We start from the raw sequence: 72,089 nt of genomic DNA on the forward strand, positions 1-72,089 counted from the left end.
AATTTATTTAGTGCTTACCAACATTTTAATTTTGCAAGCAGAAAAAAGTGGTTTTATGCTCAAATCACCCAAATAAAAATAACAGTGGAGAGAATGAAATGCAATTTAAGATGAAAAATGCCACAACTCATGTTTAAACTTAAACTACAAATTGCTATGCTGTGAAACATAATATGGATAGAATATATTTCACCATGGGCAGAAATATAGCCTATGAAATCACGAATCCATAACTGCGTTAAATTTGCAACCAATGTTATAAGACAACTCACAAGCAATTTTGCAAAATTACATTGCATTTCAGACAAGGAAAAGGCTAGTTTACTAAATAGGTACTATAGTGTGCATCTTCAAATGGACATTAATGCACAACAACAACAGTGTACTCTCCTCCAGAGTGCAATACTCATCAGAGTTTTATTGGCTTTGCTACAATGTATATCACAGCTTTGTCTGTGAGAAAAACTTTGCTAAAAAACAGCCATTTTGAGGATTTTAGTCAGTGCACAATCAGTATTACTTTTCAAACTTATAAAGAAATCAGTGAAATTTATTGCAGTATTGTTGAAATAAGAATGATGAACATCATACAGACATTTTCTTTTTTCATAGCAGTGGGGAAAGAAGCAGAGTACAACTGTTAGTTCAATAACAAAATATTGAGATGGGACAGAACCATACAATTCAGATCCAGATTTCAAACATCCCAAACCTTGCAGGTGTACAGCTCTGGGAATTTAGATCAGTCCCATCTCTGTAGCAAATATTTGGACTTTCTTTCTATTACTGAATGAACACGAATTTAAATAGATTATTTTCTCCACTGATCCCTGTGTGAATCCTTTTACCCCAACTTTGAGCATGGTGTCTTGGAGTGGAGGGAGGGGTTCCAAGGTATTCTCTTTTTTCCTACTATCTAACCCTTCACCTTTTTAGATTCATCAGTTGCTACTGATGGATACTGTAATGTGTAAATACGTAGTTTATATTGCAGACTCCATGTTATGAAGAGACATTGATTATCAAATTACAAAAGATTTTCATTGCAAATAAAATATGTTCAAAAACGTCCATGCCTTTGTCCTCATGGAGAACTACATCCATGACAAGTGAAATCATTTAAATGTTTTTCTATTTATACAAGAGCAAAAACATAGATTAGAGAAGCCATCCACTTTAACAACCTCATTACCAAAAGTGGCTTGCTTAAAACCTCTTCCCCACTATTTTTTCTCATTCTTTTTCTAGGAGATACTTTTCAAAGGGGAAGGATAGAGCATAGCTCCACTTTCCCACTGAAAAGCCATCTTTTTTAGCATATGCACTGTGATGTGGCTTACTGATATACTAAGCCCTTTATACCATCTAATGGCTGCAGTTACAAAGCCAGCATTTGCCAACATTTACCACAGTTATATCTTTAACACCACAGATTTCTCCTATATTTATAATGGGAAACAACTGCTTATAATCTGTTGATGTTTTAACTGTGATCACTATAGGCAATTCCTGCATAGTGCTTTGGTTTTCCACATTTCCACATTTCTTTCAATGATTGGCTGAGGTGAAGATATTTACGTTGCTTAGGGTTCTCCGTTCATGCATTATGAATCTTTAAGCAGAGTCTTGGCAGGGATGGGGAAGAACTTAGATGATAATAGTCAATACCAAAGGGAAAATCCTTCCCTCTCTCCCTATGTGGAAATGGAGGACTTGCTTGTGCTGTATGTAGGGGGAGAGAGTCAGAGACTGGGGACTAAGAGAGCATCACTTGGATGTTGTTCCCTGTGCCCCACATCGTGGTGGATCCTGGTATGCTTTGTGAGAAGCACCATGCCAATTGGCTTTTTGGGACACTGTCAAATGAACCAGAGGGTTTCCTCTTGCAGGGTTATATCAATGGCTACAAGAGGTCGAATTGTATCTCTCTCACACAAACACCAGTGGGTTGAAATTCAGTGAGGCCTGAAACCATCCAGACTCCAACCCTACCTGCCACTATTGCATTCATATATTTTCCATTAAGCACAAAAGAAGTATGTGTTTACACTTGCAATACTGTGAAAATGTATTTATTTTGTGCGTTTAGCAGCCAAATGACTGACTATTCATGGTGATTAAAGTCCCCTTGTTCTTTACTGAAGAGTAGGGATATTATCCCAAGTAGGTTGACCAAATGTCAGCTGGGTAACTATAGTTTGATTACTGATAATTCCCCCCAATTCAGCTGAATAAAATATTCCTCATTGTTTAGAACAATTGTGTAATACTACTATGTGCTACATAAAGATTATCAGTTTCTAACACATAGGTGGTTGCAATTCAAATATGATAATACTAATACTTTGCACATATATACACAGTGCCTTCTTGAGATTAGCAAATTTCTTTTCAAATACTAACGAGTTAAGCCCCATCCCTACCTCATATGGGTGTGAAGTGCTGTCAAAAGACCAGGTCTCTATTCTCAGTTCTGGCTCTGGCCTGCTGGGTGAACATGGGCAACACACTTCTCTCTGTGACTCAGCTTCTGTAAAATGGAGATAATGATACTTATCCACCTTTGTAAAGTCCTTTGAGATCTACTGATGAGGAGTGCTACATAAGAGTTAGATATTATATTTATTATTATTATTATTGCAGAAGAGAAAACTGAGGCACATCAAGCATAAGTGACTTGCCCAAGGTTACAGAAGAAGCTCACGGTACAGTCTGGAAGGAAACCCAGATCTTGCATCTTCTAATCCTGCGCTTGAAGTGAAGTGATCTTGGCATCGATCAAGCCTGATTCTGGTCCCCATGCAGAGCCCAAGTACATGACCTCTAGCAAGAGAACTATATGAGGTATAAAGGTTTGGTGCCCCCGCCCCAAAATTTAAGCCAGAGTTCAACTTACTCAACTAAGAGGCAAGGCCATCAGAAGATTTATAATTTGGAGGCACAGTATATAATGACCAAATTAACCTCTGGAACCTCAAGAATGGCAAAGCTGTCAGCCTAGAAAACATTTGTACTGAACAAATCAAACACTTTGGACCAGCAGTAAAGAATGAGTTACTCAACTTGTTTAACACATGCTCAGCCACATACAAAGTACCCATGATTTGGCAGCAAGCACATGTTATGGCACTCCTAAAGCCAGAGAAGGATACAAAGGAGCCGAAGAATGTCAGACCTTTATTACAAATATGTCATCTCTGTAAACTGCATGAGTAATAGAAACCCCGTTGCCAACTCTGTCTACATATCTGTTCAGGGGACACCATCATAGGGCCTAATCACATCAGCCACACTATCAGAAGTTCGTTCACCTGCGCATCTACCAATGTGATATATGCCATCATGGGCCAGCAATGCCCCTCTGCCATGTACATTGGTCAAACTGGACAGTCTCTACGTAAAAGAATAAATGGACACAAATCAGATGTCAAGAATTATAACATTCAAAAACCAGTTGGAGAACACTTCAATCTCTCCGGTCACTCGATTACAGACCTGAGGGTGGCTATCCTTCAACAAAAAAACTTCAAAAACAGACTCCAACGAGAGACTGCTGAATTGGAATTAATTTGCAAACTGGATACAATTAATTTAGGCTTGAATAGAGATTCGGAATGGATGAGTCATTACACAAAGTAAAACTATTTCCCCATGTTATTTCTCCCCCCCCCCCATCTCACCCCCCACTGTTCCTCAGATGTTCTTGTTAACTGCTGGAAATGGCCTACCTTGTTTGTCACCAGGAAAGGTTTTCCTCCTTTCCCCCCCCCCCGCTGCTGGTGATGGCTCATCTTAAGTGATCACTCTCCTTACAGTGTGTATGATAAAACCCATTGTTTCATGTTCTCTGTGTGTGTATATAAATCTCCCCACTATATTTTCCACCAAATGCATCCAATGAAGTGAGCTGTAGCTCACGAAAGCTTATGCTCAAATAAATTTGTTAGTCTCTATGGTGCCACAAGTACTCCTTTTCTTTTAACTTGAAAATGGCTTTGAATAGAGTATGGTAACAGGCACCACATTTGTCAACCTATCAGCAGCATACAAAACAATAAATCACCAAAGGCTCCTCACTGAAATATACAACATGATGAAAAAAATCACCATCTAGTACAACTGATACAATCTCTAGTAGAAAATTGATGATTTTACATCAAATTATTCAGGAAGTGGAGCTAATGGCAGCAATAGAAGAACTGCCTAACACAAGGGAATGTATTCTCACCAATACTCTTCAACATCTATACGAACATTCAACCGATCCATCTTAACTTAAGAAGTTTTATCCATGGCAACAATATGCATCACTGCCCAAGCCAAGAATCTTGCCCAGATCAATGCTACGCTAACATCAGAGCTGTTGGCACAAGAATCAATTGTGCACCAACCCATGCAAAATGCAAGTGAGTCTCTTGCATCTTCAGAATCCTGAGGCCAATTGACAGCTTAACATCTTTTGGAATGGGGTATCACTTCCCATTGCTGGAATCCTGCCTAACTTGACTGACACTAGACCGCACTCTCTTCTTCAAAGCACACCAGAAGAAGAAAAGAGGCAATGTTAGCCAGAAGAACATACTCAGGAAGTTTGCAAATTCAAAATGGTGAACTAACCCAGCAACACTAAGAGCCACCACACATGCACTTCACTATTCGATGACTGAATACGTATGTCAGATATAGGAAAGATGAGCTCCAAATCATTTAAGATATTGAATAGAACTGGACCCAGGACAGATTCCTACAGAACCCCACTCTATATGCCCTTGTCGCTTGACTGTGAACATTGATAACTACCCTCTGAGTACAGTTTTCCAACCAGTTGTGAACTCATCTTATAGCAGGTTTTTCTAGGATTATATGTCCTTAGTTTGTTTATAAGGTCATGTGAGACAGTATCAAAAGTCTTACTGAAGTTGAGCTCTATCACATCTACTGCTTCTCCCCTATCCACAAGGCTTGTTACCCTGTCAAAGAAGGATATTAGATCGGTTTGACATGATTTGTTCTTGATAAATCCATGCTGACTGTTTTTATCACCTTATTATCTTAAAGATGCTTACAAATTGGCTGATTGTGCTCTATTATCTTCTCAGGTATCAAAGTTAAACTACTGGTCTATAATTCCCTGGATTGTTCTTATTCCCTTTTTTATAGATAGGTATCATATTTGCCCTTTTCCAGTCCTCTTGGTTGTCTCCCATCGTCCATGAGTTCTCAAAGATAATTGCTAATGGTTCAGAGATCTCTTCAGTCAGTTCCTTAAGTATTCTAGGATGTATTTCATCAGGCCCTGCTGACCTGAAGTCTCTAACTTGTCTAAGTAATTCTTAATCTGTTCTTTCCCTATTTTAGCCTCAGATCCTATCCCATATATTGATGTTCACTATGTCAGTCATCCAATCACTATCATCCTTTTTGGTGCAAACTGAAACAAAAAAGGCTTTTAACACTTCAGCCATTGTTGAGTTTTCTGTTACTGTTTTGCCCTCCTCATTGCATAATGAACCTATCTTGTCCTTGGTCCGCCTCTTGGTTTAATGTATTTGTAAAATATTTTCTGTTACCTTTTATGTCCCTAGCTAGTTTAATCTCATTTTGTACCTTAGCCTTTCTCATTTTATATTCATCCTTTGTAATTTGACCTAGTTTCCACTTTTTGTATGACTCTTTCTTGAATTTCAGGTCATTGAAGATCTCCTAGTTAATCCAGTGTGGACATAGGATAAATTAATATAAGTAGGTTAATAATAAACCTGCTGAGCTTGTGTCTTTGTGATAGCAGCTATTTTCAAAATATCAGCATGAGTTTGGATAATATCTATGTGAGATCAAAAAACACCACAAAAGATGACCATTGGTAGCTGGAGTGAAATGATGGAGACTTCCTTAAGGTAAACCACCTGTCACTATGGTGATAAAGAGATGTAAATGTTAATGAGTACAAGGGGAACTAATGAGTTAGTCTATGAAAAATGGGGCACCCCAAAAGTAATGGGGAGTGGATATTTAAATAAGGAAAAGGGGTTAAAGCCTTCATAAATATGTAAGAACCTCAGTGGGCATTACCCTAACACATTATAAAAGCTGTATCCCAGCCGCATGCCTTGGTGCAGGGGTTAACAATGAGGTTAATACCAATCCTCTATTTGGAGTCAAAATGACTTGTTACAAGGATGCATTTCAAATCACTGTTTTTGTAATCAGATTTTAATTCTGTCTGATATCACCTGTACAAATGTTCTTGCTTCATAATAACCATCTTCTAATAATTTATTTTATGTTTATTTATTTAAACAAACACATCATATTGCTACAGTAAAGTCATTCAGGTCAGCCTTGTGTTGCTTCAACTAAGTTATTACTTTTCTGTAGTCTAGCAGTACAGATTTGTATGCTGAAATAATTCCTAATCATAGTCAAAACAATTTTGGCCAATTGAACTAAAAATAGATTTGTACTGACAGTTTGAAAATGCACAGAGATTGCAAATTACTGTTATAGCTCAAACAGAAGCCTATGAATGTGATTCTCCACCAAAGAATTCTAATGACTGGATGCTTCATTTGAAATAGTGATTTTGTTATAATCACCACAGACGCAGCAGTGCATAGATAACAACAAACATTTTGAACCTGCATTGTGCTGGGCACTCAATTCCATTGAGTAACCTCAGAGTTGAGGATTCTCAGCACTTTTCAGAAGGCACTCAGCACCTCACAGGTTTGGACCCTTTTTTAACTGTGTAGCTAAGTAAAGAGTAGAAAGGAAGTTTTGTACTGTAAATCTTGGGAAGTATTTCCCCTAAAACAGTTATGTACATGCCAAAATTGCTTCTTTCATGTGTTCTCCTTCAACAGTCTTTGATATTAAAATACTTTTCCAGAAAATTTTAAATACAAAGCATGTTAGACAGGGAGACTGGTTTACATCTGACTGACTAACAGAATAAGTCAGCTCCATAGAATGAACTTCTCTCTCTCTCTCTCTCTCTCACACACACACACACACAAAGCAGCATAATTTAATAATTAGATGGATCAGCAATCTACTTATTATCTTATCTAAGAGAATAACTATTCTATGATAAAATTGCATATATTAGGGGACCTTATGTTAGTCACTGGTATGAAGCTGTTTTAGGGAACTTTTAAAGTAATTAATTGCCTTTTTTAATATTAGAATATTTGCTGCAATGTTTTAGTGGTAAAATACCTAAAATATAATCTCCTAGGTGCTTTCATAGCCTCTATTACCATTATATGTGGTACCATGTGTATCACATCTATGCCTCACAATCTATATCCTCACAACACCCTTAGAAGGTAGGGAAGTGCTGTTATATGCATTTTACATAGGGGGAACTGAAGCACAGATTCCCAATTGCAGTTAGGCACCTCAGTGCTTTTGAAAATCCCTCTTTGTACCTAATCTGCATTGCAGGGCATCTAAATACTTCTAAAAATCTGGCCCTAAGTAACTTGCCCAAGATTACTTAGGAAGTCTGTAGCAGACCAGGGAATCAAACCCAATTCTTCCAAATCTCAGGCTAGCGTGCAAATCACTGGATCTTCTTCCTTTCTAACCTATAATTTCCATATTAATAAGTATTATTATTTCTAAGGGACTGATTTTCACTAGGTGAGGCCCAAGGTCCATACCTTCTTTATTAGCACTTACTTTGGGAAACACACTTATACATGTATGTAAATCCGCCAATTTCAGAATGCATGTGGCTCAATAGAAGCCCTGCTAGCCTAGCAAATTCCCTAGTCCTTTGCATACATAAGTAATAAGCAATAAGTAAATTCAGCCCTATGAGCCTTCATAATTTGGGATAAGGGTGCTGACACATCAAATTTACGTGATAAAAAATTCATAAGGAAGTCTCTGCAAAATATTGATTTGGAGCTTTAAAATTACTTTGACAGTAAGAGTCTCTGAATAACTCTTCGATCCCTTATGTGGCATTTATAAATTTAGGGATTCCTCCATATTGGGAAATTTGCAGCTGACAAAGCCAGAATTGAGGGTTCCTATTCTATCCTCCTCTGTCCTTGCAGCCCCCAGCACAAGGGTCAGGACCGGAAAGGGAGCTGTGGCCAAAGCATGACATATTTTGGCTAACCCTAGCTGATATAGTCCATTAGGGACATTGCCAATGGCATAAGTTATAGCAGGCCCCACACTGCTCTAACCTGTGCCTAGAACCTGGTAAAGAAGCTGAAGTCAGAACCAGCTTTCTCCTCTCTGCTGCACCCAGCCAAAACTGGACACAGCAGAGAATCTTGCCCTCAGAATCTGTCATTGTAATAACACTATACCAGGTGAAAGAGCACTACATTGCATCTACAGAATGAAAGGATAAATTAACTCTAGCTCCGAAAAATGAGTCTTTGTGCAGAAGTGTCACTACAAATCTATAATGCATTACTTGTGACAATAAGAGCTGGTGCTTCTGTAACGCCGACAGACCCTGGTCATCGGCGGATGGGATCGAACTAGGGACCTCTGGAGATTAGTGCATGAGTCTCTACCACATGAGCTAAAAGCCAACTGTTTGTTAGCTAAGACTGTAGTGCAGACTCATTTTATCTCTCTCTTTAAGTGGTCTCAGTGCCACTAGATGGGACAGGACACCACACCCAGGAAGTGTGAGAGTTACACTTCATTTCACTAATGGACGAAATGATCCAAATACATAGTTTATATTTCTAGTTTAAATTAGAAACGTTCTGCCATTATCTTTTGGAATTAAATGTGTGATGTAATAAGATTAATATTATATGCAAGTTTTAAAACATACATGTGCTGGGGGAAAAAAAAACTACAAAGCCCATAAATCCTTGCTTTAAGAATACCAACAATGATTTTCAGTGTTAATATGCCTCTCACCCTCATTCCTCAGGTCCTCTGTCACTCAAAGCCCTGAGGGGGCCATTCAATTTTTTCAACTGGAACCACTGACCAACCAAGTCTCAAGGCAATCACACAGAGGGTCAAAGATGACTGGACCATTCTTTTTTGGTGGGGTAAATAGAATGCTTTAATCGTCCAGAGGTTATAGAGCAATGCAAAGCACTGCTTCTCCCACAAAGCAGGAGTGGGCCATTATCATAGGTGCATTAGCCTTTGATCTGGAGGGCAAAGGAGAGAACAGAGCTTGGGTCTCTCATGTGGCAGTGCGCTGAGCAGCAGCAGAGTGAAAGCTTCTAGTATCTTTTGAGAGTCAAGTCCAGTTTACAGACAAAAATATGAGATGACAAATGTAGCGTTGGACAAATCCTCTGGAAGTGATGACCTTCTATATTTTATACAGTAATTATTAAAGGAACTAGTATACTTGTTAAATGTAGAAATTCTCTCATCATTATTTCAATGTGAATCTTTCAAATTTAGATTTTTATACCAAAACCTTACAAAGGAATTAGTTGAAAAGGTTACTCAAAAGAGCCGTTTTCCTTACTACAATGATGTATGTGTAGTAAAGTATCTCTGGAGAGCTCAAGAGAAATTGTATCCGCCACTTAATATAAAATAGGTGATTGTTTGGATTATTGTACTGAAGGGATTATACTCTGTGCTGGAGTAATTGAGTACATTTAGTGGCAAATGTAATGATAAATACTCTCCTGGAGTGAGTTTAGCAAAAAAATGTGTTCAGCTTCTCACAAAAAAAATCCTTGCAGTCCGTGCTATATTAATATAGCTCATCATAAATGAGAAAGTCAAGGTTCCCTTACCACTTGTAGTATTGATCTATTCCATTGCACTGTTTGTAAGAGCATGGATGTTAACCATTGGGTCCCAGTCAAATTCCTACTTGGGTAATCCAATTCTGCCTCTTAAAATTACACCTGCAATTTCCACTGGGTGTATACTTCATCATTTGGGGCCTGATCCAAATCTCACTGAAGTCAATGGAAAAACCTCAATGGATTCTGGATAAATCTCTATCTTAAATGGTGTTACTTATAACACTCACCAGAAGCGGCTGTTCACTGCTGGATAAAGTGATATCTGCTTATCCTTTACCTTTCTCACAGGGGTGGTTTTAGGTTTAATCAATATTGGTAACATACTTTGGAATTCTTAGATAAAAGGCAACTAGAAATGTAAGGTTTTATTACTGTGCGTATGAAATCCAAAAAGACTAAAAAAACCATGAAGATTACAAGTGTTCTGTCCATCTTCTCTTTGATTAGAAATTTCTTTAATTCATTTTATTTATGCACCCTTGTAATGTAAGTACAGTATTTACAAGAGATGAACCCAGAGAAAGAGAGAAACAGTTTTGTATTGTTTTAGTACAGGTATATGGTATGAAGAACTTAGCTCTTCTGAAGGATTTTTGTCTACAGTTTGCTTAACCATCAAATAAGAATATTTCAACTGGAGAGGTTTCTTATAAGAAAATTGGAACTATTTATACGAAATAACTACATTAAAGGTAAACTCCTTATGGTGGGGGGGAGGGGTTTGTTTGTTTGTCACTACCATTCTGGCCATGATACATTATTTCCTCATCATCATGCTTCTTATTAGCTCATTCCCTACATCTGCAAAGAGCACAACATAACAATCAAAAAACTCAATAAACCCATATCTATTTCAGTAATTAGATCACTTGTCAGTGTCTAAAAATGCCTACTATGAGAAAAATGATGCAACAGAAATGTGACTGGCACTAGATGAAGTTTGAATGTTTTTCTGTGCTTCTTTTGATCTTTACCCCTTACAGAAAATTCAATAATACTTTTAAATAAGCCACAGCATTGCATTTTCTTTCAACTCAAGTACCATAGTTATATGTATTAAATTTATGAAGCACATGCAAGCAAGAAACAGTTACACAATTTGTTCCACAAGCATTCCTTTTAACCACAACACCTCTGAATCAACCATTTATATTGTCACACCTAATTCATAATTACAGCAATAAGAAGCAACTCCAAAATATGTGAGGCAAAGGAATCTACAAATAAATTACGGGAGGGACAGAAAATTGCTACCAATCTTATGTCCTCCTGGAATGATGACTGATCAATAGGAAATAAAAATGAAGAGAAATGAAACCTGTGATTCAGACTCTGTAATGTGGATAAGTCCTATTGGTAACATCTAAGACTGAAGAGATGGTGTTGGTCAACCTGCTGAATGCTCTTGACCATCTAGTAGTTTCTGTTCTTGAGATGTTTATGGTTCACCACTTTGGGATCACCAGTTTAGACATTTCTAGCTAATTAGCCTGAGTTCAGAAAAACACTACTTAAGTCTTCTAATTTTCTTGTAACTCTGTCCCATATTATCATTCTTCTGCTCCGTTCCCTCATTCTTGGCACTTCTTTGTATAACTAAGACATGGTTTAACATAGACATTAAAAAACCGTAAAATGCATAGCTGCTTTTAATCTTTCTTAAAATAACTTTCATATAATGATATATGAACCATTTGTTTTTTATTTACAATCACCAGGAAGAAAAGAATGTTGGAATCCTTTCAATTACTTCAATGCAATGTTCTGCCTTATTGATCAAAAAACAGAAGTTTAATCAATATACAGTAGTGTGGATTGATTTAATGTACCTTATCCCACATGCAATAGCCCCATGAATTATAGGGGATGCTATTTAATAAGACATGCATCACAATTTCTCTTCTCTGTCTTAATCAGGAAATACACTGCAGCAGTAAAGTGCACAGTACATGTCATTTTCTATTTCAGTGGCTTTAAAATGTTTTTTCCAAGAATAATTTTTATTTAACCCTATACTTTTTAAAAAAAAGAAAAGGAGTACCCGTGGGCCACGGGTACTCCTTTTCTTTTTGCGAATACAGACTAACACGGCTGCTACTCTGAAACCTATACTTTTTAACAAATTGATTCAAAGTTTGTAGCTATGAAATAAAGATCTCAGTGTTGCTGGTCAGAATAAAAATTATTTCCATTTTAGCAAACCGACAGAATCACTAAAACTTAGTTTGTGCCTTGGAATGTGCATTTTAACAAGGACATAACAGAATAAGAATCACATTATGCTCCTGCAGGGGCTACCCAGATTTTGGGTCTTGGTGTGCCAAGATAAGGAGGTGCTGCATGCCTGCTGCACACACATCCCCACAAGTAGGTGGGTTTGGAGTAGGCAGGATATGACAGGGACTTTAGCTTTACTCTGTGCTGGTCTGTATGGAGAGGGCAGGAAAAGGGAGTAGTAACTTGCTGCTGATATAGACCAACAGAAAATTATTACCTCCCCTGCAACAAGGGAAGGTAGGAAGAAGGAAGTCACAATTCCTTCCCTAGGCTGGCCCTGCTACTTGCCATCTTAATGTGGGCTATTTCCTTGGAGCACAGTCTAGTCCTAACTCAGAGCTTTACACACACAATACCTGCCTATGCTACAAATAGTCCTATGAACCAAAAGAGGAGTATACTTTTTTGTGTTTATTCTGAAACTAACTCAATCATCTGTAATCAAAAAATAGAAGAGTAGCAATGCCTTGGAGAAATATCTATGAATATTACAAATTCTGATGTGGCTCAGAAATAGAGAGAGATAAAAAAAAAGAATCACCCAGAACATTTCATTTGTTCAAAGCTGTTTTTCTCACAAGCATTCCAATTGCCTCATGGTTTGTATTCTGCATTACCATACAAGGGACCTCATTTGGTCCCCATGTCTGGTCTTCACAATATGTGGGACAGGACAATTTTGGAAGGGTTGTGAAGGGAACACACTCGAACCATTGTGGGCTTTTGTTCTGCAGTGTAGTTTTACTGATGGATAGATGTATTGATTACTGATTACCAAATCCTTAACCAATGCAGTCTATGAGATTAAATCAATAACCAATACAGCCATCCATCAATAAGGCTGCAGCAATGACCTTTCTGGCCAATCTAGGAGCCAAGGACAATGGTAGTCATTTGTTTTTGGCAGTGGAAAAGCATTTTGCCACCAAGCTACCACCCTTCCCTCTCCAAAAAATTACTAACTGCTGCCCTATCTTCCACACACACACACACACACACCTAAAAATACTGATGACTTTTCTCAAGCCATGCTTGTTGCACCCTACTCTGCATTAATATGAATGAACACACAGATTCTGTTTTATAAATAAATAGGGTAATCACTGTCCTTGAAATTAGAACTGTTCCCATTTTCAGGGTTTGGTTCTATCAGTTTCACAGAAAGCAGCGTTTGTCCTGGTAAACCGCAGCACAGCAATACGGAACTCAACCAGAGAAGACAGAATTTGCTCTTCAAAATCTTGCCCTGACAAAACACATGCAGACAGATGGCTCTGAAACTGACGAAGCTTATCTGTGAAACAAGAAATTTTCCTTTCAGCGGGAGGGATTCTGACTAGCTACTATGTGAAGACAGTCAGAGTAACCGTACGATATATATAACCTTAATCTGCTGTGCAAAATTCTGACAGTGCTACAGAACCATTTCTTTGCTTCCTGTGCAGTCACATCTTAAGAATTTTTAAATATATGCTGTAACTGAACAACTTTGCTAATGCCACAGGTGCTCAAGCAGTCTTCTCTTTAGATTAATTTCTAACACATCATCCATTAGCAAGACTGAGCCATGATGATAAAGCTGAGGAAAAGAAAAGCTAGAGGCCACTATCTCAATGGTGGAGGGGAAAGTCCTACCAATCCCTCAACAGAATGGTTTATAGGAAAAACAATATTTTCCTCAGAGCCTTCCGATTCCATTAACCTTTCAGGGCAGACCATCCAGACAAGTCTCTTCTCATAACAGAAGAGACATGCCCCAAACTCAAAGTGCAGAAGACAATGGTCGGAGGATGATGTATGTCTATTTTCCAATTGCCTCTAATTCTAGCCCATACACCAGATACAGAATGTGGCCAGATGTCTGAATTGAGCCTATAGCTACCCGGATGGTCGACAAGAAATCCTTAACTTTCTCAGGAGATTTATCTTCTATGTGGATATTAAAAATCACTGAGCACAATCACCCTCTCTGTAGTTTGAGAACATAAGAACAAAGATCATCTCCATGATCACTCCACACTCAATGATTCCAGTACCACAGTAATAAGAATTTTAAGTAGCAAGAAATTTAAAGAAATTTAAGGTCTTTACAGTATGCTGGGGCAATCAGTATAACAACATTGTCTTATCTTAACCCCTTACCAGAACTGCCTCACAAGATGAAGATACCCTCTCAAGTCTTAGCTTTGGAGCAGGAGAGATCCTGCAATTGGATGCAAACTGTTTGTGTGAGTGAGTGAGATTGCGATTGCATTTTATGTTCATTAAACCTATGCATTGTTTTTGTCAGATACTTGCTGTCCAAGGAAAATCCTGTCGGGTCCAGAACAAACGTGACAGAAAAGAGTTAAAAAAAACCACTATATTTTAATTGACCTCTGTTCACAGCTTTACATTCAGGGAATAAAACCTATAGTACAATAAGTTTAGTCATAGCTTAGTAACTTCTGATGTATACTTGCAAACCAAAACCAGGAACAAAATGAATGATGACTAATTCTCATTTCCTTTCTCTCTCATTCTCCAGGATGTTTGAAAGAACAAAACATCCTTGTGTATGTACCAGGGTAGCATGGTTCTTGAAAAGGCAGCATAGCACCAGCCAATTAGTATTCTACCAAATTGTTCCCCAAACAATTGCTACAAGCATTAGCTTGATGATTCAGGTGGTGCCTATGTTTAATCAGTCTCAAGAAGTTGGGATCAGTGTTGGATATTAAGCAAACGAAATTGTGCACATTTCGTTAGCCTCTATAAATAATACTTGTAAAGTATTGTTTCATTAGTACAAACTGATCACTACTATGGAAAAAGACTATCAAAAATCAAAAGAAAAACATGTACAAGGAAATGTTAAAACTAATCCATTTAAAGAAATTAATTTAATCAGATTACAGTCAGAAATTGCAGGAGGCATCATAAATCTATATTGTAAAATTGATGGCATGTTTCTCAAGGATGCAAACTAAAAGAAAGATGCCAATTACAGGGCAGATAATCTCCCTGAAGACATCATTGCTAGAGCATTCCATCAAGTAAAATTAATGCAACCAGCATGAAATGAAACAGACAATAGAACAAGAGCAGAAAATTCAAACCATTGTGATATTACAATGGTTGAACAATAAAGAATATTCATGAATATTTTTGCAAATAAATGGGGCAATTTTGCCCCACCATTACTCATGAAGGTCATATTATAATACACACTACAGATGATCATTCAGACAACCTCCAGTTTAGTCATGATAATGATTGCAAATCCAATAAATTTCATGAAATTTAGCACAAATAATAATTCATGCAAAAATCTGTACCAGAAGTGTGTTATTGCTCAACTAATTATCATTTGTTAGTCTTCTGTTAAAAAAAAAAAAAAAGTTTCAGAGAACAGAAGGAATACCATGCAACTTGGATGACCAATAACATATTATGAATAACAGCCAGTGAATAGTTTACAAACAACCAACAGGCTGGAATTCATTCACAAATTAAATTGGCAAATATTTAAAACAACATAAATAAAAATAAAGATCACATTTTGAATGAGTATCAAACAGAAAAAAAGCTAAAATTCATTAGTTTTTTCACTAATCCATTAGTTAATGGATAATTAGTCTAACTATATCCCTAAATTTAGAAATAGTCTACATTTGGCAGTATTTTAAGGAACACTAACTTTTCTACTGTGTGAAGGGTTAATGAGAGAAACAAGAGTAGTTGAGGTATTACAGATTAGTGTCTACAGCTCAAACCACCATCAGAAACAACACAGATTGGCATCCTGTTGAATACTTAGGCCAAAAAACCAAGAATCGAATGGAGAAGTGGGAATGAATTTCCTTCTCACCACTTAGAGGTAATGGATGAGACCCATCTTTAATTATTCTCTTTTTAAAAAAAAAAATCTTCCTTTTCTATACCTTGGCTTTATTTGTAAGAACTTTCTATACTATATTTTTATTTATCTGGCGCGCGCTTGATGACAACTTCATTTCCTGAAGAACATTGTGAAAACAGCTTTATATATAGGATCACTCATGCTGTGAAAGAGAGGTATGAATGGTTATCTTATTTCAGTGACTGGCTTGTAAAGACATAAATGCCCAATACATTATTTAGTCATCAAGGCTATGCAATATCATGCAACTGTCCCAGATTTTTTAAAGCAAAATTTCTCCTCTCTCCTTTGATATTTTAATATTTTATTTGACATGTTCTTGAGCTGTAAATAAAGCATGTCAGGCGAAATATAGTAGCTTAGGTTCAGCACTGTATTATTATTTCCTCCAAGGGTCAAAGCCACCTTTTCCAGAGTGCCTAGATTTCTTTTAATCTGCATCACTTTCCTCAGTGTGCCATCTGAAGCACTCTGCATTTAACCGTTCCTCAGTGCTGTGATTTTTAAACCCTATTTTTAGCCCTGTGTATCATGCATGTGGCAAGATGGTCTAGTGTTGTGAAGTAGTCTTTCTAAAATTATAGGCTGCCGAAACAGCAGATTTCAAGCAAAAGTACACTTTTTTGTTGCCATAAACATGCTAATAAAATGCGGTTTTGTTGGAGAAACAGATAAGCTCACTGAAAGGCACAGCATTTGACAGATGTAAATATGTACGTCTCCGTAACAGAATTTGGGCCTAGTCCTACAGTCTAACTCATGTTGAGCACTGCTACTCATGTGAATAATTCCATTGAGTTCAATGTGAATACGGTTTGCAGAATGGGACCCTCTGTAAAACTTATGCTAATTCTAGTCTAGATCATGGCTCAGATTTAAGGGGGATATTTTTCTTCTCTCAGGGTATCCAGTTATTGGGTACTTGCGCATAGGGGTAAGTATAACTGCTTACTCCTACCTTGCAGCAAATAGGTGAGGAGGGGCAGGGAATAACTGGAGATTTGGTTCCACTCCTTCCCTCCGGTCACTGACCAAAGCAGTTGCACCAGAAAGGCATGAGTAGTTGTTTACAGCAGAACCAAGGAGAAAGCAGGAGACGAACTGTGACTTAGAGATGTATCTGAGTCACAGTGCCTCCTGGTGATAATCCTGGGTTTATGCAGTGTACCCTCCAGCCTTTGCTCAAGTTGTGCCTTAAAAAAAAAAAAAAAAAAAAAAAAAAAATCAAATCCAGGCTTCCGTGTTGGGTGACACCTATGGGCAGCCAGGAGAATCTTATTTCAATTCTCACAACTACATGACTTCAGCAATGTATTGAGTCCAAAGCAATTACCTTTACTGATCCCTATTTAGATTTAAAGCCAAAGGTTCCCACAGAAATGTATGCTCCATGGGTGCTAGAACTAGGAGTACTGGGGGTGCTGCCGCACCCCATGGTTTGAAGTGCTTTACATTATATACAGGGTTTACAGTTTGGTTCAATGGCTCTCAACACCTCTACTATACAAAATTGTTCCAACATGCTTGATATGCTCATAAGAACACTTCAGAAGTTAACTGTTCATTCAATCTGGTGGTCATATCGTCACAATTAGTGAAGTGCCTCCATCCTGTAGTCAATTTGTTGTAAACATGACCTGTACACTATTGCTGTCATGGCTTGAGCTAGGAATCTTTCAGCTCTTAAACTAACAGCTGAACAAGAAGAGCTAAAAAGAAGACTTTTTATGATCCGGACATTATGAGTAATAGTAAGTTTTTCCTCAGCTAGAAGCAGATCCTATTTACTATATAACTTTAAAGTTAGTTTGAAAAAACCCATAAAGTGTATTTGATGTTTCTTAAAACATTAGGTGTTAAAAGCCAAATAATTTCTGAGAAACATGCCAGCACCACAGCCAGACATTGCTATAGTACAGTGCTCTATCAAGTTGTACATTTCCTTTTATCTATTTGGGGAATACCTAATGTATCAGCCCTGGGTTTTATGGGATTAAAACTCAAAGGGGTTAGTGTAGCTTCAAAGTTTCATCTTGAAACTGAAAGGTGCATCTGAGAGGTTAGTCATAAAAGTGTTCAGCAATTGAGATACAGGAATTCAGTCCAGTCCTGTAACCATGGTAACATTCCTTTCCTGAAATTGCAACAGCAAATACAGGAATGTTCTGTTATGCTAACAGTGAGAAAAAAAAAGGATTATTTTATTAGCATCAGTTTGTGAATCTTACTTATGTTAGTGAGCTGTTACTCATAGGATTTGCTGAATTGACTTCACTGGGATTATTCCCTTGAGTACGGAATTTATAATCTGTCTTTTAGCTCATTATGTTACACAACATTCACCTTTAAAAAAATAATCACAAAGTTTATAAATTGTTTTAAGATTAAAGTAGTATACATTAAACCTTAATTTCATATTGAACTCAATGGGTCTTAAACTTGTATTCAAAAGCCAAAAATTAAGTATTAATATTTCAGCTTAATTTCTCAATATTAATTTAGGACCAGATTCTGCCACTTTTACTCAGGATGAGTCTCATCCTACTATGCAAGAAATCCCATTGACTTCGGTGCTTATGTGGTTAGGAACTGTCATCAAGTGTGGCAGAATTAGACTCAGGATAGATTAAAACCTCATCTCTGAAAAAAATTATGCGTATGCTTGACAGCTCATTGTGCATAAAATTAAGCATGTGAGTAAACCTTTGCAGAACTGGGGCCTAAATTGACAACATTTAGTAAGAAACTTTTCCTAAAAAGAGAAAAAGCATGGCAAAGTGCTCAATTAGTCTAGACAAATCTTCAGAAAAAAAGCTGGGCCTTTACATTTAAATATCTAAAGTATTCCCTTTAAAAAAAAAAAGACCCACAAAGAAAGCAGTACAGGCTGGCTAAAACATATTGCTTAGTTAATATAAAGCAAAAGAGCACAGGTTACTATACTATTCCAAATCTTCAAGCAGAGAATCTACTGTAGAGTTGTCCTCTAGTCCATTAAGACCTTTTTCACAAAAAAGTTTTTCTAGTTCAATCTGTGGGGAAGTAAGAGAAAATAGTTTTAGTGCATTTATTTCCATCTGCAATCTTCCTGAATTTGGCAGGAAAAAGGACTGGTAATTCCAAAGTAATAGATTCAAAGTCAGGGCTCCATCCAATGCCAATTGATGTCAATGGGATCAGGGACCTTTTTCCCTGCAATTTTGTGCAGCTGTGAAGAGAGAAAAGTTTTTCGTTAATGGGACAGGTTTGGCATTATCTTCCCCTTATCAACAGGAAATCCAAACGTAATTATCAAGGTACAACATAAAATTAAATTAAAAGTTAAAGAAGATCTAGAACATGGAGTTGGTGTAGAATTTTCTGTTCAAATGTTTTTTGGATGGAAAATGCAGTTTCTATAAAACCAAACATTTCCCATGGGAAATGTATATTTTGTCTGAAATAATTGTTTTTCCCCACTAGGGAAAATCAAAACAAAATATTTCATTTCATGTTGGGTTGAATCAAATTGAATTAAAACATTTCATTTCAGAACAGTCTGACATTAATCTGTGCCCACCGCAATTGCAATGGTGTCTCATGCCCCCATTCTTCTCCACGGGCTTGGCTCCCTGGCTGGACTACATCTCCCAGGATGCATAATGGTGGTTCACTAGGGGAAAGACTGCAGTGCATCATGGAAGGCCCATAGAGGAGAATGGGGAGCATGTGGTACTTGAATTACAGTTTCTACAAGGCATCACAGCAGCTCAGGCAGACATATTTCGGTGTCAAATTGAGAAATAAAGTCTTGAGTTGGTTCAAGAAACTGAAATGAAACATTTTGATTCAGGAATGTTGAACTGTTTTCTTCTGATTGAAAAAGTAAGAATGACAAGGTTTTCCTGACTTTTCCATTACACAAAAATATTTGATATTTTGACTCTTTGTTCTGATTCAAGAGGAAAGCATCTATCAAAATTTCCCCCCCAGGATGGAAATTCCTATTGTCTACCAGCTCAACTAGAAAATAAGTTAAAAAAATTAGTAATCTGAATTTTACAAAAATTATTAACATGAAAACAAATAGAAATCTTCTGATATAGACCTATAGTTAAAATATTAGAAGATTTAATATGATATTCAATAATTTCTGATTCCCTGGGGAGTAGAGCATTATCTTTTAATATGCCTACCAGATTCTTAGGACCATCAAATGTAATTTGCAGTTTGTTAGTTTTCTCTCATAGCTGTGTGACATTTTCTTCCAAAAGACGTTTTCAGGACCACCAGATCCAATTTGGAGCCAAAGAGATCAAAGTCTGAACAGATTCTAATGCCTGAACAGCTGATAAGATTAAACCGAATAATATATTAGAATACGACAGGCTAGAAAGAACAGCAAGTAACTTGTCTGCAGTATGAACAGCTTCCAAGTCAGCAGTAGTTAAAAAAGATTGCAGTGGGTCTGGGGAAGGAAGAGAATTTTTTGTTTCTCCCCATCAACTGTAGTTTCCAATCACATAATTTCTTAAAATAGAAATAAAATAAAATAAAATAAAATCTTTACCCTATTCTTTTCCCTTCTCAAACCACCAGCTGGAAAGTATTTCTATACAGTAAAGGGAGAATATGGGTATGTGTGGTAGAGAAAAGATTTCTTAACAATGCTTCCTGGGGTGCAGATTCGGTCTCTCAATATGGTCACTATGGTCTTCACTTCCGCTTGTCAGCTTGATGGCTTTGTTTACCTTATATGTAAATGTATCATCATTTTCCTCTGACTGTAAATCAAGCTGGTCAGACAGGTAAATATACATTTTTTTGTCTAAGGTGGGCTGGGTTTATGCACTGCCTCCCACACACTTTTTACACAACCCATGCATACATCATAATTTACATTACATGGCACCTTTCAGATACATATTATGACAACAGTGTGTTGGGGGGTAATGAGTGTGTCAGGCCTGATCTGAGTTACAGTACCTTGGGCCCTTTGCCAGTTGTCACTGAGGTGCTCTCAGGATCACAGAGGCCTTTCTTTCATAGTATAGATGAGCAAAGAGGTGACAAGTCCAAAGATGTTTGGTGAATGAGAGGCATTTAAGCTTCTACTGTTATAACTTCAACAAGGCAACAGTGAGCCTAAATAACAGCATTAACTGCCACAGCAACAAACAGGGAAATATCTGTATTATTTGTTACGAATGTGATGTGTGCCTCTGTGCATTTGTTTATGATGGGTTATTTGCTAAAGAGTTAGCTCAAAATGGTTGATAAAGAATCCCATAAGGAAAAGTAGAATAATGGCCTAGATAAGGAATATCCCAACAAACATTGAGACATGACAACTAGGTTTATATCTACGAAGAGGTAACTCCACAGCTGTTTTGCCAAGGCTGAGAAGAGAGAAATCCAAAGGGAACACAAAGCTATTACAGGACCCAGAGGCCAAGAAAAGGGAGGGGGCTGAGTGAATGTCTGGTCAAAGTTACAGGCTGGTGAAGAAACATACAGTGAGAGCACGCTGAAAAAAGAGTAAGTCTGTTTCTCCAAGTCAGAGATGGGGGGTAGCTGGTAGGGCTGCCACTTCCCCAGATCTTCCCAGGATTGTCCCTTTTTTGAGGTAGCGGTCTTGGGAAATCTGTAAGGGTGGTCAGTACACACTGCCAGCTGTCCAGTTTTATGGGCTCAGGATTAGGGTGAGCAGATAGCAAATGTGAAAAATCAGGACACTGATAGGTACAGTGTCTACCTTTTGCTCTATGTGCTTTGTATCTTTGGGGGACTGACTGCATAAATAATGCTTTTTGTTTTGAAGATGCTGTTTTTGAGGGACTTTAATCAACTTGCTGGCCACAAGTCCCTGGAGTGAAAGGGCTTACAGGTGCCAGTCGCAGTTGGGTCTATCACAATAACACAATTTAGAAACAGGGTGAGTGACACCCAGAGACCTGGCTGCAGGGTGGTGGAATCAAGCACGGTACCACTCAGCGTAAGGGGTAGAAAGCCAGACCTGCCATATAGGGGGTATGTTTAAGAGAGATTTAACAGTGGTCTAAGGTGCATTTCACTCAGTAACTGTAACACTTGCTATGATGAAGCAGAAATTTTTAAACAAAGGAGTAACAAATCAAAACAATAACAGCAGTCTCTGGACCTGAGCAATAGCTAATGACAACATTAGAGAAGAAAAAGTAGTACCCCCAACCCCCAGTCTTTTAGATGTCACTTCCAATTAATAGAAATAGATAAGAATCCATAGGCCTCTTCCCTGGTCACAGTCACTTCAAATAGTCCAGGCCTCAGTGTGGGCGGAGGCAGCAGCAGCAGCACTTTCAGTAGTAGGAGTGGGTTCTTTATACTCTTCTCCTGCTTTCTACAACTCCTCTTTCCCCTGCCTATTGACTGCCTGCCCACTTGCCTGAGAAAAGTGTAATATAGTACAGTACTGAACAGAATGAAGTCAGGTTCATTCCAAAGCTGAATTTCAGAGACAGCGTTCAAGATGTAATTTCTTACAAATATATTTACTCTATTGCTGACCATTTCTTTCTATTTTGTGAAGAGAAGAGGCATCAAAAACTTATTTGCCTAGAGCCATAGGACACAAAAGCACAGTGCTTTCAGCACATACCAGCAGAAGCCATTTAAAAGTCAGCATATGCTAGCTCTTAGTATAGAAGGTATCTGGTAACTGTGCTAAGTGCAATACATGGAATCTAAGGGATTTGCCAGGTGTTAAAATCTGACATTTAAGCGGTGACCACCATATTTTAAGATTTAATTTCATTTTCTTCGTTTAGTCCTACTAGATTAAGAGACTTCCACTGCTTTCCTTTATTAAATTACTCTAAAGACAAACTCCCCCAGCGAGTTTAAAGTTTCTTTCTACAAGCTACTATTTAAAAACTTTAAAAGGTGCTTCAACTAATCTCATCCCTGTTGCTTTTGCTTCATTGATCAAATCACTCTGCTATTCAGAAACTATTAAAATATTTATCTGTAAAGTTCATTCAGGGACAGCGACATACAAAAGCAGCAAATGTGTATATCATCTACAGGCATCCAAACATTAAAGACCTTACAGGAACACACCACTCTGTACAAAATGTTCTTTCCACAAACGTTTTTATAAAGCAGCTGTGACAGAATATCTCTGTGCCCACACCCTACATGCTGCTGTAATAATCTTTGTACAACCTATGCCTTTTGAGGGACTCTCTGAAAACTTGCTGATCAATATTGCTCAGATAAAATAAGTGTGACAACATTGTATGTGAAGTTATAAAATTTCCCTGTATGATGTTAACAACACATGTTCCAACCCACAGAAGAAGTTGGCAAAGAGGAATGTGAGCGCTACTTAAATTTGCATTTAAGCAGTAAACAGAGTCATCAAGCAGGAAGAGTAGACAAAGAAACCTCAAAAAAGGTGAGGAAAAGCCTCAGGGAACATCCTTCTCCATGGACTTTTGTCTCCAAAATCTCAGCTGAAAATGTTTTCCCAGAGGGGGACTGACACTATAAAAAAAAGAGGGACAAAGATCCCTCCCCTCTCTCTCTCTCTCTGTGTCCATCAATTCACTTTACAAGAAGAGAGACAGGAAGCAGCTATTGAATTGGAAAAGGGGTCCTCAGCTAAGAAGTTTGGTCAGTAAGACTGCTGAGAGCATGTGATGAAAAAACTTTGCTTTGAATTTAACATAGTTTGTTAAGTTAGGCACCAGTTGCATTTTATTATTTTTCTTGTATCCATTTCTGACTTTTGTACCTCATTCACTTAAAATCTCTCTATTTGTATCTGATAAACTTGTTTTATTGTTTTATCTAATCCAGTGTGTTTAAATTGAAGTGTCTGTGAAACGTCATTTGGAGTAACAAGGTGTGCGCATACTATTTCTTTAAAGAAATGTGGACTTTTATGAATTTGTGTTGTCCAAGAGAGGGCTGGGCAATACAAGACGTACATTTCTGGGGGGAAATCTACGACTGGGGGTTTGTTGTGGTCACCCTGCAATATAACCAAGGCTGGTAAGAGCCAAGGTCTGGCTTGCTGTGGGGGTGCGGGGGATGGGGGGGAAGAGAGAGAGAGAAATGACTTGCATGCTGCAGGCTGTGTGTGAGCCGACCAAACTGGAGGCTACTGCAGAAAAGCAAATCATAGGGCATGCCAGGTGAGAGGACAGGGGTAACAGATACTCATTAGTCTTGATTGTACCGTGGATATGTCATAGCAGCTCATTCTACTCTCTCTCTCTCTCTCTCTCACTGGTGAGAAAAAACATTAAAGAAGCTTTATACCAGACAATTTTCAATAATGGCACGAAAATGACTAACCTGATCTTTCAACCTCAGATGCAGTGAAAGTATCTGATGGTTTCCAGTGCCAGAACTCCCTCATTTTGAAGAAGCTGCTGTGACAGACTGACATCATCCTCTAATATACTGAACAAACCTTATGGAATTAAGAGAAGTTTTACTGAGGTATGTTCAACTTGATTGAATTAGGGTTAATAGGGTTAATCTTTGGGTTCATTGTATGAAGTGTATGTGTTATTGTAGAATTGTATGTACCTTCTCTAGGAGGGAGGGGGGATACTAATGAACATCCACAGCTATCAGACTTTGAAGCCTTCCTGGGGAAGATATGCATATATTAGTTCAAACGGGATTCTCCAAAGACCCACAGACAAAGAAAAGACTTTTGGATAAAAAGCCTAAGTTTAGGCTGACTCAAGGTCTTCTTCCTGATCCAGCAAATGGACAGGACCCCTAGTCCACATAAGGCCCCAGTTGTTAGAGAAGTATTGGAATTACTTGGCCTACTGAGGCCTCATAAGACTGCACTTGTTCCAAGCTGCAACTCTGATGCATTTGTGATCACAAAGAAACCTCTAGGGAGGGGTGATGCCAGGTAAACTTATTAGCATGCGTGTAGGTTCTTTTATTGTTTTAAAAAGTTTTCTCTGTTATGCTTTTTACCTTAAGAATAAAGTAGGCTTGCATAGAAAGAATTGTATGGTAACTTATATCTCTAGCAATTACACTGCTATTCTGTCTCTGGCGAGAAAGCAAGCAGGTCTGTTTAGGAAGACTGTCTGTGCTAGGAATTACATAGCGAAGGCAGGAGACTGTCCAGCCAGGAAATATCCCAGTCAGAAGGGAGACATACACATCTCTCCACCCAAGAGGGGCCACACCTGGGGAGCTGGCAGCCTGAGGGTTGGGTGCCCTGAACCAGATGAGAAATACAGGTGCAGTTGTCCTGAACTGTGACATATAGCTGGAACAGGCTTAGTCTTTCCCTAGCTTAAATAAGCTTAGCTTTGATACATGCTCCTTTCTAACATTGCAAGGTTCATTCTATAATTTGTTTTAAAATTCTCTGCTAACCAGAATTATTGTGTTATAGCAGAGGAATAATGCAAACATCATATTTCCAAGAAAGCCTTTAAATTCCATCTAGCAGGGACAATGCACTGCCCAGGAGTATTTAATCCATTAGGGCTCAATCTTGTGACCAAAGACCATCAACTCCCATGAAAGTTGAGAACATCATGCCTCAAAGTCTCAGGACATGAGTACACAATTCATAGATATTCATAGAATATCAGGGTTGGAAGGGACCTCAGGAGGTCATCTAGTCCAACCCCCTGCTCAAAGCAGGACCAATCCCCAATTTTTGCCCTGGATCCCTAAATGGCCCCCTCAAAGATTGAACTCACAACCCTGTGTTTAGCAGGCCAATGCTCAAGCCACTGAGCTATCCCTCCCCCCCAATTAATTAACCTCTATGTCAAAGGAACCTTGAGGACCAAGCAGTGGGTGAACCTCAAAAGATTTTAACAGGTTTCAGAGTAGCAGCCGTGTTAGTCTGTATTCGCAAAAAGAAAAGGAGTACTTGTGGCACCTTAAAGACTAACAAATTTATTAGAGCATAAGCTTTCGTGAGATACAGCTCACTTCCTCGGATGCAGTAATTGCAGTAATTGAATATAAAACCTATCACATTGGGTTGGTTATGTCAAATGCATCAAAGATGTAGACTTATGTTTTGGATCACAAGGTTTGGTACAGCATGTCAGGAAAAAACAATGAGCTACATATGAAAGATATTATTGAGTCAGATTCTTTTTGTGCATTTGTGTACACATTTGATTAACTAGAATCTCAATGGGTTATATTTTAATGTAATTTAGGCACAAAAAAGCTCACTCTTCTCATATTTAAAGAATGTTTCACAGCTCTATTGACATTCTCACAGAGGATAAGCAAGGTGTTTTCAGGACCCAAGACACTTGGAAGTATGGGGATTTTGAGAAATTTATCTTTCCCAGTGCTTTTGCCTTCACCTTCTCCTTTTCTTTCTGCTCTTCTTTATTAGTATTTATATTTCAAAGTTTTGTATATAGTGTATACAAACTTTTGTATATTGTGTATAGTTATTTTCAAATGCTTAGTAGTGGCTTCCTCAACTTCCCTCACATTGAAAGGATTGCAATGTAAACACAGCTGATATTTCTTCTTTATATCTTATTCTTATGTATTTGTCATGTTAATGTCACAAAAAATGGGGTTTTTTATTTCATTTCTTTACTGCACCAAAATGTGTTTTCAGGTCAAAGCTGTTGGTATTCCCTCCGAACCACTTTCTGCAGTTGAACTGACTTCTTTGGAAGCCAAAGTAGCAAGTTCTCAAAGGGAATCCCAACAAAACTTTATTCTAAGGGTAGGCAAATATTCAGGGACATTCTTGTTTAACAGTCTTAGAATCATAGAATCATAGAATATCAGGGTTGGAAGGGACCCCAGAAGGTCATCTAGTCCAACCCCCTGCTCAAAGCAGGACCAAGTCCCAGTTAAATCATCCCAGCCAGGGCTTTGTCAAGCCTGACCTTAAAAACCTCTAAGGAAGGAGATTCTACCACCTCCCTAGGTAACGCATTCCAGTGTTTCACCACCCTCTTAGTGAAAAAGTTTTTCCTAATATCCAATCTAAACCTCCCCCACTGCAACTTGAGACCATTACTCCTCATTCTGTCATCTGCTACCATTGAGAACAGTCTAGAGCCATCCTCTTTGAAACCCCCTTTCAGGTAGTTGAAAGCAGCTATCAAATCCCCCCTCATTCTTCTCTTCTGCAGACTAAACAATCCCAGCTCCCTCAGCCTCTCCTCATAAGTCATGTGCTCTAGACCCCTAATCATTTTTGTTGCCCTTCGTTGTACTCTTTCCAATTTATCCACATCCTTCCTGTAGTGTGGGGCCCAAAACTGGACACAGTACTCCAGATGAGGCCTCACCAGTGTCGAATAGAGGGGAACGATCACGTCCCTCGATCTGCTCGCTATGCCCCTACTTATACATCCCAAAATGCCATTGGCCTTCTTGGCAACAAGGGCACACTGCTGACTCATATCCAGCTTCTCGTCCACTGTCACCCCAGGTCCTTTTCCGCAGAACTGCTGCCGAGCCATTCGGTCCCTAGTCTGTAGCGGTGCATTGGATTCTTCCATCCTAAGTGCAGGACCCTGCACTTATCCTTATTGAACCTCATTAGATTTCTTTTGGCCCAATCCTCCAATTTGTCTAGGTCCTTCTGTATCCTATCCCTCCCCTCCAGCGTATCTACCATCCTCCCAGTTTAGTATCATCCGCAAATTTGCTGAGAGTGCAATCCACACCATCCTCCAGATCATTTATGAAGATATTGAACAAAACGGGCCCCAGGACCGACCCCTGGGGCACTCCACTTGACACCGGCTGCCAACTAGACATGGAGCCATTGATCACTACCCGTTGAGCCCGACAATCTAGCCAGCTTTCTACCCACCTTATAGTGCATTCATCCAGCCCATACTTCCTTAACTTGCTGACAAGAATGCTGTGGGAGACCGTGTCAAAAGCTTTGCTAAAGTCAAGAAACAATACATCCACTGCTTTCCCTTCATCCACAGAACCAGTAATCTCATCATAAAAGGCGATTAGATTAGTCAGGCATGACCTTCCCTTGGTGAATCCATGCTGACTGTTCCTGATCACTTTCCTCTCCTCTAAGTGCTTCAGGATTGATTCTTTGAGGACCTGCTCCATGATTTTTCCAGGGACTGAGGTGAGGCTGACCGGCCTGTAGTTCCCAGGATCCTCCTTCTTCCCTTTTTTAAAGATGGGCACTACATTAGCCTTTTTCCAGTCATCCGGGACTTCCCCCGTTCGCCACGAGTTTTCAAAGATAATGGCCAAGGGCTCTGCAATCACAGCCGCCAATTCCTTCAGCACTCTCGGATGCAATTCGTCCGGCCCCATGGACTTGTGCACGTCCAGCTTTTCTAAATAGTCCCTAACCACCTCTATCTCTACAGAGGGCTGGCCATCTCTTCCCCATTTTGTGTTGCCCAGCACAGCAGTCTGGGAGCTGACCTTGTTAGTGAAAACAGAGGCAAAAAAAGCATTGAGTACATTAGCTTTTTCCACATCCTCTGTCACTAGCTTGCCTCCCTCATTCAGTAAGGGGCCCACACTTTCCTTGGCTTTCTTCTTGTTGCCAACATACCTGAAGAAACCCTTCTTGTTACTCTTGACATCTCTTGCTAGCTGCAGCTCCAGGTGCGATTTGGCCCTCCTGATATCTTTCCTACATGCCCGAGCAATATTTTTATACTCTTCCCTGGTCATATGTCCAACCTTCCACTTCTTGTAAGCTTCTTTTTTCTTTTTTTTTTTTTTTTTAACTTCTTGCCTAAGTTTCCTGGTTTATTTGTAAAAGAAGGAACACAGAATGACACAACTTTGCAAACCTGGTGTATGGATGTTGCTTCACTGTACCATAGAGCTTGACTTTTACTGACCATGAGTAGCACTTATTTATACTAGTCCCATTAATATCAATGAACTTACCTGACTCAGTATGTGCTACTCATGCAAAGGTTGCAATATCTGACCCATGGAAAGTATGCATGGGGAGTCTCTTATCCTGTTCTAAGAAGCCATGTGACAAGAAGGGAACAACTATATGAAGGGATATTCATTTTCTCACCCAGGTTTTTCATCCCTAAGCTTTTCTTGAGCAATGACTGAAGTTGAGAGGTCCACTCTCTCAAGGTTTAGAAATTCCCACTCTACTGTGATAAGTTGTATGCACAACTCACATCACAGCATAATAATATGCCGGCCAAACAAGAAGTTGAGTTCTGACTTGCCATCCAATACAATGATCTGTGGTGCATTGTTAAGAAATAAGTGAGAAAAGAAGCCTGGGCATGATAACTAGGGCTGGCCAGAAAACAGAAAATAATTCTGTTTCCATGAAATATTTCGAGGTTTTGACATGTGTTTTCATTTAGACATGGAAGAAAATGAGACTGTTCAACATTTTTCCATGAAAAAAGGGGAGGAGTAGCAAGTCACTGCAGAACAGTCAGTAGCTGGATGGTTACAGCACTCCGTTTGGATGTGGGACACCTCACATTAACGTCCCTGTTCTGCCGAATTTGGATCTCCCACATACATATGGTTCGATCACTCACCTGGGTTATTGGCTATTCTGGGGGGGTGTCATTTTCTCCCTCAAAATTCCATCTTGGACCTAAGAAACCTTTCCAATTAAAGTCTCAGTTAAACTCATATGCATCCATGAAAAGTTTCATTTTCGACAAACTTACGTTTTCTGACAAAATGTATCAAAAAAATCCTGATCAGCTCTCCGAAGTAACATCAAGACAACATAGATAGAGTTGCCTGATTACATATGAGCCATGAAATGAATGTGTTGTGGCACCATTAATTGGTATGAATACTGGGGTCATTTGTTATGTTTTTGTAAAATACAGTAGATATTTAAAATAGTTATTTCCAAACAACAAGAACACACATTTTCTTGGAACATTTTCCATCTGCATTGCCATTAATGTTATCACTCTTCCATGATTTAGATTCAGTGATCTCCTGTTCCGAACAGCTCTTGGCTTTTTGCTAGCACAACAGTTTGAAATACATGATTCCTCTCTGGCGATTCTGCTGCATGTGCTGAAAAGGCCAATTTATGCTCCATGATTTACTGTACTCCAATCACAGGAAAGCATCAGTATCATTTAACACTAACAACCCACGTGATGCATATTTCAGACTTTAGTACCTAAAAGAATACTGGTAACACAATTTCAGAATTCCGCTAAATATAGTATATTGAAAATATCTTAGCAGAGGATGTATGAAAATTCAAATAAGTTCATTATCTATATTTTCTATCATATTCCTGGATAAACAAATATCATTAGATATATTTATTTTTGATGAACAATTATGTGAATTCACACAAAAATTCAGTTCAGACTTGGGCTCCCAATAAGTTGCAAATGAGACCTTTGGTGTCCCAATTTGGTGGATATCTGGTGTGACGTTATCTGATCACATAGATCATTGTTGCAACCACTGTTATATATTTGCAGCAAATATTGTACAAAGGTTGTCAAGTGAGGTGTCTATGAAAAGGTTATGTTTTGCTGGTTATGATTATGCTATCTGTACACATGTATTATTTTTGTATGTGAAGTTATAAGTATTGGAATATTCACCAGTTTTATGAGGATTGTCTGCCCCATTCTTTGCAGTTCACTCTAATTGAGTGACCATAGCTATCCCCCACTGGGACACCAGTGACAGCCAGATATGCCATGTAAGATATCTGCAAAAATGTTATAATTTGCTAGATATGATAATCTTGTTTATATGTTTGTATCACCTTTGTATTATGAGTTATAGATATGTATGTCTGTCTATATTTCAAACTTGTGCTATGCTTCTGGGTGACACTCCCAGACAATTTGGCATTAGCACTGCCTAGCCAGCGTGATGGACCATTAAGGGCCATCAGCTATACAACTGACCCCTTGAGAGAAAGCAGATACACCTTATGACTCAGCAAGGCATGGTGGGACATGCCCATGGAGAAAACTCTAAGGCTTCCAAGCCATGTGCTGGGCAGCTTGTGTTTGAAACAAAGGACGCACAGGTTGCATGGCAAAAGGCTATAAAAGGCAGCTTCATTTTCTCCATTTTGTCTTCAATCCTGCTTCTTACCTCTGGAGGAACTTTTCTACAAACTGAAGCTCTGAACAAAGGACTAAATGATCCATCCAAGATGTGGCTGTACTCCAGAGATTTGACGTAAGCCAGCAGTTTATTCCATCCCTGCTACAAGCCTAAACCAAGAACTTTGCCATTACTAAAAAGAAAAGGAGTACTTGTGGCACCTTAGAGACTAACAAATTTATTAGAGCATTATTAGATGCTCTAATAAATTTGTTAGTCTCTAAGGTGCCACAAGTACTCCTTTTCTTTTTGCGAATACAGACTAACACGGCTGCTACTCTGAAATTTGCCATTACTGTATGTAATTGATTCCTTTAACCAATTTTAACTCTCACCTTTCTTCCTTTATATGATTAAACCTTTAGATTTTATATACTAAAGGATTGGCATTAGTCTGGTTTTGGGGAAGATCTAAGTTATATATTGACCTGGGTGTGTGACTGGTCCTTTGGGATCAGAAGAACCTATTATTTGGTGAGACTGGTGGTAAAGAACCAATCATCTCTGAATCCAGTGTTTTTGGTGGTGATATAAGAACTGGAATGCCTGAGGAAACTGCCTTTATGTTTTCTTGTTAGCCAGTGTGGTGAAACAGGAGTGTACTTTTGTGGCTGGTTTGGTATATCTTATAAAAGAATAACCACTAGTTTTGGGTTGTGTGCGCCCTATTTCTCAGCAGTTCGTCCTGAATTTGGCATCCTCAATTATCACTCACTGAGGCACTGTTACACCTTGTATTATAATCCCAGGAGCACCCAATTAAAATTGTATTTTAAAAATTTCCCTTAGCACTTATTTCAGATGTTGCAGTTATTAAAGCAAAGAATTTAGGGGATATAAAAATGTATATTTTCTGAGAGCAAAAATAGCAGTTCTCCACTGATGATAAAAGACTCCACTTGATGGCTAGCTGAAGAGACAATTTATCTTAAAGAGCTGGCAGAACTTTTACCTATCTGTATAATAACAATTACTCATCTGATGAAATACTTGATCTCTTTCAGCAGTATGAATCTTTGCGCTTCTAGATGTACTTTACTATGAGAAGTACAAAATGTATGGACAAACTAACCCCCATTTATTTTGCAACTTCTGCCTTTAACTTTTTCATGCAAAGTAGCTGAAGCTTTCCTCAATTCTGTCTTTATTTTTCCACTCCTATTTTTGAACAGGAAAAATGCACTATCTTCATATTTTTAAAGCCAGCAGTTGGAGTTCTATACAAAAGAAGTGCGTAGGCACACATGCACGTGTATACAATTACCATTAAAAGTTATTGCTTCAGATTGCCTGCGAAATCAAACAACATTCCATTAATTTTCAAACTTTTTTCACAACAGTGTGGGCTAGAAACATGGACCAGATCCCCAGATGGTGTAAATCAGTGTAGTGTCTCATTCACTGTACTGATTTCCAATATCTGAGGATCTGGTTAATTTTTATTTTTTCAAGTGAAAGCTTAGATTTATGACATCATCTTGGGAGTCCTAGAGCCAGGACCCTAAACTCATGCCAATGCCCTAATCTGGTCCTGATTATGCTTGCAAATTGGGGAAAGTGTATACAAAGGGTCAGTTAAGTACCAAAATAGCTGTTTGAGTGTGCATTATCCCATCATTTTTGCCTACAGTAAGGCTAAGTACAAGCCCAAATGAAGGTCTTTAAAATGTGAGTAACTTTTTTCTGTGCACACTAGTGTTGCCAACTTTTTTAAATGGAGTGCCATTATTTTAATGTAAATCCCAGAAAGCTGGTCATAGCATATTGTGTTATTTGATAATTATCTTATGAACAAGTCTGAACAGAAGCTAGAAATTCGATTTTTTTCAAAGTTGATGCAACTAGTAATGCAACAAGGAAGTGCACCCGTGTTGCATTAAAACACCAAATAAAACATTAGCTGAATGTACTGTGGCATCTAGCTGTCACCCTATACACTCCTGGCAACCTCAGTGATCAATTCAATAATAATTTTAAACTTGGTTGTAAACGTTGATGGATGCTGCTTTGAATCCGTTTATTCAAATCCCATAGAACTGTAAAAACTGATACTGTTTAAACATATATTTGAGTCTTTCTGATGTACAGTCTATTCAGTCCTAAAAATATGAGAAAGTAAATATATAAAGGTTTGATATAGACTAACAAAAGCCTAGAAATTCAGAATGAATGGATGAAACTTCATGTTGGGGTGTCAATTGCAGTAATAAAATATTTTTTATGTATATGGTGCACCAACTCAGAGGCCTCTGGACACCAAACAAATATAACAAATGTACTATAAACAATAATCTAATATATTAAAATATACAAATTGCTTCATTGGTCTTTTAGGCCCTGATCCTGGATTATGACACATACAGACTGATGCTTCTGTGCAGATCACAATGTAGGATCAGGGCCTTTAACTAGAAGCCCTTTGGGGCTGGGGCTGTCATTTAAGATGTTGTATAATGCCTTCCACTATCAGTCCAGAGCTGGTTAAGGTCTTTAGGGACTAGCACTAAAGAAATAATAATTGTGATAATCAGCCTCTGAACTGGGTTAGAAAAGGCAGACAGTAAAACACCAACATAAGTTTTTGGGGCAGGGACTGTCTTTTTGTTGTGTGTCTGTACAGCTCCTGGCACAATGGAGTCCAGATCTGTGACTTACTCCTAGGCACTACTACAATACAAAATGAATACCAATAGCTATTAAAAACTACCTACAAACCTAGGTCAGATCCTGCACTGGATTCACGCAGGTGACTCTTGTGCCCATGTAGGGGTTAAATGGGGTCTGCCAGCACAGATCGAGTTACAAACTCTGACACTCGCAAGAATCAATCAACCAATCCTCAGGATGCCACATATTAATTTTGTGGTATACCCAGAAGGGGACCATTGTTAACCCTCAGCCTCCTGTCTTCTACATGATCACCCATTCTAGAATCACTGATCTTATCAATGAGATATAGGAAAACAGACATTTTCTCAAGTAGGCTGAGAAATTATATATTTATAATTTCTATATTATAAGGGTTTAAATGGTTATTGGTATTACTTAGAATTATTTTCAATGGACTAGAAGTAGGTAACAAAGCTCATAGCTGAAGGCTCTTGAATCACCGTGCTCCCTTGTTCTACAGAAAATGCAATCTCTGCGTGGTTTCCAAGGGTAATCCTGAATGAACTGCATTATAGTTATCCAGACTAGCAATCTCCATGTTACAGTCTAAATCTTAAAACAATTAACTTCTGAATATTTCAGGTTAAATAAAATATTATTGACCACTATTTGTCAAGTGCAAATAAATTATTAAATACTACTAATGACAATTTCTCCTCTCATATTCTCTCTCTCACTCTCCCCTCCTGCCCCCCAGCTCAAATAGACAATAATTGGATATGGTCTTTGTGGACCTGGAGAAAGCATTCAGTTGTGTACCAACAGAACTAGTTTGGTGGAGTTTGCCACAGTTTGGAGAGATGTGCTGGAAGGATAACACATTTTATCCAGCATAAGTATGATGGAGTGATTACCATAGTCAAAACTAAATGGGGCTACAGTAGAGAATTTCCAGTAAATATTGGTCTGCACCGGGGTAAATATTGAGCCCTTTATGTTTGCAGTTGTCTTGGATGTGATAAGTGAGAATATATGAAAGGAGTCACCTTGGAAGTTTGCTGATGACTTAGTGATGTGTGGAAGATTGTGAGAACCTGCAAATCAACTTTGAAAAGTGGCAAAATAGTTTTAAAAGGCAGGACCTAGAGTGAACATTGGTAAGACCAAGGCTATGGGCAGGTCTACACTACAGCCGGGATCAACGCTCTGAGATCTATCCACCAGCGGTTGAGTTAGTGGGTCTAGTAAAGACCCGCCAAATCGACTGCAAATCGCTCTCCAGTCAACCCCTGTATTCTACCCCCGACGAGAAGAGTAAGGTAAGTCGATGGGAGATTTTCTTATGTAGACCCCATGATAACTCGACCTAAGGTACGTAACTGGAGTTGCGTAGCGTAGGTCAACTTACCGTGGTAGTGTAGACATAGCCTAAGATAACTGAGTGGGGAAGACTCATCATAAAGGATATCACAGGCAGAAAGCTTAGAATAATGAAAGAATTTAAATACCTAAGATCAGTGGTTGCTGACTCTGGTGCCCTCCTAAGTGATGCCTGGCACAAATGGTGGCAGCTGACCCCAATTCTTTGTGATAAAAAGATGCCAATAAGGTTAAAAGGTAGAGTGTATACAATTGTAATTAAACCCCGTAATTCAACTAAATGTACATAAGAGGGACTTGACCAGCCACTAGAAAATAAATCAGAATGCTCTCCAGCATGGAAATAAAGATGTTGAGATAGTCAAATGGTTGGAGACACTGTATAGGAAATGAAATTAAATGAAATTGTGACCGAAGGACTTCTTGATACCAACTGGCAGAGAGCACAGGAATCCCCTGGGTGTTAAATAAGAATGTTATGTAAGATCTCTAATGAAAGTCTGTGCCATATTGGTCATCATAGTCATTGTGAGATGTATGTATGGAAAATATATGGAGTTATGTATATGTGCTGAAAATTATGTACTGTAAGCCTTGTAGTTAAAGGCAGGTCACTCAAAGGTAGCATGCCTGGAAACAAACGTCTCCAGATAGGAGGTGGGAGACTTATCTCCCTAATGGCCCATTGTGTGTCTTACAACAGAAGACTCCGTATGCTAATCGACAAATGCTAATGATGAGCTTGCTGAGATTTCAGAAGGAAATTAATGGGATGAAGTAAACAATGGGGGGAGAATGCTGTTTTTAGGTGAAGGCCAAAGGTCTGATCTGGTATATTCAGGGGTGCAGAAAAACACTCTGGCATCCTTCAATCTGCGAAGACAAGCTGCCAGCAGTCTTGATCCTCGGAAAGCAGGATCTCAGCCATCCTGGCTGAAAACCCTGGGGAAAGGATTTGGGGTAAACTATGCTGTAAGAAACAGAGAAATGTCTTGTGAGTTAAGTTTAGGCACTAGAAAACATGTTATGATTTGGTTTTATATGTAAATTTGTTTCCAATATTCTGACTTACTATTATTTACACCATGAAGGATGGGTGAGATCCCAGAGGACTGGAGAAGGGCAAACATAGTACTTATTATTAAAAAGGGGAACAAGGAAGACCCAGGAATTATAGACCAGTCAGTCTAGTTTCAATAGCTGGAAAAATGCTGAAATAAAATAAAATAAAATAAATCAAATTTTAAGCACCTAGAGGATAATAGGGTTATAAGGAATAATCAGCATGAATTTGTCAAAAACAAATCATGCCAAACCAACCTAATTTCCTTCTTTGACAGTGTTACTGGCCTACTGGATGGAGTGGGGAAGAAGTATATAGGATATATTTTGATTTTAATAAGACTTTTGATACAGTCTCACATGACATTCTCATAAGCAAGCTAGGAAAATGTGGTGCAGATGAAATTACTATAAGGGGTACGCACAACAGGTTGAAAGACCATACCCAAAGAGTAGGTATCAATAGTTTGTGGTCGAACTGGGAGGGCATATCTAGAGGGTCCTACAGGGGTCAGTCCTGGGTCCAGTTAATAATTTTTATTAATTACTTGGATAGTGGAGTGGACAATATGCTTATAAAATGTGCAGGTGACACAAAGCTGCTAGCATTTTGGAGGACAGGATTAGAATTAAAAATGACTTTGTCCAACTAGAGAACTTGTCTGAAATCAACAAAATGAAATTCAATGAAGACAAGTGCAAAGTACTTTGCACTTAGGAAGGGAAAAATCAAATACACAACTTCAAAATGGGGAATAACTGGCTAGGTGATGGTACTGCTGAGAAGGATCTGAGGGTTATAGTCTTGTTTTCATGGTCTAGATAAGTGCTGTGTGTGAAGTAAAGTGGTGATCCTGAGTTGAATCTTGTCAGCTAGTGTGTACTACTCTTTTCAGAAGAGAGGATCTGTGAGTGTCCAGTGAATCAGGGACTGAGGTCTCACAGATTGGTGGGTGCCTATCACTAATCTGTACAGAGTGTCCTGCAGAAGCCTGGAAGGCAAAGCTTATGTTCCCAGAGGCTGGTGGAGTCAGGGATCTGATGTACAGGAGACACAGACAAGACTTCCTCATGCTAAGGGCAGGTGGCAGTGAGTTGCCCCACAACCCTGGTTACCTCTGGGATGGGTCACAGAAGGGCCTAATGTTGGTTGCCCCAACTGAAGAAAAGTTGATATGTTGGTATTTCCAGCAGAGACCTAAGAATTGTATTGGTAGAATGGCCCTTCCAATGATCATGGATGGAAGATAACCAAGGCCAAAAACTCAGTACCTGGACTGGATATCAGAAGACGTTACAGAGACCAATTTGCATGATAGCCAGGTGTACAATCATGTTTTGGAAGAAAGTGATAAAAAGTCACCAACCCAAATAGGGAATACAGACTAACACAGCTGCTACTCTGAAACCCAATAGGGAAGTGGCAGGAAAAAGAAGAAGATATAAATCATTGCTCATTTTGTCACACTGACCACCAGGCTAACACCATGCTGCTAGTAGTAGTATTTTCCTCCAAGGAGGGTTAGTATCAACTTCCTTCCAGGCAAGCATCCTTCCATAAAACAAAACAAAGTCAATTGCACCTGCCATATGCCAGAAAGAAACCTAGAATGCTATCAGGAATTGGTTTTATACTGTGTGCCTTCAGGCCTACGATGAGATGACATGTTGGGATATATCTAAGAGGAGGCATAAAAGGGTTGCTTCAAACAAAAAAAAAAAAACAACTAGTATTATATAGAAGAAACTAACCAGCTACGCTAGTCATTGTTCTGTTCATTACCGGAGGATGGTGGGGAGGATGTCCGCATGCACATACACACGCTTATGGCTGGAGTCCATAAAAGCTTGCTAAGAATTTGGACCAGCACAATTCACAGAGTGCCACCCCAAATATTTCTGTAGCCATATTTAGAGATTTAGATTCTACTTATGCAAAGTCCTAAGTGCCTTCTAACAGTGCTCAGTAACCCTAATCTCCCAGTCACTAACATGGAGCGTTGAGAGCAAGGAAAACCCCCATATAAAGTGCTAGCCCCCTCAGGTATACACTGCACCAACAGTTTGTAACTAGGGACATTTTTGCTTTATTACTTTCCTTTATTAATGCTATCATGCAGCCTCATGGTTTTCCTCTACTGTTAAGTCATAGCTGTCTGACAATTCCTTTCAGCATTGTGGCTTATTGAAGACATGCACTATAACATGCTGATCAAATAGGTGGCACTATCCTTCCTGTTACAAGAAACCTCATCGAAATTAAAAGATGGTGCAATGAAAAGAAAGAGAAAGTTATTTTTACTTGAACTAAAGCACGTGTGGAATTCCCAACCACAAGGTATTACTGAGTCAATGACCTTAGAAGGATTCAATAAAGGATTAAACGTTTATACAAACAATAAAGTAGCTGCAGTTAAATGAAATAGGATACAAATTTATGAGGGTTATAAACCTTCATGTTTCATGACATAAACCTACCACTAATTGTCTGGGATCAGGAAGATGTTCCAAGTATATCTTCGCATATAAGTGTCCATTATGGGAGGTTTTTATACACGTTCTTCTGAATCATCTCTCACTGAGCACAGTCTATGATGGAATTCCCATTCTAGAGCAAAGCTATGTTCCTAACATTATCTACTAGCATAGTTCCTTTTCACTACAGATGGCCTTAATCCAGGATATATTTTAATACAATCCATAATACTATGAGATAAGGTCAAATGCCTCATACATTGAATGGCACACTGGATAGGAAGAAAAACTAGCAAGTCTGAAAAATACATTAAACAAACTGTGACACTATTATAGAGTCTTATATGAAAATGCTGAAAGTAAAGTGCCTTTAAAATACCATTGTAATGACATTGTTTGAAATCCCAAAGCAAGCACTGTATTTAAGAAATTTTATCATTAAAACCAATGACTCATACATACAGGAATAGCAAATTCACTCTCTCAAAGAATTAAAGCAATTTGATCCAATATGACAATAAATGTGTGTCTAAAAGTTTCATCTCATCCACCCAGAGAATTATTTTGCAATCTCCTCTTTTACAATATGCAAACAGTTTTATACGGAAAATGGTTTACTCGTCATTTATGTTATGGCTTCATAATGTTGAACTCTGCACTATGATATACGGTCCCTGGAGCCAAACTAAGACCATTAACTTATTTCATACAAACCCCTAAACAGCCATTATAGAAGTAAATTGTCACACACTGGAACATGGGCAGTCAGGCCTAGGAGTAAGAGGCTAGGAATGACACAGAGAGTCCAAAAACAGAACTGAAGAGAGAGCGACAGCCAGGGTATGGAGTCAGGAACTAAACAGGAGAATAGGGCTGGAGTGGACTGGAGCAGACTGGAGCAGGGCAGGAGTAAGGCAAGTACAGGAGTTGTCACAGCTGCAGGCACAACCATTGAGCAGCCAGTGACTTTGCTGCTGAGATTAAATACTGACTGGTAAACTCCTTGCAGCCAAGTGGGCAGGTCAGCCTAACAGGCTGAGGCCTCAGGCCAGTCAATGAGCCCAGCTAGGCTCATTAGGAATTCAGGCCCATAGTTCCTGGACATGACCACTATTGGGAACAAGTGTTTTAGAAATAGAAGTTGAATTCTGAGGATGAAAACTGCCCAGGCATCTCTGTAATAGTACATGCAAATTGGCATTCATACACACAAGTACCTTCTTGTGTGTAACTGCTCAATTTGCATGCAAAGAACCATTTGTGAAGACTATTTTCATATGCTGACCGCCATCTCTATTTTGATTCAAAGGCACCACTGGCAAGGGATGGATTGAACCAGTGACCTAATGAGATATCCCAGTTTGCCCTGAGCAATATTAATACATAGTTTCAGCCACTTCCATTTCTTTGGAAAGATACTCAATTTCTCTTTCCATTAGTTTGCTGTCTAGTGGGATATTTTTGAAAATGAAAACATTTTTCATATTCCATCTTTATGTAATCCCTCATAACAAATTCCTTACTCTTTCTTCTGTGGAAAGAGGGTAACCTGATGCTTCTATCTGAAACCTCTCAGCAGAGATTAACCTTCCTCCTTCCCCGCCCCCCCCCCCCAAAACAAAACAAAACAAAAAACAGAAAGAGACTGACTGCTTGCTGTGGTGATTAGAGGGTGGCTCAAACCCAGCAAGGGATAAGATGTTAGCAAAACCTTTCTTTACGGATACAGTATTAATCCCTGAACCACATTTAACTGTTTTGTACACACAAGGTCTCAAGTTTGCTGGTTTATGGTAATTATAACAGTCATCATTAAAAATCTCTCAATTTTTATTAGCGATACAGAAAAAGAAGGAAAAGGCATTTGAAATGTAAGTAAGGCTGTCTTTTTAACAATATCCCTTACTTCTTTTCATTGTATAGAGTCTTTTACAGGTCAGACCTCTGTTTGACAGCCTTTAATAGTCTTAATGGTCCTTTCTAGAAGGAAAAAAAACTAAAAAGTTAATTTAGATGATCTTGAGCTCTTGCTGTTGAAGTCTGATCCTGCTTTCTTTAAAACAAAAGATGACAAAAGGCACACAAAAGGGAAGAGAAAAAAATGCAGCTTCTCTCTCTTGTGCACACTTTCCCTTGCAGCCTCACAAGCTCAGCATATGGTCTTATTGGCCACTGCAAGACCTGGAAAAATGTTTGCCAAAGTTGGGCCATTTGAGGAGTTGTTTTTGGCTGCCTTTCTGGCCCGTGTTGTAATTACAATGGGACAAGTGAAGCTGTGCCAGGACCTATGAGGTTATGGAGGCCCAACCAGTGGGGCTTCTAGGGGAGAGCTGGGCCCAGGGTTGAGAGTGAATCTACCCTGCACACTCACTCCACATCAGCAGCTTGTGTTACCCACAGGGCTGGGCTCAGCTCCCTACTCTAGGCATTATAACCTGAAGTGGGCCTAGGGCAGAAGATTGTCTTGAGTCGCTTCTGAGAGGTAGGCAGGAGCTAAAGGATAGGGAGGCTTGATTGAGGCTGGGGGCAAATTTCAGAATCAGGAAGGGGAGCCCTAACCCATTCTTGCACCAGGGCTCTCAGGGGTTTTGTTACACTACTATTGTGGTAACAGGCTCACAGCCCTGTTGAAAAAGGAGAAGTTGTTTTGACCTACTAAGCCAGGCTCTTATTAGAAAGAAGGCAAAAAGAAAGACAGGACAGGGAAGAAATAAGGTGGGGAAGGGAAATGAAAGGCAGAAGGTGATGACTCCAGGAACCCAAGTCTCACATTCCAGGGAGGTGTTCAAGATTCAGTCAAAACTGGTGGAAATGGTGATGTCATCTGGCTTCCTTTCTCTGGCCCAGTCTGATCAGAATGTTTTTCAGGATCAGGACAATGAAGTTCCAGTAGTATCATGGTGGATCCCAGGGACAGAGAGGACAGTGGGCACGGCTGCCAGGACGGCAAATCTTGGTCCTTCTAGTTCACGCATTCCATTGTTCTTTAGTGACCCCTAGACCAGGGGTGGGCAAACTTTTTGGCCCAAAGGCCACATCTGGGTGGGGAAATTGCATGCAGGGCCATGAATGTAGGGCTGGAGCAGGGGGTTGGGGTGTGGGAGGGTGAGTGGGAAGGGGTGTGGTGTGCAGGAGGGGGCTCAGGGCAGGGGGGCGGGAAGGGTTCAGGCTGCAGCCAGGTGCCACTTACCTTGAGCAGCTCCGGGTGGCAGCGGCATGTAGCAGGCCTAAGGCAGGCTCCCTGCCTGCCCTGACCCCACACCACTCCCGGAAGCAGCTGGCACCATGTCCCTGCGGCCTCCCAAGCCCTGCGGCCTCCCCTGAAGCTCCCATTGGCCTCAGTTCCCTGTTCCTGGCCAACGGGAGCTTCAGGGGAGGTACCCACAGATGAGGGCAGTGTGCGGAGACCTCTGCCCCCCTCCACCTCACCCCAAAGGGCCACAAGGAGGCGGCTGGCAATTCAGTGGGCTAGATCCAAAGCCCTGACGGGCCAACGATGTTCAAGAAGGGGTAGCAACCTCTGCCTACTATAATTAGCCTATTACAATTAGTTCATTAGAAACATCCCCTCTCATGCCTAGATTCTTTCAGCTCATTGTTATGCCAATGCATGACTTCAGCAGCAGTCTTGAAGACCCCTTTCTTTCTTACAAACTGGATTATTTAAACAAACATGGAAACCAACTTTTGCTTACTTTTATAAACAATTTTATGCAACAAGCAGAGTTGGATGTCTGTTACCTTGAACAACCCAGAGTACGAGTGTATTACAGTGGTCTTTACTTCCTCCAGAACACCGCCACGTGGCTAGGGTTTCCTCTATGGCCATCGCAACTTTATTTCCCTTCCTCTAGGGCAATGGTTCCCAAACTGGGGTTCATGAACCCCTGGGGGTTTGAGAAATGTTACAGGGGTTCTTGGGAAAAAATTCACAAATGGTGGACAGAGCTGTCCCTAGGGACCCCAGGCAACACAGGGCCAGCAGCCCAGAGCCCCTGGACTTCCAAGAGCTAAGCAGATCAAAGCAAGCACAGCTAACACACTGAGGAGATTTAAACTTCAAGACTCCTTATAAGAAATGGAAAGGGAGGTGGATATTTGTTGCTGTTTTTAAAATTAAATAGGCAGCTAGTATTGTTTTTTAAATTATTATGAAGAACAAGTTTAAGCTTCGTTGTAACGTGCGTTGTTTGCCTGGACTGCTCAAGACCTGAATGTTTGTATAGGAGAACTCTTTGAGTTGGTTTCTTAAATACCTGCATGCTGTTTCACATCTGATACTCCTTGATGAAGCATAGGAGCTTTGTCTTATAACAGGTTTATTCAAAGTGATGCAAGCTACAAAAGGTTTCAAAGTAGCAGCCGTGTTCGTCTGTATTCGCAAAAAGAAAAGGAGTACTTGTGGCATCTTAGAGACTAAAATTTATTTGAGCATAAGCTTTCGTGAGGCATCCGATGAAGTGAGCTGTAGCTCACGAAAGCTTATGCTCAAATAAATTTGTTAGTCTCTAAGGTGCCACAAGCTACAAAAGGGAGATCTTGCAAGAGTGCTGCCGTTTTCATACTGCAATAAAAATACTGTAATGATAAATCATTAATAGTGTATAATAAGCGTCATAAAAAAAATTATGTTTCCAAGACCACTGCTTTTATAATTTATACTCAGATAAAGGAGAAAATCCCTGGAAATATTCATTTTTAGGAGGGAGTTCACAAGACTTGATGTTTTAGTGAAAGGGGTTCACAGGTTGTTAAAGTTTGGGAAACACTGATCTAGGGCCTTTTAAAAAATTTACACACTCACCAGTGACTTTCTAAGTTCAGTCCTTTTATTCCCCCAGTTCTCCTCCCAGGCTGACAACAGTCAGTCACAAAAATAGAACTCACAAGTCCAAAACATTTTTCAATTCACCTACCCTTCTTTAACTCCCATACCAAGGCTGTATCTGGCTAGGGCTCAGCTGGAGCCAAACTTGCTCCTCCCACCAGCACCAGCACCAGCATCTCCTGAGCTTCCCTAGCTTACTGCCAGGCTTCCTGCCTGTATCAGCCTCTGTTACTTTCTCAACCATACCCTTCCCTGAAGCCTCCTGCTGCCTTTTATATTGGAAGCACCTGATTCCTGTCAGGTGAGGCTCATCTTGTCATCAGTAATGGCGTAGCCCCAGGCTCTGCAGCCCACAGGGGAACCACCTGTTACAATATCCACCTCTGCAAAACAATGCCTCTTTTTATAAATTAAACTGCTTAATATTGGTACAGATGTAGTTCATGAATTACAATCATGAAACAAAAAACTCAGTTGATTTTAAGCATGTAGAACAAAAAAGAAAAATGTAATTTTTTGTAATGTACAAGTTTTATTTATAATTCCTACTTGAGATAACTGTTAGTCCTTTCAGTTGTTAACAAAGCTATGAACCTAAAACTCACTGTATTCAGAGCTAAAAAAAACTGCTGTTATTTATATATTTGTACAAAGTTTATTAACACACCATTTTATATTACTTTTTCAGCTATATGCCCAAAATGGGTAAGGACAAACAAAACCTTCCCCATCTTTTAGTCACTTGCACATTTACACAAAACATGAAAATTCTAAACACAAGTTATTAAACTTGCTTACTTGGAAATTCAGATCTTTTCACCTTTTTACCCAAATGTCTGGCTTCTTTCCTGAAGCAGCAGCAAGGTGATGTTTCTGGGAACCATTTCACAAGCCAACACCAAAAAGCAGTAAAAATATGCAGGATGTTTTAGCCCCTGTGATGGAGTGGGAGTAGCCTAGGGAGTGTACTCTGTGCACTTTGTAAGCATCCACACGCATAGGCCAAACTATGAGATAATTGATTAGCACTTGGTGATTAACCAGATAACAAGGGGATTTAGCTAGTCAGCTAGGTACTGTTAAATGGGAGACAGGAAGAGAGAAAAGAAGGCTGAAAGGAAGGGCAGAGAAGCTCAGGATCTCAAAGAGGGGAGACCTTTCTTCCCCCATTCCCCTGTGCCTAAGGTGTAAGTTGAAGCTTGGAAAAAGCCTTATGGTGATTGGACATGAAACTGCATAAGATGTAAATACAGTACACTGAGGTGAGCCTATGTAAGAGGTGTGAGGACTGCTTGAAAAGAGAAATTTCAACTGAAGGAACTTGCCCCATGATTCTGGAGGCTTGTCTGGGATTTTCCTTCTTCAGTGTATACAACAGACTAGAGAGAGGAGCAGACAAGAATGTGTTGAGGACCAGGCAGTGTGGAGAAACTCCTGAGCTGGGTGGTTGAGCCACAAAAAGAGTTCCAGAACACCCTCAAGGAGTTTCAACAGACCTAGTGCACAGAACAACTGTACTAGCAAGCAGAACAACTACTACAACAATTTATTGCATGCCAATCACAGAGGCAAGCAATTTCTCTTGGAGACGCTGGTGAGTCCATTGATAGGGTGTGATAACCAGGTAATGAGCATGAGGCTGTGCAAAATGGGCCCAACAGATGACCCCAATGCTATTTTGTTAATGTTTGAGAGGTTAGCATCAGGATGCTGGGAAAAGAGGGCCTTGGCACTCTGACTCCCTACATTTTGGGAAAAGCTCAAGCTGCTCACAGGGCTCTGACTGATGAACAAGCTATGGATTATGATTCTATGAAGGCAACAATTTTGGATTGGATGGGTGTGTCTTCAGAATGGTGTAGGCAGAAGTTTCTAGTGCCAGGGTGATCAGAGTGGACACAATCTAGGGCATTTGCCCAAAAGTTATGAGACTGGACCAGTTGGTGTCTGAGGCCAGATAATCAAGGAGTTGGGGAGGTCACAAACTCACTTATTTTGGAACAGCAGTTGCATGTCTCCCCAAGGGTCACTAGGGTTTGGGTACAGAATCACCAACTCACTACTTTAAAAGTGGCCATTGCACTCACTGAGGAGTTCATGGAAGCTGGTGTCCCTAGTAAGAGCACCTATCCCTTTAAAAGACATGACCCAGGGAGGAAAGGCAGGGAACTACCAACAATAAGCCCACCTGGAAGGGGGGGAAAAAGAGAGGGAGAGGAAAGAATTTGTTACCAGTGTGGGGGCCCAGGGCATCTGAAAAAGGGACTCCCCTAGATGAGTTCTGTGGGCAGACGGGAACCCTCAGGAGGCTGCTTAAATGAACACACACCATCTCTGTGAGGGTTGGACAAAGCACAGGCCTGATGTAAACCAATGATCTCCCCACTGTAGAGTCTAAGAGACTGGATGAAGTCCTAATGGATGATACTTGGGGAAAAAATTGAAGCCAAGATGTATTCATGGGGAAGGAAAAAAAATCTGGCCAGGGTGCCTTAGAGATTCAGTGACTATTTTGGTGGATGCAGGTTGGGGCTCTTTTCCTTTAAGGAAGGGGAGGAATGCCCGGAGAACCAAATAGCTAGAGAGGGAAGGACCAGAGCAGGCAAGGTGCTGAGAAATAGGTCAAGAAGGCAAAGGGGGCTAGAAAAGGAAGAAGTGGGACGGACTCCCACGGTAGAGAGGCATTAAAAGGAAGAAGTAGAACAAGATTGGGTAAATAAAAAGGGCAAAAGGGAAGGCAAATGGATTGAGAGACAGAGATACCAAAGCAAGGGCAACAGCTGTGACACACTGTCCCACAAAATAGCACCCTGTATCCCCCATATTCATCATTCATATATGGTTCAGATTGTGACAGGTTACCCCCGGGGTGCCACTTGGAACTGGGGTACCACTACGCCTGCATGACCCACCAGCCTGGGCTCCCTTTACACTGCAAGGCAAGCCTGCCAAGCCCTTTCCCAGGCTTCAGATTGCACTTTACCAGCACACATACATATAGGGACATGCCCAGCTGCAGCTACACGCACACAGATGCTGAGATCAGCTCTGCATGGGAAGGCTCAGCTAAGGAACTGCCCACTTACTCAAGTGCACATCTTTTCTCCCCCCCCCACCCCCGGAGTATAAACCCAACATTATACCATCTTGTGCTGCACAGAGAATTGTACAGCATAAGCTCATGAAACTTGCCCCCTCCCTCAACATGGAGAGGGATATACGCATCTTTCTCCCCCAAGTTATGATTTCCACAAACACTGGTTTTAGACAAAATAAGTTTATTAACTACAAAAGATAGATTTTTAAGTGATTACAAGGGATATCAAACAGATCAAAGCAGATCACCTAGCAAATAAAGCAAAATGCAATCTAAGCTTAATATACTAAATAAATTGGTTATAAGTAGCAAATTCTCACCCTAAATGTTGTTTTAGGCAGGTTGCAGAGATTCTTGAGGGCAAGCTGCACTTTCTTGAAGCTTAAAACTCCAGGTATTCCTTTCACAGGCTAGAAAACTCTCTAGCCATGGTTCAACCCTTCTCCCCAAGTTCAGTCATTGTTTCCAAGTGTTTTCACACAGTCATCTTGGGCGGAGAGTCAGTGGAGAAGAACGATGACTGTCACTCCCTGGCCTTAAATAGCTTTAGCATATGGCGGGAACCCTTTGTCTCCCAATTTGTTTCTAACACCCAGTCAGTGGAAAAACACTAGTATTATGATGGCGTTCAGTACCATGTGACTTGGTCACATGCCTCTGTAGGGCCATAGCAGGATGAGACAGAGGCTGTTTGTAACATCCTCAGGAAGGCTTCCCAGTGGGAGATTAGCATTTTCAAAGACCTATTGTTTTCCCTAATGGCCCTTCCCAGCCAGCCATCTAGACTGATTGCATTCTGTCTAGTGGGCATTCCCCAGGTGTAAACACATTTTTAATAGATGCACAGACAATATTTCTAACTTCAGACACAAAAATGATACATTCATACAAATAGGATAATCATATTCAGTAAATCATAACCTTTCTAATGATACCTTACATGACCTATCTTGCACAAAATACATCATAACTATGCCATACTCATAATATTACTATGAAGAATATGGGGTGTAATGCCACAGTGATATGTCATACAAAGCATGCCATTTAAGATATTATATGAAACACTCCAGTCCAAGTCCAGAAGTCTACATAGCAATGAAACAACCCCACACGTGGGCAGAGGCCAGCTGCAGGTTTTTCTTTATCTGTTGAAATACCCTCAGAGAGCAAATTTTAAAGAAGCCTTACTCATGGGAGGAGACAGCACCCTTAGAGGAAACGAAGAGCCAAAGAGAGAAGGCCCCAGTAGGAAACTAAATGGGGAAAGTTTCAGAGTAGCAGCCGTGTTAGTCTGTATTCACAAAAAGAAAAGGAGTACTTGTGGTACCTTAGAGACTAACAAATTTATTTGAGCGTAAGCTTTCATGAGCTACAGCTCACTTCATCGGATGCATTCAGTGGAAAATACAGTGGGGAGATTTATATACATAGAGAACACGAAACAATGGGTGTTACCATACACACTGTACTGAGAGTGATCACTTAAGATGAGCTATTACCAGCAGGAGAGCGGGGGGGGGAACCTTTTGTAGTGATAATCAAGCTGGGCCATTTCCAACAGTTGACGAGAATGTGTGAGGAACAGTAGGGGGGAAATAAACATGGGGAAATAGTTTTACTTTGAGTAATGACACAGCCACTCCTTGTCTTTATTCAAGCCTAAGTTAATTGTATCCAGTTTGCAAATTAATTCCAATTCAGCAGTCTCTCTTTGGAGTCTGTTTTTGAAGTTTTTTTGTTGAAGAATTGCAACTTTTAAGTCTGTAATCGAGTGACCAAAGAGATTGAAGTGTTCTCCGACTGGTTTTTGAATGTTATAATTCTTGACCTCTGATTTGTGTCCATTTATTCTTTTACGTAGCAACTGTCCAGTTTGACCAATGTACATGGCAAAGGGACATTGCTGGCACATGATGGCATATATCACATTGGTAGATGTGCAGGTGAATGAGCCTCTGATAGTGTGGCTGATGTGATTAGGCGCTCTGATGGTGTCCCCTGAATAGATATGTGGACAGAGTTGGCAACGGGCTTTGTTGCAAGGATAGGTTCCTGGGTTAGTGGTTCTGTTGTGAGGTATGTGGTTGCTGGTGAGTATTTGCTTCAGGTTGGGGAGCTGTCTGTAAGCAAGGACTGACATGTCTCCCAAGATCTGTGAGAGTGATGGGTCATCCTTCAGGATAGTTTGTAGATCCTTGATGATGCATTGGAGAGGTTTTAGTTGGGGGCTGAAGGTGATAACTAGTGGCGTTCTGTTATTGTCTTTGTTGGGCCTGTCCTGTAGTAGGTGACTTCTGGGTACTCTTCTGGCTCTGTCAATCTGTTACTTCACTTCAGCACATGGATATTGTAGTTGTAAGAACGCTTGATAGAGATCTTGTAGGTGTTTGTCTCTGTCTGAGGGGTTGGAGCAAATGCGGTTGTATCATAGAGCTTGACTGTAGACAAGGGATCATGTGGTGTGGTCTGGATGAAAGCTGGAGGCATGTAGGTAGGCATAGCGGTCAGTAGGTTTCCGGTATAGGGTGGTGTTTATGTGACCATCGCTTATTAGCACCGTAGTGTCCAGGAAGTAGATCTCTTGTGTGGACTGGTTCAGGCTGAGGTTGACAGTGGGATGGAAATTGTTGAAATCATGGTGGAATTCGTCAAGAGCTTCTTTTCCGTGGTCCAGATGATGAAGATGTCATCAATGTAGCGCAAGTAGAGTAGGGGCATTAGGGGACGAGAGCTGAGGAAGCGTTGTTCTAAGTCAGCCATAAAAATGTTGGCATACTGTGGGGCCATGCGGGTACGCATAGCAGTGCCGCTGATTTAAAGGTATGCATTGTCCCCAAATGTGAAATAGTTATGGGTGAGGACAAAGTCACAAACTTCAGCCACCAGGTTTGCCGCAGCATTATCGGGGATACTGTTCCTGACGGCTTGTAGTCCATCTTTGTATGGAATGGTGGTGTAGAGGGCTTCTACATCCATAGTGGCCAGGATCTTCTTTTCAGGAAGATCACCAATGGATTGTAGTTTCCTCAGGAAGTCAGTGGTGTCTTGAAGATAGCTGGGAGTGCTGGTAGCATAGGGCCTGAGGAGGGAGTCTACTTAGCTAGACAATCCTGCTGTCAGGGTGCCAATGCCTGAGATGATGCGGCGTCCAGGATTTCCAGGTTTATGGATCTTGGGTAGCAGATAGAATACCCCAGGTGCGGATTTGTTCTTGTGCTTTTTCAGGGAGTTTCTTGGGCAAATGGTGTAGTTTCTTTTGGTATCCCTCAGTGGGATCAGAGGATAATGGCTTGTTGAAAGTGGTATAAACCAAATAAAGCAGTTGGAGAGCTGCCTAGAAGCCTCTTATTCATATTCCGACCTATTCATGATGACGACAGCACCTCCTTTGTGAGCCTTTTTGATTATGATGTCAAAGTTGTTTCTGAGGCTGTGGATGGCATTGTGTTCTGCACGGATGAAATAATGGGGCAAGTGATGCTGCTTTTCCACAATTTCAGCCCGTGCACCTCAGTGGAAGCACTCTATGTACAAGTCGAGTCTGTTGTTTCGACCTTCAGGAGGAGTCCACCCAGAATCCTTCTTTTTGTAGTCTTGGTAGGAAGGTCTCTGTGGGTTAGTATGTTGTTCAGAGGTGTGTTGGAAATATTCCTTGAGTCGGAGACGTCGAAAATAGGATTCTAGGTCACCACAGAACTGTATCTTGTTCGTGGGGGTGGAGGGGCAGAAGGAGAGGCCCCGAGATAGCCCAGCAGAAGAATCTGTCCTAAGAGTATAGTTGGATAGACTAACAATATTGCTGGGTGGGTTAAGGAACCATTGTTGTGGCCCCTTGTGGCATGTAGTAGTTTAGATAGTTTAATGTCCTTTTTCTTGGAAGGTGAGTGATAGAGTGGGAGTAGCCTAGGGCTGGCTCACCTCTCTGTGTATTTTGTAAGTATTTCTACATGGGCCAAATTGGGAGATAATTGATTAGGAGTGTGTGATTAACCAGTTAACAAGGGGATTCAGCTTGTCAGCTGGGGACTGAAATGGGAGAGAGGAAGGGTGAGGGAAGGCTGGGGGAAGGGCAAAGAAGCTCAGGATCTCAATGAAAGGTTTCTCTTTCCCACCCCCTCCATGCCCCCAGGGCCTAAGTTTTAAGTTGAAGCTTGGGAAAAGCCTAATGGTGATGGGACATCGAACTGCTTAGGACTTTGTAATAAAGTACAATGTGGTGAGTCTACATAGGAGTGTGTGAGGACTGCTTGCAAAGAGAAATCCTGGCCAAAGGAGCTTGCCCTGTGACAGTCCCTGATAGAGCTTGACCACCTGTTTCACCACCACCTTTTGGGGGCCCAGCATGGACATTATAGCAATTTATTCCATCATGAGGGTCTAACCCACAACATTAGCAATTCATTGGGTCTCATACACAAACCCCCACCAAAAAACAGGCCTCACCTCCCTACTGGGGCAAAGATAGAAAAACAGTTGTTCAGGTGTGTCACTCTCTGGTGCAGTCTGAAATACTGTTATTTAACAAATAACAAAGAACAGTTTATGAGGCAATTATTTACCTACAACATTCCCTCCATCACCATATAGAAAGCCATTAACTGCTATTATTGCTATAGTATAATAGAAAAAATTATGAACTACCCATTCCTCTGTGGAATATAGCTGGAAAGTTTTCTTATTTGATTATATTATAGTTTTTCACCCTTTCTTGGGTGATTAAGACATTTCATTATCTTTTACCTTGATGTAATAAAACAAGTTAAAGTGTTTTTCATATCAGTATCAATCCACAGGTCTTGCACAAAAGCAATCCGGGAGAAACAATACTACGTTGTATCTTATTTCCTTAAAATACTTAAAGAAACTAAGATTATCACTGAAGCTTGCACAACGTCAGATGCAGCTTTCACATGTCAGATGGAATTTAAGATCACTTCGGTTTAGACATCAAAGCAATGCATTTGATTAGTTTATTTAACAATATTTATTCAGAAACGGTCTCACTGCAACTAATCATCTACTTTGTAGAAACGCATCCATTTTTGACAGGACATCAAAAGCTGGCATTTATTTAGCTTATAAATTGAAAATGTTATAAAAAGTCAGAGAATTGAATCAAAGGGTAATAAATACTTCTGAAAAGAAGTGTGATACAGCATGGCCAGAAGGCAGCAGGAGAGTGATATAGGAGAGAGATGTAAATCCCAGGATGAGGAGAAGCCTTATTCCCTGTAGAGGGAAGAAAGTTTTCTATAGATTAATTAATTAAAAGCACCTAAAGCCAATTAGAGCGCCTGAAGTTAGTCACATGATAAACCACTGCTTCAATCAGCCTGGGGAAGGAGTTGGAGCAGAGTGCTTTGGAGCTGGAGCAGAAGTAGAAGTGCTGTGGCTGGCTAGAAGACCAAGACCCTAGGTAAAGAGACACCTGGCTTGTGCAGAGAGAGGGGGCAGGAAGCCCCACAAGCTGAAGAGCAGGAGAGGGAAGTAGCCCAGGGGAAGGAAGCAGTAGTTCAAGTGGTTTACCACTATCCCTAGGGCCCCTGGGCTGGGACCTGGAGTAGAGGGCGGGCCCGGGTCCCTCCCTCTCCATTACCCTTTTCTGGGTTACTAGTGGGAGAGTAGATACCCTAGTTCCGGGGCAGCAAACTGTGCCCTGAACCACCCCCAAGAAGGGGAAGTGCAGGACCCATCATAACCGTACTGGCAATTTGCCACAGAAGTTTCCTGAGAGAGAACTCCAGCCTTTGTACTTTCTGAAGGGACTATATTGAATTTCAAAGTGCAATGGAAATATTCACATCTAGCCCAAATATTCCTGATTAGAGAATTAAACTGTTAATAGAGATATAATTATGAGGAGATAATATTTTTGTGAATGGCAAGAGTCTTCATATCATTGTCTCAACAGCACACATGATTAGGATCCAAAATTTACCACTCTTCTTGAGCAGTGGCAGATTAGCCACTGAGCCAATGGGACCTGTGTCCAGGGGCCCTGGCCAATTGGGGCACCTTGGAAAAATGGGTGCCCTCGCAACCTGACCCACTCCACCTGCCCACACTCCTGCTGGGGAGTAGGGGCTTGCCCAGCTGGAGCACTGGGCAAAGCAGAGCAAGCCCCCGCATCCCAACACTGCCCCCCAGCTGGAGCACCAGGTGGATGGAGCAGGGCAAGCCCCCACATCCCGACCCCATTTCCCTGGCAGGAGAACACGGGAGGGATGGGGCGGGGGTATTGCAGGCAGAAGGGGTGGGGAGGGCCCCCCCACTTGCTCTGGCCCAGGGGCCCCACAAAACCCTAACCCACTCCTGTTCCTGCAGTTTGCCTTTATTTTTTCATTTAAGTACTAAAAAAAATAAGCCTCAACTAAAGCTTTCTCCTGATCTAAGATTTTTCTAGGGTTTCTCCCTGAAAAGTCCTTCTGTCCCTGCCTTAGTTACTTCTTCCGCCTCTGAGAGACCCCTTTTATATAATCAGAATTATAGTTTGAGCCCCCTCTGGTCCATCTTCCAGACTAAACCAGCATGAGTCAGCAGAATAGTCCTCCTTCTTCCTGTCGGGGCCTAAACTTCAACATCTTGCGACAGTTGTGTGTGTGATATTTTATCGTACGCTCTGTTTTATCACTTTTAATCAAACCTAACACATTCATCCAGTTCAGACCATTTAAAACAGAACTGCACTGTCAAGATAGCTGAACACAGGTTTTGAGGTCATACATCCTAAAACATTTTTAAATAACAAGACGCCCTATTTCAATGGAAATGTGTACTAAAATGCCTCACTTCCCAAGGATAGCCTCTTATTTGTTTATGTGCAGTAGTGAAAAATACATTGTTTAAAAAAAATCTCTTTCAGATGTGATATTCTCCAAGATACAGTATGTATCAGCCACAAATCCACCAACATTTTCCTAAAGGAGCAGATTTATTGGTTGAAAATTCTACAGGCCAATTTTTCTGCTCGTGTAAACTGCTAGATATCTATTCAATTTGATACATCTTCAGAGTTTGGGCCAGTCCCTTTCTATGTGAATGTTCAAACTTGTTTTTAATTTACCTTACCATAATCAGCAAGGGAAGGATGAAATAAAATATTGATGGTTCACAAAGAAAATATTAATATAGAACATACATATATAATAATCATGTTTCCACCCAAATCACCTCATCTCCCTCCATCTTCTTTCTGCCACTTTTGATAACACCATCATCCATCTTATCATTCAGACCCATAACTTTGGTGTCATCCCTTGCCATGCACATCTAGGGCATGTCCACATCTACTTTTTTCCTCTGTAATGTTTCTAAACTCTAATCTTTTCTTTCTATCCATACAGCCAAAATTCTCTTCCAGGTCCCCATCTCCTGCCTTGATTTTGTGATAATTGTGCCTACAAATGTTGGCCCTAATTATGATCTCAACTGTGAGAAATGAGCGAGAGTTCATAAAATGTCACAATAACCTATAAAAAATGCTGATGGTGAAAGGTGCAGAACAAAGATAGACTAAATTAATCCAAAACAAAAAGGCCAACTGATATAACACAAGGGCTATGTTAAGGTCATGCCTGGTGAACACAAGTGTGGGATCCGAAATCTATAGACCAAATGTGGTGCCAGAAATTAAGCCCAAAATAATGAAGGGATGGGCTATTCTACCCACCACACCCTTCTGGGGTCCTCAAAAAGAGACTTTGAGAGGAAAATTAGCAGATACTGGCTGACTGAAAGACAGGAGAACAGGAAGGAACAAGCTTCATCATCATAACTGCCATCTCCTGAGACCCTGGGATCCATCATGACATCACTGAGCCTTCATTACCTTCATCTGAGAGATGTCCTGACCCAACCTGGTCAGAAAGAGGACTCAGATAACATTACCACCTCCATCAGCTCTGGCTAAATCAAAACACCACCAGGGATGTGAGACTGTCATTCTCTTCCCCCACTCCCATGTGTACTTTTCCTTCCCCACCTCAGTTCTTCTCTTTCCTATGCCTCGCCTTTTGCCTTCTGACTAATAAGAGTAGCTTAGCCAGTCAAGACTGCATATTTTGCAATGCTGCTATGAGCCTGTGACAAGGGAGGCAGTAAAAACATTGCCCTAACCAACAGCCTGATGCTGTTACAAGTTTGCTAGGTCTTGAAGTGACTAAGACGACCATGCTGTGCCTGTGTTTTTCCAGTAGTTAGGCTGCAAGTGTGAGTCAACACCAGAGACAGAAGCTGTATTTTCTATCTTTGCTATTCTTGTCTCTCTCCCTTTTGTGCGGGTTTGTCTTGTTTTGTCTTTTAGAAAGCAGAATTGGACATTAGCAATAACAGCAGCTTCAGCCCATCTTGCCAATTTTTTCTCTTTTTCCCCAAAAGGACAGTTATTACTATTTTTAATACCACCTAAGAGACTGTCAAGCAGAGTTTTTTCCTTCTAAAAATCTCTATAGCTCAAGAAAAAGGGAACAAGGGAAGTTATTAAAATGACAGCCTTATTTAATACTTTACATTTCAAATGCTTTAACTATTTTTCCTTCTTTTCTGTATCTTTAATAAAAGGTTAACAATATCTTTAATGTTGTGTTTGCCATGGTGGTAAGCAGGCTGAGGTCTCTGTACCTGAAGCCCCAAACCTTGTTTAAAACTATTAGTGTTGTACAGTGACAGTCACGTGTGTGTGTGTGTGTGTGTGTGTGTGTGTGTATATATATATATAAAAAAATCTCCCCACTGTATTTTCCACCGAATGCATCCAATGAAATGAGCTGTAGCTCACAAAAGCTTATGCTCAAATAAATTTGTTAGTCTCTAAGGTGCCACAAGTACTCCTTTTCTTTTTGCGAATACAGACTAACACGGCTGCTACTCTGAAACCTATCATGAACACCTTTGACTCCTTGGGCCCATTTATTCCATCAAAAATAATACAGCATTGATTCCACAACTTTTCTCCCTCTGACCAACCCAGCCCCACTCCACTCCATTCTAAACACCACTGCTAAGATCAGCTTCCTTGACCATTGTCCTCAATATGTCACTAACCCATCTTCAGTACCTCCGCAAGCTCCCCCTTTTCTGCCAGTCTCTTGTCTTTACCTTCAAGGGTCATCATGAACACACTGCCACTCCCCATTCTTGTCTCTCCCCATGTACTCTTCTTGCCTCCTCTGCCAATGAAACATGTCTTGCCTACTTCTTGAACAGCCACCTTCTTCTATGTCCCTACACATGGAATCCCCTTCCCTCAACTTATCCACAAGACCACTACTCCCTCCTCCTTCCAAGATCTCATCCCATGACACTTACATGTAATTAGACATCTAATTAAGGACAGAAGAAGCAGTCAGTTCCAATAACGTGCATTTAAATTTTGTTAATGTATAAAAATAGGTATAATATTGCATAAAAGTTGTACTTGCTTGTATCCCTTCGTGATTGGGGTATATGCTTCAAACAAGGCAGAAAATGGTTAAAGAACTTATTTGGGCTGCAGTGACCCTGCCCCCATCGCACCTGCAAGTCATGTCAAGAATGGAAGAGGACTTCAAGAGGAGGGAAGCCCAGCTCAGTAGTGGCAACTCTAGGAGGATAGCAGAGTGCTGAGCTTCCAAGCTCCTATGGAGAGATCAAAAAGACAGCAGAGCCTACTTCCTTGCCTAAAAGAAGTTCCTCCTTTGTCTTGGATGTACCATATTCCTCTGCGGATGAGCCAGCAGACTTAGAGCTAGACTGGCCCATCCAAGACCCCTGTTGTGGACCCACCTGCCCCCAAATCCCCACCAGACCACGAATTTGAACTGCTTACAGAGTCCTTTCCCTGTTTGGGGCACACAAAGGATTCTCCAAACAAAAGAAAACGAAAAGGTCCTTTTCTTTTCTACTCCGATTCTCCCTCACTCAGGGGAAGGAGAGGAAAAAACAGAGGTAGTCAGTCTTATGCAGTTTTAGTCACCCTTTTGGGGTTTGGCTTATCTGCAGGTACGGTCTTTACTCAAGGTCAGGACCTGCCTCCAGCCCCTCCTTTTGGGTCACCCCTGCTTTATATCTGGTCTATGCAGTCTCAAGAGTGGCAAGGTCTGTGACTGTCTTCCTCTTTGCTGATCTGACCCTGTAGCCAGCATTCTCTGAGGTTCAGCAGTCTACTGCCAAGTCACCACCCCTTCCTGTGGCAGGCTTTCCCTTTTTACGCTTCTTTTCTCCTGGCAAAGCAGGACTTACAGTTGTGCCTGGTTAGTGCTGGCTGGACCCAGAAGAGCTCATTAGCCTTCTCTCTTCTAGAGTGAGGATGTTGGCCCCTAACAGCCCCTCTGAAGGAAGAGGTCAATGGCCTGGCTGGGACTGACAGTATTTCCTTTCCTTCATTTGTTTTCCTGTTCCTAAGTTGCTTGTTCATTCCGCAGGACTCCAAAAGGGGCAGCCATCCAGAGGAACTCAGCCAGAGGGCTGAGAATCCATCCCTTTCAGAGTGGGGCCTCTGGACACAACTTCTATGACAACAATAAGCAATAATTTGCATTTCTATCAATGCCTCTCATCCTATTGTGATACCCTTGTGTCATCCTGCCTCCCTCTAACAGAGGATTAGCACCAAAGATAAAAGGACTCAGGAGAGAATGCTCTGTGGACATATTTAAGTCATTGGGAAACTTAGGCCTGGTCTATAATACAGAATTAGGTTGATGCAATGCAGTTTACATCAACCTAACTATGTAAGTGCCTACACTAAAATTTCACTCCCACAGATGTAACTGATCAGCTACGCTGACTTAACTCCACCTCCACGTACAGCATCAAGTTTAAGTCAATGTAGTTAGGTTGATGTAGTGTCAGTGTAGACATTGCATTCCTTACATTGACTGTAAGTGGCCTCCATGTATCATCCCACAATGCCCCACCTTGATTGCTTTGGTCTTTGTTTTGAACTCTGCTGCCCAGCAATCTGGTAAACAGGAAGCTTCCCCACTCCTTTAGAGCCCTGTGATTTTTTTGAAATTCCATTTCCTGGTTGCTGGCTTGGAGAGCACACCTAGCAACTCTCAGGCACAACTAGCATTTGCCCAGCTGACCATGCCAGCTCCATGCCACATACGCACTCCTGCCTGGTGTACACAGGAGGTGTTGGCTCTCCTGGGTCTGTGGGGAAAAGAGGCTGTGCAAGCACAGCTCTGATCCAGCCATAGAAACATTGACATCTCTGAGCAGATTGCTTGGGGCATGGAGGACAAGGGCTACAAGAAGGACCAACAACAATGCCTCTAGAAAGTCAAGGAACTGTGGCAGGCATAAGAGAAGGCAAGGGAGGCCAACAAGTGCTCTGGTGCAGAGCTTCAGACCTGCCACTCTTATGAAGAGCTGCATGCCATTCTCAGAAGAGACCCCACCACAACCCCCAAGAGCCCTATGGAGACTACGGAGGAGCCAAAGTCACGGACCCCGGCTATGAAGTGTGAGGAGGAGGTGGATAAGGAAGAGGAGGAGGAGGAGTATGGGGGACAGACAACCGGGGAAGTCCAGCAGCACAGTGAGCCAGGACACATTTTTGAGTCCTGCACAGTCTAGACAGTCCCTACAGTCCAGCATAGGCAAGCATGATGCAGAGAAAGGAACCTCTGACAAGTGTGCTGTTTGTGTTGAAATTTCAGAGATGGAACCACCAAAATACCAAGACAAATCTGTTGATTTACTCCTTTTTACTTACACTAGATGAGGTAGAGAAACAACTAAAAGAGGAAGAGTTGCTATCTGCTTTTCATTCCCCCTCTAGAGTTAGGTAGAGAGGGCCCCACAGAAGAGTTTGTTTATGTGTACTGGGATGTCCCATGAATCCTCCATAGAGATTTCAAGGAAACTTTCCTGGCTCTCTGAGGTACTCAGCAATCCTTTGCTGAAGGTTTCTGGGAAGGGCTGCCTTATTTCTTCTACCACACTAGGACACTTTCCCAGGCCACTCAGCCATTACTTCAGCAGCACCATTGCAGCACCCAGGCTAGCAGCATACAGCCCCAGTCAGCAGCTGAACACCTGCAGGAGTTGTTCCCTTTCAGTCTCTGTTACCCTCAGGAGTGAGATATTAGCTAAAATCATCACTGCCTATAGAAAACAGTGCCAGTATTCATATCAGTTGTCCTATACACATCTCCCCTCGTTTCCCCAACTCCCCCCATTCCCCAGGACCACACTCACCACGGCTGATGCTGGGACTGCTGCCATGCTGTATCAGTCCCAAGGAGAAGTGAGAATGTAGTGCTTGCAACTTGTGTGGATCAAGGAGAGCGAGTTCAGTATACCCAGTTTCCATTTATCTTGTGAATACACTCACAATCATACCTCTGCGCATTGTTTCCTTTGCATCTGGAAATCCACATCAGCAGAGCAGCTCAGCCAGATGAGGAAGAGACAGAAGAAGATGCAGGGTGACATATTCCAAGAGATCCTGCAAGCCTCTTCTGCTTCAGATACCAAACAGAGGGCTTGGAGGATCACCCTTGCATTCAGCATGGTCAGGGATAGAAGCAGAGAGGAGAAAGGTGAAGGAAGAGGAGAGAAAGCTGCAACAGATGCTAGCACTTCTCAAGCAACAAACATACATGCTGCAAATTCTTGTTGACCTTAAGGTTCAACAGGCCCATAAAGAACTGCATTCCGGGAATACCCCCTACACACATTCCACATGGCATCTGGGGCTGCTGCACTACCCTGGCCACTCCACCCCAGGGAAGAGTACAGGCAATCACAACTGCACATACTGACCTGTGAAAGACAAAGTTGATGTATGTGTTTATCAAATGAAAATGACTGTTCTTTCCCCTTTACCTTTATTTATTAAGTATTATTCAGTTACAAATGTGTCTGTTTGCAGGGGTATGGAATAAAAGTCTATTTTTAGAAACTTAATTCATCTTTATTAGTTCACAACATATGCTGCCTGGGGCTGACATCATTTGCAGATAATAGCAATAGGTGCATTTGCAATGTTGTATTACTTCACACACAGCACTCATTACAGGGATCTTAGTGTGGTGCAAAGGAGCAATGCCACATAGAGCACATTACAGCAGGACATATTACTGTGGCTCACTATTGAAATGGTCTTTCAAAGCTGCCCTGAGCCGAATAGCTCCTTATTGAGCTTTTTTTATAGCCCTGGTATCTGCCTACTCAAAATCAGCAAACAGCCACTCCAGCCTTCCACCCAGGCAGAAACTTTCTCCCTTTGCATCACAGATAGTATGCTGGACTCAGCAGGCAGCTACAACAATTGGGATATTTTTCTCACTGAGGTCCAATCTCAAGAGTAGATAGGACCAGCGCCCTTTCAAATGACCAAATGCACATTCAACTATCATTTTGTGTCTGCTGAACCTGTAGTTGAAGCGCTCCTTGGTGTTGTCAAGGTGGCTGGTGTACAGCTTCATGAGCCAGGGGAGGTTGGGTCTCCTAGGATCACTATTGGCATTTCAACATTCCCAGTGGTAATCTGCCGGTCTGGAAAGAAAGTCCCTTCTTGCAGCTTTGTGAACAGTCCTGTGTTCTTAAAGATGCACATGTCATGCACCTTCCCTGACCAGCCCACTCTGATGTCGGTAAAGCATCCCCAGTGATCCGCCAGCACTTGCATTACCATACAAAAGTAGCCCTTTGTGTTGAGGTATGCTGAGACAAGGTGGTCTAGTGCCAAAATAAGGATATGCATGTCGTCTATCACCCCACTGCAGTTTGGGAGCTCCCTTGCTGCAAAAACATCCACAATGTCCTGCACATTGCCCAGAGTCACAGTCTTTCATAGCAAGATGTGATTAATGGCGCTGCACACTTGCATCACAACAGCCCCCCACAGTGGATTGCCCAACTCCAAACTGATTGATTCCTTACTGATAGCAACTGGGCGTAACGATTGCCACATGCTTCTGCACTGTCAGCGCAGATATTATTTTGGTGTCACTGCACTGGAGGGCTGGGGTGAGCTCTGCACCCATATCCAGGAATGTGACCTTGTGCATCCAAAAGTTCTGCAGCCACTGCTCATCATCTCAAACCTGCATGACAATGCAATCCCACCAGTCAGTGCTTGTTTCTCAGGTCCAGAACCAGTGCTTCACCATCTGCAGCTGCTCCATGAATGCCACCAACAACTTTGAATTGTTTCTTTCTATGCCCCACAGCAATCTAGGCTCCAAGAAATAGTCACGTTCCCCACAGCTCCTCATGTGGCTCTGCAAATACTGCAGAATCGAGTGCCCGATACTCACAATGCTCATCACAGTGGCACCTACACAGCTCTGCACTATGCTTTTGACACCATCCCTGACAGGTGTTTGTCCAACCTGCTCTTAAAAATCCCAAATGCTGGAGATTCCACAACCTCCCTAGGCAATTTATTCTGGTGCTTAACCACTCTGACAGTTAGGAAGTTTTTCCTAATGTCCAACCTAAACTGCCCTTGCTGCAATTTAAGCCCATTGCTTCTTGTCCTAGCCTCAGAGGTTAACAACAACAATTTTTCTCCCTCTTCTTTGCAACAATCTTTTATGTACTTGAAAACTGTTATGTCCCCTCTCACTCTTCTCTTCTCCATACTAAACAAATCCAATTTTTTCAATCTTCCCTAATAGGTCATGTTTTCTAGACCTTTAATCATTTTTGTTGCTCTTCTCTGGACTTTCTCCAATTTGTCCACATTTTTCCTGAAATGTGGCACCCAGAACTGGACACAATATTCCAGTTGAGGCCTAATCAGCACGGAGTAGAGGGGAAGAATTACTTCTCGTGTCTTGCTTACAATACTCCTGCTAATAGATCCCAGAATGAACCTTCCCAAAACACCCTGCACAACATGGTGGCAAGGGACTCAGTGGATAGCTACCCACAGTGCACTACTCTCTGCCTTGATGCAAGCTCTACAAGTGGGGACACATACTCCCGACACAAGAAGCATAGTGTGGACATGCAAAAGCAATGTAATATTGTGGCAGCTGTATGCCAACATAACTTAGGTTGAAAATTTTGTAGTGTAGATATGTCCTTACCTAAAACTCCAAAGACCCTGGGCTTTGATTTTCATTCTGGTTCAGCAACAGCCAAAATCTCTCAGGAACAGCTCTATCAAATCCTAAAACAAACCCTTGCCTAATCTGGATCTCCATGAGACTGTTTCACAGTCCATCTCTGTAGTACGTTCTATCATATGCCTCATATTTAATCAAAGAAAATACATCCAGATCATTAATAAAGTGATTCACTCTATGCAGGTGGAAATATAGTTAGATATTAGAAGGTGGCAACATGTATTTCAGTATTCTAGGTCATTTTTGGCTACTGTTGTCATATTTAATACTTTTATCTCATTCTGATAGCCAGGAACCTGACTCCCATTAATTAGAAGGATCACGGAAGTTACTTGATTAAATAAATGGAGATGGGTAACATTACTTTGGAAAAGCTTTAGCATGTCTAACATTTAATACACTCATTAAGGATTTGGAAATGTGTACTTCAAAACTTAAATTTCTGAGGACATAATTATGGGAAGGAAAAAAAAATCAGTGGGAGGAAAAAACCTCAATATATCAGTAACTTCATTCCTCAGAGAGGAAAGAGTTTCAGGATTCACATTGATCTAAGGTGAGATAATTGTGCAAGGCCCTTTTTTATCATGTAGTCTCAGAAAGTAAGGAGCACTCCTTGTCCAAACAGTTAATGTTTTCTTTGTAGCAAACAAGACTGGGAATCTTAGTAGGTATCCAATTACTGAAGTATGACCTTTTTATAGTTTAACAAACTGAAAATTGCATTTTTAATCTTGGTTGATGTATCAGATGCCAGTCATACTCCCTCCACCCCCCTCAATCTGGTACAGACTGAAAATTAAATTGATCAATACAACTAATTTCAGATCTGGGTTATTTTTTCCCCCTTTTAAATTGTCAACAAACTGTTGCCAAAAGCCACATAATGAGAAAGTACTGACAAATTTCTTACATGTTATCAAAATTAAATTATCAGCCTTCCACACACTCAATACAAGCTCATCATTTTTTTCAGTTTGTTGCCAGTTTGGGAAAAAAATCATTAAAGTGTCTGACAAAAACTGGCAAAAGCCAAAGAAATATAGAACACAGGGTCACCCTCAATGATTTACATGTCCTATTCGGCTTAGGCATGGCAAAAGTCCCAGAACAGTGTGTGATGTTTTCAAGACCACAGTAACACCTAGACATAATAGAGAGAGTTTGTTCAAATGAGTACAGCTTTCAGCTTTCTCGAGTATCGGATAACAAGAAGCATTTCTAGCTATGTATGTAGCCAAAATGCAATTAATATAAAGGTTTTTTTAGTTAAAATCAGTACTTTGCATCCACCTGCTGCTGGCCACCAAATAGCTGTAAAGTTACTACTTAAATAATAAAAAACAAAACACTGTCAATATTTGGCCTAATGGCAAGTCCTAAACTACTTTCCAACCTGTTTTAATTTTGTTTTTAATAACCTGCTTGTAAATATCATTTCTAATTATCTTGATTCTTTATCTTTATCTTTATCATCTTGATTATCCTTCGCTAATTTCATATCCTCATATATAATTACTACTTGAAATAACAGGTTTCAGAGTAGCAGCCGTGTTAGTCTGTATTCGCAAAAAGAAAAGGAGTACCCATGGCACCTTAGAGACTAACAAATTTATTAGAGCATAAGCTTTCGTGAGCTACAGCTCACTTCATCGGATGCATTTGGTGGAAAAAGCAGAGGAGAGATTTATATACACACACACAGAGAACATGAAACAATGGGTTTATCATACACACTGTAAGGAGAGTGATCACTTAAGATAAGCCATCACCAGCAGCAGGGGGGGGAAAGGAGGAAAACCTTTCATGGTGACAAGCAAGGTAGGCTAATTCCAGCAGTTAACAAGAATATCAGAGGAACAGTGGGGGGTGGGGTGGGAGGGAGAAATACCATGGGGAAATAGTTTTACTTTGTGTAATGACTCATCCATTCCCAGTCTCTATTCAAGCCTAAGTTAATTGTATCCAGTTTGCAAATTAATTCCAATTCAGCAGTCTCTCCTTGGAGTCTGTTTTTGAAGCTTTTTTGTTGAAGGATAGCCACTCTTAGGTCTGTAATTGAGTGACCAGAGAGATTGAAGTGTTCTCCAACTGGTTTTTGAATGTTATAATTCTTGACGTCTGATTTGTGTCCATTCATTCTTTTACGTAGAGACTGTCCAGTTTGGCCAATGTACATGGCAGAGGGGCATTGCTGGCACATGATGGCATATATCACATTGGTAGATGCGCAGGTGAACGAGCCTCTGATAGTGTGGCTGATGTGATTAGGCCCTATGACGGTATCCCCTGAATAGATATGTGGACAGAGTTGGCAACGGGCTTTGTTGCAAGGATAGGTTCCTGGGTTAGTGGTTCTGTTGTGTGGTGTGTGGTTGCTGGTGAGTATTTGCTTCAGATTGGGGGGCTGTCTGTAAGCAAGGACTGGTCTGTCTCCCAAGATCTGTCAGAGTGATGGGTCGTCCTTCAGGATAGGTTGTAGATCCTTGATGATGCGTTGGAGAGGTTTTAGTTGGGGGCTGAAGGTGATGGCTAGTGGCGTTCTGTTGTTTTCTTTGTTGGGCCTGTCCTGTAGTAGGTGACTTCTGGGTACTCTTCTGGCTCTGTCAATCTGTTTCTTCACTTCAGCAGGTGGGTATTGTAGTTGTAGGAATTCATGATAGAGATCTTGTAGGTATTTTTCTCTGTCTGAGGGGTTGGAGGAAATGCGGTTATATCGTAGCGCTTGGCTGTAGACAATGGATCGAGTGGTATGATCTGGATGAAAGCTAGAGGCATGTAGGTAGGAATAGCGGTCAGTAGGTTTCCGATATAGGGTGGTGTTTATGTGACCATCGCTTATTAGCACCGTAGTGTCCAGGAAGTGGATCTCTTGTGTGGACTGGTCCAGGCTGAGGTTGATGGTGGGATGGAAATTGTTGAAATCATGGTGGAATTCCTCAAGAGCTTCTTTTCCATGGGTCCAGATGATGAAGATGTCATCAATGTAGCGCAAGTAGAGTAGGGGCATTAGGGGACGAGAGCTGAGGAAGCGTTGTTCTAAGTCAGCCATAAAAATGTTGGCATACTGTGGGGCCATGCGGGTACCCATCGCAGTGGCGCTGATTTGAAGGTATACATTGTCACCAAATGTGAAATAGTTATGTGTCAGGACAAAGTCACAAAGTTCAGCCACCAGGTTAGCCGTGACAGTATCGGGGATACTGTTCCTGACGGCTTGTAGTCCATCTTTGTGTGGAATGTTGGTGTAGAGGGCTTCTACATCCATAGTGGCTAGGATGGTGTTTTTAGGAAGATCACCAATGGACCAATGGTCACTCGATCACAGACCTAAGAGTGGCTATCCTTCAACAAAAAAGCTTCAAAAACAGACTCCAACGAGAGACTGCTGAATTGGAATTAATTTGCAAACTGGATACAATTAACTTAGGCTTGAATAGAGACTGGGAATGGATGAGTCATTACACAAAGTAAAACTATTTCCCCACGGTATTTCTCCCTCCCCCCCCCCACTGTTCCTCTGATATTCTTGTTAACTGCTGGAATTAGCCTAATAAATTTGTTAGTCTCTAAGGTGCCACGGGTACTCCTTTTCTTTTTACTTGAAATAAGTATATGAAAACATCTTCTTACATCCTTTGCCCTTCAGATCTTACAGTATGAACCTTGTTCTAAGATGGATCTTATCAAAACAACTTTAAAAGAGATCTCCTGTGGTCGATAGATAAATGAAATCATAGAAACAATACCTTTCATATATCCACAAGACAAATTGCATTTCAGATCATTTTTATAATTGAGATTCTTTCCATTAGCATGCTCATAATCAAAAAGGCTAACATTTTACAAGAAGCACTGTGGTGTTTCTTCAAATCGGCTTCTCTGTACTATATACCATCTAAGTGATTTAAGGAATGGACTGCAACGTTTATTTGGAGGGCGAGAAAAAAGTGACAATACAATTAAAAGGAATTATCTGAGTGAAGCAAAGCAGGACTTTTAACTTCCTAAATCTCTACAACTGTTGTACATCTTTCATCTGCGGTCAGAGCTGGGCAAAAGGTTTTCCAGCCAAAACTTGTCTTTGTTGCACATTGTTATAAATAAAGATACATTGGACCCAATTCAGCATTGCCCTACAACTGCTGGTGTAATTTACACCTCTGCAGAGTAGAGTCAAATGCTACCACTCTGTTTTGGTAGCACTCTACATCCAACTTTGCAGAGGTATAAATTATAACACAAGTTGCCTGGAAATGGTGAATTGGGCCCTGAGTGTTCTTACTTCCATGTCCACAGCAGGCATTTCCCAGCTGATATTTACTGCTCTGATGGGCTATATCATAGAATCATAGAAGATTAGGGTTGGAAGAGACCTTAGGAGGTCATCTAGTCCAACCCTGTGCTCAAAGCAGGACCAACACCAACTAAATCATCCCAGCCAGGGCTTTGTCAAGCTGGGCTTCAAAAATCTCTAAGAATAGAGATTCCACCACCTCCCTAGTTGACCCATTCCAGTGCTTCATCACCCTCCTATAATATCCAACCTAGATCTCCCCCACTGCAACTTGAGACCATTGCTCCTTGTTCTGTCATCTGCCACCACTGAGAACAGCCTAGCTCCATCCTCTTTGGGACTGACTGTACCGGCAGGGTGCTGATGGGGTCGGGGCAAAAGGGGCAGCTGCCTCGGGGTCCGGCGATTTAAAATGTCCCCAGGCTACCGGCCCCCACAGCCGCTAGCCCGGGGCTCCAGCAGCGATTTAAAGGGCTTAGGACTCCCAGCTGCCGCTGCCACGCCTGCCACCAGAGCCCCAGGCCCTTTAAATCGCCAACGAAGCCCCGGGTGGCACAGGCCGGGCAACGCTGAAGGGCTGGCTGGTGGGGGATTTGGCCCCAGCCCTGCCCCTTCCACCCAAGGCCCTGCCCCTTCCAGGGGCCCAGAGCCACTACACTCCACCTTGCCCAGGACCCCAGCCGCCCTGCATACCAGTAAGTCATTTAAATTACTTTCATCCCTGAAGCTGCTGACTCGAAGCAGTTGCCCGGGCTCAAAGCTTTCCCTCCAATCAACCACTCAAGGCCCACCTGGAACAAAGCACTCCCAATTCACACTTTTCAAACAAACACACACATGATCAAGCAGTCCCTGCAAGTAGCACCAGTTGCACAGCAGATAGATACTATATGGTGAGAAAATCTCAGACCATTTGGTGCCTTGAAGATCACCACCTTTAGACTCAGATGTGAATAGAAGTGTCCCAACAAGTGTCAAATTGATAGGGCCAGATTTTTAGTCATCCTGTAAAACTGAGCCTGCTATACTTGTAGGCACAATGGATACTGCACACAAATGTGCTATTCTACCTGGGCAAAGGAATAAGTGTGCAAATATTGTGCGAGCAGGTGTGAAGGCCAGTTGAAAATATAGCTCATGATGCTTATCTAGCTCATGATGTTTATCTTAATGCATCTCTACCATCCATAGAAACCACTTCTTCTCTATAAATAGGCTATTTGGAGCAGAGAAGTACATTCCCTACATCAGTAGGTAAATTGAGCAAGAAAACAAAATCTATTTTAAAAGAAAGTGTGATCTTAAGAGAAGAACTAAAAGATGGTTCGTGATCCAAATACGTATCTGCTGTGGTTAAAACTTATAAATTGTACCATCTCTCTTTATAAGTCACTCCAGGAGAATACTTTGTGGTCCAGTGTTGCTAAGTAACCTTTCTCGTCAGCAGCAGCCATTCCAGTAGTAAGCAGTGGCCAGCTTCAAAAATCATTTCTTTGTATTCTATAACTCATTTCTTTAAAAATAATACTGAATATTTTACTATGATTAATCAGATTCATTGCCAGATATCAGCTATTGAACACACTGAGATTTTTTTCCCCAGATTAAATAGAAATGTCCAGTATGAGTTATTTTTCTTCTTTTCCTACCTATTTTATCTTTGATCAAGTATTTTGATTTTGTTATCACAAACTTATCCCTCTCAGAAACATCTCTTTAATTACTGATTTTTAAAATGGACTCCAAGTTACTATTCCCTTTTCTTTTTAGTGACTTTAGATGACATACCAATAATATTGTATTATTTGTAATAAATTCTGTATGTCAATACATGTTCCTACTTTGTGATTTCATAAGAGCAGTATTAGATGTTAAACAGGAGTATTTTTCAGCTGAACTGACTACTTTATGACATTGTCACTTTGTCTATTTCAAATGCAATTGTCTATACCAGGATCTAGGTGCTTTAAAATGCCTTCTGCATTTCAAAAATCTCTTAGCCCCAATCATGATTAAAATAATTGGCAAACTTAATACCTCTGCAACACATTAGATTCCAAGTATTTTTGCAAAAATTGTGTTTGTTTTGCCAAGATCCATAATTTTATTAAATATAAATAGTCAAAATTCATTTATATAAGCAAAAACAGCTTTTCAAGCTGGTGAAGATAGAAGTAGGGCAGGTGGCTCAGGTAAAAAGCAGTTTCTATTGAATAAAACCTCAGACTTTTTACCAGTAGAATATATTACGTTATTTGCTTTTGACCCATTTTTGTTGACTAGCTCAACCATCTAGCACCTTAGGCCCCAGACTTACAATAAGATCCACACAGGAGGACTTTCGCACCTGCAGAGTGCCCCATTACATTGATTGAAGCTCTGTATAAACTAGGGTTGCCAATTTTGGTTGGATGTATTCCTGGGGTTTTCATCACATGACATAAATCTTTAGTTAAAGATTAATCTTTAATTCCTAGAGACTGCAGGACAGTCCTGGAGGGTTGGCAACCCTAGTATGAGCACAAAGGCCCACTCACACAGATCTGATTGCTAGTTCAGGCCTCAGTTCTTGAGTCAGGATCAAAGCCATATTCCATGAGTAGTCCCATCCGACCCCAAAACTGACAACTACATGCAGAGTAAAAATACTGAGGAGTAATATTGTAATCTGGCCTCTTGTGAATCTGATGAAATCATGATTTTTTTCACCAGAAATACAAGTTTTTTCTCTATACATCCATGTTTTACCTCGCACACACCAACACAGTGATTTTGTGTCCATATACAGACCCATACATCTTAAGAGAATCTGAGCACTGAAGTCAAAGGCACCAATCCTGTTTTCCTTTACATTGGTGTAAATCAGGAGTAGCGCTATTGAACTCAGTGTCATAACCCAGTTTAAAAATCAGTAAGAGGCAAGAACCAGGCCCCATGGCTTTTGCTGGTATAAAGCACATCTTAGTATTTGGCTTAAAAAGCCTACACAATGTTACCCTCTTCCACTGTGGGTGGGGGTAGGAGTGGGGCAGAACCCATCGTGTAAGAGTGTAGCTACTGACTCAGACTTTTACCTCAAAGTGGTATTGCCGGTCTCATATCCAGCTATGATGTTCTGCTAAGATGGATAACGATTAGCATAGAGCAGGTGATTAGTCAGAGCCTACCTATCCTGAAACTCAGATGTAGATATTGGAACAGATGCCTCTCCATGAAACAACAGCCATCATACATTTTCTTCAGTGTACAGCAGTAGTCTCCAAAGTGGGATGCGCAAGACCATCCCTGGGGGTGCGCGGCAGGAGCAGCACCACCATAGGAGCACTGCTGGCACGGCGGCAGCAGCACTCCTGGACCTTTGACCTTCGGTGACATGCCAGCAGCAGCTCTCTTTTTTTGGCTTCCCTAGAGCTGGCCCTGGGGTGCGTGATCCAAAAAGTTTGGAGACCACTGGTATAGAGAAGTTTCTTATAACTGTGGACTTCCCTTCTCTCTACCTCTGCTTTACTGACTTTTTCCCTCTTTAAAAAAAAAAAAAAAAAAGACTTCTGGATTGAGCCATCATAATGGCTTGATATTAAAATATATGTTAACCCTTGAAGTGGCTTTTGCTGAAGTTTGCCAGCACCACCACATAAGTTCAGAGATAGGGATGCCACCATCAGGTCAAGCAAAAAGTGAAGTGAACTCCCATCAATTAATTGCAAAGATATGAAATGGAAAATAACTGCCTAGGAAGCAGTACTGTAGAAAGGGATGTGGGGGGGGGGGTCATAGTGGATCACAAGCTAAATATGAGTGAACAGTGTAACACTGTTGCAAAAAAAAAAATAAGCGAACATTTTGGGATGTATTAGCAAGAGTGTTGTAAGCAAGACACGAGAAGTAATTCTTCCACTCTACTCCGTGCTGATTAGGCCTCAACTGAAGTCTATGTCCAGTTCTGGATGCCACATTTCAATAAAGATGTGGACAAATTGGAGAAAGTCTAGAGAAGAGCAACAAAAATGATTAAAGGTCTAGAAAACATGACCTATGAGGGAAGATTGAAAAAAATTAGTTTGTTTAGTCTGGAGAAGAGAAGACTGAGAGGCGACATGATAACAGTTTTCAAGTACATAAAAGATTATTACAAGGAGGAGGGAGAAAAATTGTTCTTCTTAACCTCTGAAGATAGGACAAGAAATAACAGCCTTAAATTGCAGCAAGGGTGGTTTAGATTGGACATTAGCAAAAACTTCCTGTCAGGGTGGTTAAGCACTGGAATAAATTGTCTTGGGAGGTTGTGGAATGTCCATCACCGGAGGTTTTTCACAGCAGATGAGACAAATACCTGTCTTACATTGTCTAGATAATACTTAGTCCTGCCATGAGGTCAGGGGACTGAACTAGATGACCTCTTGAGGTCCCTTCCAGTCCTATGAGTCTATGCTTTGTTCTTCCCTTACATCATGAAATGCGTCTTCTCAAATTATAGCTGAAACTGAGTGGGGCAACTGAGATCTCCCATCCTTCTGACAGCTGGGAAGGAATGTTTTTTCCACCCTGCACTGGTTACTGGAAATACAAGACTCTCTCTCACTGTCCAAACTCTCTAGCCTATTACACTCCTCCTGGCCACTAAAAGAAAACGTATCTTTTCCCCTGTAGTAAGGGATTTCTTTTGGATGGGAGGGGGACTTTTTCCTTTCTCATTGCTTTGTAGATTAACTCAAACAACATCAATCAATTGCAAAGCTTAGCAGCAAATTGAAAATCAGTAATGAAACACTACAGTTGATTCTTCGTATTAGGAGCCAAGAATCATGCATAACGTAACAAGTATTGTTAATTGCTTAGCTGCTGTCATTTATACAGGTTTTGTAGATATTTAAAATGCATGGCAGGACAGTACATTGAATACTTTATCAACTTCTCTGTAACAGGAGCTTTCCTGTAAGTAGCACTGCAATTTTCATACGGCATTGCATGAAACAATTCAGGATATCAGTATTCAGTGACAGGTTTCAGAGTAGCAGCCGTGTTAGTCTGTATTCGCAAAAAGAAAAGGAGTACTTGTGGCACCTTAGAGACTAACAAATTTATTAGAGCATAAGCTTTCGTGAGCTACAGCTCACTTCATCGGATGCATTTGGTGGAAAAAACAGAGGGGAGATTGATATGGTGTGTATATCAATCTCCCCTCTGTTTTTTCCACCAAATGCATCCGATGAAGTGAGCTGTAGCTTACGAAAGCTTATGCTCTAATAAATTAGTTAGTCTCTAAGGTGCCACAAGTACTCCTTTTCTTTTTTTAGTATTCAGTGAATTCCACTATATCCAAGTACCACTTTATTTCATTATCTTTTTTATATATTATATTTTAAAAGGTATTCAATTAAAAAAAACCACACACTTTTTTCTGAAAATGTTTTACTTATTATTGTTAAACGTAAGGCCCAAAAGAATTATAACTGAAAAACATTAAAGGAAAAATATATTTTCCTCTTTTTTTTTTCTAGTTTGTTACCTCTGTGCATTTCAGAGTACAATATGTGGTCAGCATATTTGTTTTCTTCTCCCTAGCCATTCAATCTGTCAGTTTCCCTTCTTGCTTCTGTTGCTTTCACACAACCAAGGGAAAAAATCATTTATAATAAAGGAAATGGGACTGTAAAAGCACAATGTTTAGCAAAAATAAAACCTGTGACTGAATTCATATCTTTTTAAATCAGTTATTTCACATTTGATTTGGAGCCTTTTAATAGCATAACAATTGTATGTATGTGTAATACAAATTATGTGATATCAAAATCTATCTTAGCAGAACATATTTCTACATATAGTTCAAATTTTCAAATGAAGTAGTTGGTGTTAGGGGGCTTATTCCTTCACCCACTTACTTCCCTGGTCCTTCTCGCATGAACAGAGAGCAACAATACCCGAAGTCCAAAGGTGCAAACAATTCGATGTTTCTGGGGGTGAACTTCCAGCAAGCATGATTCCAGTTTCCTTCCTTAGTGTCTCCCTTCCCAGCTCTGACACCACAGAGGCTTACCTGTGTCCCTGTTCCCATTGCCCCTACCCCTCTTAGCAAAACATGATTCCAATTTCCCCACCCCCATTCCCTCCCTTAGCAAAACATGATTCCAATTTCCCTACCCCTATTCCCTGTACCCATTTTCTCCCCTGCCCCCACTCACTTCCTGATTGACTGCAGACTATATTGTAAAACTTGAGTTAGGCTTAGCTATACCTTAACCAATCATTTTCCTGAAATTT

General features: G+C 40.7%; 1 long non-coding RNA gene across 3 annotated transcripts; it reads right to left on the reverse strand.

Annotated features, from left to right (window-relative positions):
• Nucleotides 1-16,822: 16,822 nt before the first annotated feature.
• LOC122460733 lies at nt 16,823-43,610 on the reverse strand. 3 transcript variants are annotated; one of them, XR_006282206.1, is made up of 5 exons: nt 43,343-43,610; nt 24,496-24,557; nt 24,259-24,376; nt 20,115-20,266; nt 16,823-19,147 (listed from the first exon to the last, which is right to left on the reverse strand). It is a non-coding gene; the product is annotated as an uncharacterized LOC122460733 (long non-coding RNA). The 3 variants fall into 3 exon arrangements; XR_006282205.1 differs by having other exon boundaries at nt 24,259-24,366; nt 43,343-43,597; XR_006282207.1 differs by lacking the exon at nt 24,259-24,376 and having other exon boundaries at nt 43,343-43,597.
• Between the last annotated feature and the right edge of the window lie 28,479 nt (nt 43,611-72,089).

This window comes from Dermochelys coriacea, chromosome 6 (genome assembly GCF_009764565.3).
Source record: "Dermochelys coriacea isolate rDerCor1 chromosome 6, rDerCor1.pri.v4, whole genome shotgun sequence".
Lineage (NCBI taxonomy): Eukaryota > Metazoa > Chordata > Testudines > Dermochelyidae > Dermochelys > Dermochelys coriacea.